This window comes from Olea europaea, unplaced genomic scaffold (assembly GCF_002742605.1).
Source record: "Olea europaea var. sylvestris unplaced genomic scaffold, O_europaea_v1 scaffold2226, whole genome shotgun sequence".
Lineage (NCBI taxonomy): Eukaryota > Viridiplantae > Streptophyta > Magnoliopsida > Lamiales > Oleaceae > Olea > Olea europaea.
The window spans coordinates 19,842-91,100 of NW_019240292.1; the positions used below are offsets into that span (position 1 = coordinate 19,842).

Sequence of the window (71,259 nt, forward strand, 5' to 3'; positions counted from 1 at the left end):
TCCTTTTTTTTTTTTTTTTTTTTTTTGCAATGTAAATAAATTATATCACTTTAATTGACAATTTTCATGAAAAAAAAGCCAAAAGAAATTTCAACTTTTTTAGGTGAAAAATTATACAAACCAAACACATTTAATTGACAATTCCTAGTAAAACAAGTTATAGACAATTCAATTCCCTAGTATTCGTTTTCTTTCCACCCAAGTTCCATTATTGCAATCAAACTGATCCTTAGTGATTTTTCATTACTTTTTATGTATTTACTACTATCTATATCTCCAAATTGAACTATTTTGTTTGCTTGACAATTTTTCTTAGAACACAGTGAGTAACTTGGGTCAAATTGCATGACATGTCTTTATATTATGTGCTAGAAAACTAAGAATTTTTTTGATAGCGACTTGAATATATATAATTTGGGTCATTACGATGTCACTATACAAAAACACGAAATTTTGTTTTCATCCGAAATATTTTAGTATTTCTCACAAACTTCAAGTTGTGAATTGCGAATGGATAATAAACTCACTTATAATCTTAAGTAGTTGATTTTAAAATCATAAAATGTCTAAATGGTCCAGATGGAAGATGAATGGGCCCACAGGAAAACTCACTAAAAACTTAACCCCTAAATCTTTTCTTTTATCGGTAAATATAAATATTCTATTGATAAAAATTCATGTACAAATACATCGGGCATAATTGGGCAAAAAAAAAAACATAAGATGTATAAACGATGAGATCTAAAGATCTAACGCTAGAAACTCAAATGGGCTAAAATATGAGGATTCAAAGCAAACATAATTTTGTATATGTGTTTTGATCTGTCTTACTGTGCTATCAGAGTGTAGCTTGAGATTTTAAATTATCTTGCTATTCTTTGCCATCCTTATTTAGTAGATCGTGCTTGCAAGAGCAATTCTCTTCACCTTACTATGCTAAGATGTCCTTTGGGGCTTCCTTTTTAATCCACTTTAATGCACATCCAATTGTAGATATTGAACGAGTAATGCTGAGCTAAGATTTGATTTGCCTCCAAATGATGTAGCTCACTGAACACCGAAAAAATAGGTGTTGAACCATTCCAGCCAACGCTTTACATAGAGCACAAGTTTCGTCAATATTTAGGTGCATCAACTTATCCTTAGTAAGGAGCTTCGCTTAGGCACTTAACCATAGAATGAACGAGCGTTTTGGAGTGATAAAGGAACTCCAAACATCACCTGCCCATGCCTACATTTCCCTTTCGGCCTGAAGTATACATATGCTCGTTTAAGGTGCTAAAACAATGCCCAGAATTTCAGCTTTACATTACGTCCAATGCGTTTTGACCATTCCTAGCAATACGCACAGTACTATCCCTCGTTGTAAGCAAAACTTTGAGAAGTGGGGAGTCACCTTTTTTGGTCGAAAACTCCCATATAGATGCTTCCCGTAGGTAGACATGGTTTACCCATCGAACCCAAAGTGTATCTTTCTCTACATGAATGTTCCATAAAAACTTAGCTAGTAATGCTGAATTCCAGCATTTTATATCTATAAACCAAGTCCGCCCTCCGTTTTCGATAAACATACATTTTTCCAAGCTATCAATGGCTTCTTGGATCCCCAAAGGAATTTCTAACAAAGCCTAATGACCTTGACTATGTCTGGAATCGGAAAGATAGACAATAAAAAACATTCAACACCTTGAAATACATCCCGTATTATCTATGCCTTACCAGCATAGGAGAGTGAAGATGCTCTCTAAGCACTAATGTAAGCTGACATCTTATCTAGAAAAGGGGCAAAGTAGCTGACTTTCAACTTTACGGCTGCAAGCTGGACACCCAAATAGTGAATTAGAATTGTTCTATTCGAAATGTTCATCAACTCTTGAATTTCATCCAACTCATAACCATGAATATATATAACTTCGATTTCATGGTGTTCATCGTAAGTCCTAATATATTACCAAACCTGGACAAGCAAACCATTAAGATACAAACCGATATAAGATGACCTCTTATAAAAAACATTGAGTCATCCGTGGATGCTATAATTAAACACGATATTATCCATTGCAACCTTTAACATTCAAGAGAGATACTCAAAGCACAACACAAACAAAAAGGGAGATGGAGAATCACTTTGTCGAAGTCCCTTTCTACTATTTTTATGAAAGCATGTAAGCTACCGTTTAATGCAATGGAGCAAGAAGGTATTGTGGTGCATTTCATTACCCAATCAATAAATTTGGGAAGAAAATCCAGCCCGTCAAGTATACCTTTAAGGAAATCCCAACTTACCAAATCATATGGCTTTCTAAGATCAATCATGATAAAGCATCTAGCAGCAACAGACTTACAGTTATATTATCGCAAGAGCACTAATACAAGATAGATGTTTTCCATCATACTTCATCCCGCTACAAAAGCAACTTGTGCATGGTTAACAATAGTCTCAAGTAATGGGCCCAATCTATTAGCAAGAATTTTTGTGATAATTTTATAGAACACATTGTAAAATGTAATAGGTCTAAAGTCTCCAATGGAAGATGAGCGGTTAGACTTAGTGATGAGTGATGTTTCACTCAATATATCAATGCCATTTAGCTGCTATTTAGTTAACTCTTACGAATTTTGGGCGTCTTAAACATGTGAGTCTCATGTTGTTTTGTAGGTTGGATAAAGTGGTGAAAACAAGTGACAAAGAAGCAAAAAATAAATGAGGAACATGGAAAGAGCAAAGAATTGAAGAAGCAAAGAAGAAAAAAGAAAAAAAAAATGCAGAAGAAATAGAAACCTAGGCGCCGTAGCGCCCAATCTGGGCGCCATAACGCTCGATTGAAGCACAAAGGAAGCAGAAAATTTGGCGTTGTAGTGCCCAATATAGGTGTCGAGACGCTAGCTTGTGAGAGAAATTTTGAAATTTTGGACTCGATTTTCTAGGCCCACTTCGTCTCCTAACCGGCCAGAACTCCAAGACAATATAAATACCATCAAGAATACCAAATTAAGGGCAGACCATAGGAGAGAACAACAAAAAAGGCAGCCGCCAAAAATTTTTGGATTTTTCTGGAGAATCTGAGGGGAGCCGCGAAATACATAACTAGATTTTGAAGAGGGATTTCAGTCGATAGCACCAAGGAAAAAAAAGAACTCAATCGACCAATATACAATCTTGAAAAAGAACAAACTGGACAGTTAGAGACAGTCAAAAGGTGGATAGCTGGAAACCCAATATTTGAATAAGCAACTCAACCAAAATAGGAAGAAATTAATGGAGAGGCGTGAAGACTAAGGGAAGAATCAAATACACTTCAAAAGAGTTCCTTTCCTATTCTTTATCCTTTATGTTCTTTATCATAATTTGTATGAATTTCATGGGTTATATTATGTGTTAAACAAATTAACTAGGGTTGATGTAGCTGAACTCTATATTATGGTTTGATGAATTTCATAATTATTTCATTTGATTTCCCGCATATATTTAATTCTATCATGATTTTAATACTTTCAATTACATGATCAACGATTAGATGATTTGATGCTAGTCAATTCCCGCGCTCGAGAGAGGAAGAATTTAGACGTGATCATAAGATTGATACAACATATGTTTTATAGGTTTTGAGAGAAAGTATAAATTTGAGGCTTACTCCACAAAAAAATCGGGTCCTTATTAAATTCTTGATTTTCAATTTCGAATAGAGATGTTGAAATTGGAATCTATGGTTAATTTCTAGCCGGCGCTCGAGAGAGGGGGTGAGAAATACATTAGGATTCTTACTTTTAAATATGGGAAAATTAATCGGAATAATTGGAAATCGTTGAATCATAATTGAGTTAGGTGAAATCAATCCCTAGGCTTTCTCATTTGATAATTTGTATTCTCCAATTTATCGCATCCAATCATGTTAAATTAGTTGTATCATTCATTCATAAAACATTCCATCATTCAATCTTATATTCATCTAAATAAAGTAGAAATTTGTATAATTATAGTACTCAGTGAAATTAAATTACAATCCATGTGGGTTCGACACTCTTACTTCAAAACTATATTACAAAATTTAACACCGTACACTTGCGGTTAAAATCACGTTACATAAATCACATGACAAGTTTTTGACGCCATTGTTGAGGATTGTATAATTTAATTTTTACCAATATTGTTACCAAGTAATTTCTATTTTAATTTAGATTTTTTTTCTTTTTAATTGTTTTGCGACGCCTGCTTCAGGTTTATGCGAAAAGCGAGGAGCGTTGGACTACTACCTGTTGATCCTGAACCAGAACGAACCTTCAAATTTCTAAGGGATATTCAGAGATACAACCGTGAAGTAATGGCCAAACAAGATCGACCAATAGTGAATTAGAACGATTAGAATGGTCAACAACGGGCTATAAGGGACTACATCAGAAAAGTTGTCAACAAAAATTACTCTGGTATTGCACGTCCAGCTATTGCTACTAACAACTTTGAATTGAAACCAGGACTTGTACACATGGTGCAGCATAATCAGTTTGGGGGAGCTCCAACAGAAGACCCAAATGCACATCTAGGGTCCTTTTTGAAGATCTGTGATACAGTGAAAATGAATGACATTACTGAAGATGCAATCAAACTCTGTCTATTTTCCTTTTCCTTAAGAGACAAAGCCAAAGCATGGTTCCAATCATTATCGTATGGATCCATTACAACTTGGGAGGGGTTAGCACAGAAGTTTTTTACAAAATTCTTTCCACCTTCAAAGGCAGCGTAATTGTAGGGTGAAATTGGGCAATTTCGACAGTCAGACTTTGAACAGTTCTATGAGGCATAGAAGAGTTATAAAGATCTATTCAAAAGATGTCCTCGGCATGGTTATTCGGATTGGTTGCAAATAAATGGATGGGATAGCTACTAATAGCTATCAATGGCCGAGTGAGTGTTTAAGTGCAAAGAAAGTTGCTGGCCTTTATGAGGTGAATCCTATTACGGCCTTTGCAGCTCAAATGTCATCTCTCAATAATCAAATAGCTACATTGACTTCACATGGATTGCCAAAAAAAAAAAATCAGAATCTATTTTGGCTACATACACTGCATACTAGAAAGCTGAAAAAGAGAATGAACAACTTCAGTATGTGAACGATCGGAACTTCAATTAAAAGAGAAACTACTCAGGAAACAACTACTATTAGGGGTTCAATAATCAAGCGTCTGAGCGAAAGCAATCACTGGAAGATATTTTAGGAACATTCATTTCGGAGACCAGATCGAGGTTCAACAAAGATGAGGCACGAGTTGACAACATTGAGACTCATATGACCAACTTGGGGGGGGGGCTATAGTGAAGAATTTGGAGGTACAAATTGGTCAGATGGCAATTGCGATACAGTCCTAATAGAAAGGAAAATTTCCCAATGACACGGAGGTTAACCCAAGGGAACACTTCAATGCTATCGTCTTAAGGAGTGGTAAAGTAGTTGAAGACCGCAAGCCTAGAGATCCCATATTTGTAGAGGAAAAGCAGACTGAAGGGTAGAAAAGTGAGGTGGAGACAACGAACAAGATTTATAAGTCTTACTCAATTTTATTTTCGTACAACCCACCTATTTTGAAACTCCACTACCATTCCCGTATAGGTATTTGAAGAAGGAGTTTGATGAGAAATTCACAAAGTTTTTGGAGGTCTTCAAGAAAATTCACATCAACATTCCCTTTGCAGAATCCTTGGCACAAATACCTGACTATACCAAGTTCTTAAATAACGTGATGTCAAAGAAGAAAAAGTTGGAGGAGTTTGAGATTGTTAAGCTGACAGAGGAGTGTAGTGCCATACTTCAGATGAAGCTCCCTCACAAATTGAAAGATCTGGGTCGCTTCAACATCCAGTGCAATATTGGTGGTATCACATTTGATAGGGCAATGTGTGACCTTGGAGCTAGCATAAATCTGATGCCCCTATCAGTGTTCAAAAAGCTGGGTCTTGGAGAAGTGAAATCCACACCCTTACCTTGCAACTGGCGGATAGGTCAATCACATATTCCAAGGGCATTATTGAAGATGTGTTGGTGAAGGTTGATAAGTTTATCTTTCCGGAGAACTTTGTGGTGTTGGACATGGAGAGGATGAGAAAGTACTGTTGATTCTTGGTCAACCTTTTTGGCTACTGGAAGAGTATTGATTGATGTGTAAGAAGGGAAGTTGACACTACGTGTTAATGAAGAGCAAGTAAATTTCAACATCCATCAAGAAAAGAAAGCTCCAGAAAAGGGAAAAGTTGACACTTGCAAAATGATCCAATTTGCTGAAGTAATTGCATGAAACAGAGGAAAAGGGGAATTATGTCACGATCTGTTAGTGCAATACATGGCAATTAGTTACTCAGCAAGGGATGCATCTATTGATGGAAATGACTCAGGAACCAAGAAGGCGGTGGATTTCATCTTAGCCTAAGAAGCTAACCCACCTAATAAAAAAGAGAGCTATGTGGATAGGCCTTTGAAACCTCTAAACATTGTCAAACTAAAAGAGGTCTTGAAGGCTATACCAGGGTTAAAATCGCCTAATTTTGTTTGCCATCTTACAATGAAGGAGAATACAAAGCTGAGAGTAAAGTTTAGAAATAAGAGAAATGTGCCACCTGAGGATCTACCGTAGGCATTGTGGTTGAGTCAAGTTAGTAACTATAAAGAAGCGCTTCTTGGGAGGCAACCTAAGTGTTCTTACCTTTTCACTTGTTTTATTTTATTTCTTTTAAATTATAGGATAGCTTATTTTATTTCAAATTTTTTTTTTTATTTAGGAATTCATTAGCCCTACCCCGTCCCCCTTAGGTCTTTGAATAATCAAGTTGGTTGCTAATGTTCGAGTTAAGTAACACTTGTTCCATAAGTTTAATATCTACATTTTGAATTTTCAGGAACATGACATCACGGAACAATCAAACCAACATTAACAAGGAGAAGCTGGATAAATCTCAAGTTTGAGGGAAAAACGAGAAGAAGCGTCCATCAAATTCAACATCAGAACACCAAGCTGTCATTGGCAATTTAGACAATTCAGGAAAACCCTCCTTATTTTCTTTTAATTTAACATTGGGGGGATAATGTTTAGTTTAAGTTTGGGGAGTGCTTTATAGATTGTTTAGAATTGCCCTTTTTTATTTTTTTATTTTCTGTGATTTGTGTGAAAAAAATTTGAATTGTGTGCATTGTTAAAAAACAAAAAAAAAACAAATTTTTTTTATTGTTTTGCATGCTTGTGTGAGTTAGATAGCCTTGCCAGCATTGATACGTGTAATTGAGAACATGTGTTGATTTATGAATTGTGGATAAGTTATGTGCTTGATCTAGATTTTTGATTATTCGTGTGAAACGAAAATTATTTATGCACGTGAGTTGATTGTAGCATTGTGCATGAGTGGGTTAATTCACGTTTATAGGTTGGATTAGAAAAATTAGATGCTAAACCCAAATAGCCATAAACATCATTATACCATTAAACCAAACATATGATGTTTGGACGATTGCACTATTGTAGGAAAACTTGGAGATTAATGTGGATTTCGTATGTGCTAATTTTTTGTGTGAACTGTCTGAGACTAATAGGATGAAAATTGGGTAAAAACTTTAAGTTAGAGGTCAATTTTCAACAATAGTTGTTTGATAAGGGTTATTACACTAATCATTGTAAAAAAAATAAAAAAAAAAATCCCAACGAGGACAACTTTAATAATCTCATTGTAAATCGTCTCATCGTAGCCTTTATGACTCAAGTGATTAAGCATGTAAGGATTTAAAACCTAGTACCCTAAAGGCATCTGATTTGAGAGTTATTGGCATAAAACTCACTACAGGTGTCATTTAAAAAGTTTAAAGGAGAGACGTCGGCACAAAGAGTGATTAAAAAATAAATTTATATCTTACGAAAAAATGGATATCAAATGCTTTGATTAAGCCCTGAACACGTGTTTTAGAGGATTAGACCTTTGATAAGGGGTTAGTAATTTGGTTGATTCTTAGAGGTTAAAGCAGTCAAAAATAAGGAGAATCTTCGTTTGTTGACATGTTGAACTGTAATCGGTAAAATGTAACCAAACTTGAGTGGTGTAAGAGATTAGTATTGAAAATCAATTTTAGAATACACATTCGGAAGTGAAAAGAAAACAAGTTTGGGGTGTGTGAATCTCACGAGCAAAGTAAGGAAAAATTTGACTTGTAAGGTCGAGAATTGGATCAACTTATTATTGTACAGTGTTGCACTTAACTCTCTCTCTCTCTCTCTCTCTCTCTCTCTCTACACACACACACACACATTTTTGCATTGAATATGTGAGGATTTTAGCTTGTACGTTATAACTTTGAAGAAATTCGTGAAATCGATGTCGTGTTTTTATGCTTGAGCTATGAAGGCAAGGTATCAGGCAAAAATTGTTTTTAAGTGATCTTGTGTGCTTTAATTGTGCTTGTTAATGAGTTTCATTGGTTTGGTTTTTTGCTCGAGGACTAGCAAAATAGTTAGTTTGGGGGTATTTGATGAGTAATGTTTCACTCAATATATCAATGCCATTTAGCTGCTATTTAGTTAACTCTAACAAATTTTGGGCGTCTTAAACATTTGAGTCTCATGTTGTTTTGCAGATTGGATAAAGAGGTGAAAGCAAGTGACAAAGAAGCAAAGAAAATGAGAAACATAGAAAGAGCCAAGAATTGAAGAAGCAAAGAAGAAAAAAGAAAAAAGAAAAAAAATGCAGAAGAAATAGAAACCCAGGCGCCGCAGCACCTGATTGAAACACAAAGGAAGCAGAAAATTTGGCGCCGCAGCGCCCAATCTCGGTGCCGAGATGCCGGCTTGCGAAAGAAATTTTGAAATTCTGGACTCTATTTTCTAGGCCCACTTCGTCTCCTAACTGGCTAGAACTCCAAGACAATATAAATACCATCAAGAATACCTAATTAAGGTGGTTGGAGCGGCAGAACATAGGAGAGAACAACAAAAAGGGCAGCCGCCCAAAATTTTTGGATTTTTCTGGAGAATCTGAGGGGAGCCACGAAATACATAACCAGATTTTGGAGAGGGATTTCAGTTGACAGCACCAAGGGAAAAAAGGAATTTAGCCGGTCAATATATAATTTTGAAGAAGAATAAATTGGACGGTTGGAGACAGTCAAAAGGTGGAAAATCGGAAACCCAATATTTGAAGAAGCAGCTCAACGAAAATAGGAAGAAATTAATGGAGAGGCGTGAAGACTAAGGGAAGAATCGATTACACTTCAAAAGAGTTCATTTTCTTTTCTTTATCCTTTATGTTCTTTATCATAATTTGTACGAATTTCATGGGTTATATTATGTGTTAAACAAATTAACTAGGGTTGATGTAGCCGAACTCGATATTATGGTTAGATGAATTTTATAATTATTTCGTTTGATTTCCCGCATAAATTTCATTGTATCACAATTTTAATACTTTCAATTGCCTGATCAACAATTGGATGATTTGATGCTAGTCAATTCCCATGCGAGAGAGAGAGAGAGAGAGAGAGAGAGAGAGAGAGAGAATTTAGGCGTAATCATAAGATTGATACAACATAGGCTTTTATAGGTTATGAGAGAGAATAAATCTATGAGGTTTACTCCACAAAAGAATTGGGTCTTTATTAAATTCTTGATTTTCAATTTCGAACAGAGATGTTGGATTGGGATCTAGGGTTAATTTCTAGTCAATGCTCGAAAGAGGGGGTAAGAAATACATTAGGATTCTTGCTTTTAAATATGGAAAAATTAATCGAAATAATTGGAAATCGTTGAATCATAATTGAGTTAGGTGAAATCAATCCCTAGTCTTTTTCATTTGATAATTTGCATTCTCCAATTTATCGCATCCAATCATGTTAAATTAGTTGTATCATTCATTCATAAAACATTCCGTCATTCAATCATACATTTATCTAAATAAAGTAAAAATTTGTATAATTATAGTATTTAGTGAAATTAAATTACAATCCCTGAGGGTTTGACACTCTTATTTCAAAACTATATTACAAAATTTGACACCATACACTTGCGGTTGAAATCACGTTGCATAAATCGCGTGGCACTTAGGTACCAAAGCAATTATTGTATAATTTGTTTGCTTTAGGAGAGATTTTAAAGAAAAAGACTCTTCAATTGCCCATGAAATAATTTCCAACAGTCTCCTAAGACTTCTTGAAAAAACGTGATGTGTAACCATTCGACCCTTGCGATTTATCATCTCCAATACCAAAGAGTACTTCTTTTATCTCCTGTTTCGAAATATCTTTAACTAGGGCTGATGAGTGTTCCAAAGATATCCCAACCCCTATCCTTATTATGGCCGAATTAATAGGTTTGGTTTGGCAGGCTGTATCCAACAATGCTTCATAAAAACGGGTGAATTCCTCGGCAACCTGATTTTGAGAAGTGGTTGGTGTCCCGTCTTCCTTTATTATGGATGCACTATAGTTCATCTTTGTGTTTTGACTATCGAATGAAAGAATTGGTACACTTATCGGTACTTTTTAAGAACACTTAGCTTTTGAAAATAGAAGCCTCTTTCGGCTTCATATATACTTATGGCTTCCTTTTTTAATCGTGTATCCTTGCATTGCAAATTAGTGTTGGATGGCTGATCATGTAGTTCAAGTTGAGCTACTTTTAGATCTCTTTTGCTACCTTGGCTCTTCTAGAAATGTGCCTAAACTGCTTCTCATATAGCTTTCTCAAAGGTCTTTTAAGATTTAGCAATTTCTTGTGAAGTATGAATTGTTTTGTCTCTAGTAACTGTTGATTCCAACCTATTTGCACAACGTCTCAAAATTCATAATAACTAATCCACATGTTGAAGAACCTAAACGTTTTGCTCCCATCATGTTCAAGAATGAAAATAATACAAGGTGAGTGATTGGATAAACATCCCAAGGGCAGAAAATCCTTTAGGCAATGAAATCCCTCTTTTACCCATGTATCATTTACCATTGCTCTCAATCTTGCTCCAAACCAAAGAATTAGTCCAAGTGTAGAAACATCTAATAGACCGTATATCTGTGAGTCCAACACTAATGCAACAATTTGTGAAATCGTTAACTTTATATAGAGTAAATTCTACACCATTACTTTTCTAATAAATTTTAAGCACATTATTAAAATTACCAACAATCATCCATACTAAATCAACCTTCAAGCTAAATTCCACAATGTTGTTCCAAAGGGGTCTATGGGTAAAAATAGTATGAGAAGTATACACAAAACTAACATGAAAAGTATAAGAAGTTACCTTGCATGTAGCCAAGCAATGGATAACTTGTGTTGTGGTCTCCAACATATCTAATTCTACTTTGGAGGAAATGATCAATATCCTTCCAGCTCGGTGAGTAGCAAAGTTATTCACTCGCGATAATCCTGTGAATTTATTCCTCATAACTCAGTAGAGCTTCGCTTGATCAAGTTCTGTCTCCAAAATTCCAATAACATCGATGTTCTGATGTTTCATCAAGTACCGAACCCCATTTTATTTTAGAGACTGGTTCATGCCCCTTATATTCCATGTAGCGATCTTTATAAAGGAGGAAATTTCCCTTCTTTTTATCTTTTTTGATAGTCGTTGCTCTTTGCTCTTCAAGCTTTCCCTTAAGTTTTTCATTGCTTGTTGCCTTTGAACTCATTCCATCATTCTTTGTTACTGAATTTTGATACTTACCATATTGCTTTGATTGATCACTACCCCTAATGGGCCCAATCTGTTGGGTATGTAAAACTGCATTCTGTCCCTATGGCTGGTTTTTGCACTTTTATTCAAAACCTCAGTAAACGAGGTGTCTTGCTCATCCTCTTGTAGCTTAGCCTAAGCTTTTCCTTTATTCTGGTCATCATCATCCGCATTCGTAGCATGTGCATCTCGATACCTATTTTCTGTATTGCAACTATATGAACTTTCGGATTTTTAGTATTGTTGGAATTCGCCTTAAGACATGTAGCCTGTTTTCTTTGGTTGCAACCAAGTATGGAATGGCCGAAGCTTTGCAATTGGAACAAATTTTAGGTCCGTGTTCATAGTAAATTTCTTGTTCCCTTAACTTGCCGTTGGGCAACTTCAGCTTTACCGATCATACTAACTTAATAGATACATAGCAAGCTTATCAATTGATATAGGTTTACCTACTTTGGAGACAATCTTGCCTAAGGCCTTCGCATTCCAAAACTCCAAAGACTAGAGTTGGACAAAACTCTCAAACCGAATCGGATTGAACTAGACTCAAACTGAATTGAATCAAGCCGATCGATTCTTCTTAAGTTAAATACTCGAATATGTATCTGAATAAAAAACCTACGGGTTCGGTTCGATTCGATCCTCGATTCTAGACAAAGAACCGAAGAATAGAATCCTCCTAATTTTTAATTTTTTTTTCATCTTAAATAAGTTAAATTATTTTATTTTTAAATAAATTTGCTAAATGATTTTTTTATTTTTAATTTTCAACCAAGTCCAACTTAATCAAATTGACCTAAATTTTACCCAAATCTCTTATTCTATTGTTTCTCATTCTAGAGAAATCAAATTAGAAGATCGACTGCTACGCCTCTCTTCATTATTGTCAACTTCATATTCTGGTGATTTTAATGGTCAAATTTATGAAGAACTCAACAAAGGGGTACAAAAAATATCATGGGATTGAACTACATTATTTTATAAGAGTTAATATTGAACATGTCATTGTTGAATTAATATCGCATTGTTGTAAATATAAAAAAAATAAATTATTGTACAAAACTCGGGAATCGAATGGACCCAACGGTTCCATTTACTAAATATCCTAAAATCCTAGTAAGTTAATCCAAACCGGCATTAAACTCATCTCTTTATCATCAAATTCAACGTACCTAGGCCTAACTTTTAGCATCATTGGTCTCACATATACAAAATATGGACCTCGATGAAGCACACTCAACCTTTTCAAATCATTTTCAAATTTAAAGATTAACTGTCCACTAGTGTGAACAAAATATTGGTGGTTTACCTTCCCAATTCATGAAGCTGTTCTCCTCGAAAATCTACCCTCAAAATATTCGATAAGACCATAGCCCCAAGATTCATCTCCATCTTCGGCGTCTTTTTCCTACATGATCACTTCTTCTAGTAGGTTATCAACGATTTGTAGCTTTATGCCTTCCTCACATTTTCTGTAATCCTTAAATAGGATCACCCCTGGTGCTTTGGCAGTCTTTACATCATCAATTACAACTTCTTTCACTACCTGTTGTTCTCTAGTCAAGCTCATAGAATCTGTGTCTTCATCGCCTAGTGTTTGGAACACACTAGGTGATTTCTCGTCACTAAGTCCTTTCCAAAAGTCATTTGTAGCATCTTGATCCACCGGTGTCGATGGAGTGCCACGAGAGGGAGTGACACAATCTTGATGGTAAAGACTCAATCATGGTTCTTTCTTTTTTCTTCAAAGTAATAATAAAAAAACTATGTAAGGGTTTTGAGAGCATAGAAATCTCAAGATAAAGATTCAGAATGACTTCATTGATTGAAGATTTAATTATCATGTCAAAATCTTTTTCTTTTTCTTCTTTCTTAAAAAAAAAAAAAAAGAAAGTGGGGAAAACCCATCATTTCAACTTCTTGGATGAATTCAATTTCAATTACGCGTCCAATAAATTGAATTAATGCCTTAACATGCAACATGACTATAATTTGAAGCTTCCATATTTTAAGCCCCTATATAACAACTATTAATTTCAAACTCTTTTTTCTACATATTCATTTTCAAAACACATTAAGATTTCAAATATATTAGAATAAAATATAACAATTAACCCCTCATTTGTGTCCTTTTAAAACATAATTTTTTAAATTATTTTTAACTACACATTCATAAAATAAAATATTTTGCATGTCAACTAGAACTTTATTCTATAATGCATGAGCAGGATAAAAACTCCATTGGTTTTCGGTCTGAAAACTCCCTCTCTATATTCTTTGCGGCCCTCAAAAGCTGCTCTCTGTCTTTGTTTCTCTAAAATGCACGAATGTATACATATTTGTGTGAATCTATATGCTTTTGATTGATAAAATAATTCTCCATTGATTTTCAAGTTTTCATTCTGAATTTGTTGCCAGGTATGAACCTTTTTTGACTATTTTTTTGATATATATTGTTGGGAATCTACTTATACATGTACAGCGAAAAATTAAAATTATTTCGATTCCCACCGAGGATTCCTTTGTGTTTAGATAGAAATCGTCATAAAGATTGTACTTTTGAAGAATTCTGCAAACCTTTTGCTTTTCTTTTCGTTCCAACAATCGTCTAATTGTTCAGCCTCCAACGGTGATCCACACAGAGAATAATATTACAGCTACCGGGTTTTCACCTCTTGTACTAACAAGAATAATTATTAAAAAAATCATATAAATTGAAAACCCTAGCTATGTATTTATATAAGCTCAAATGGGCCTGGCCCAGTCCGGTTCAATATTCAATTAATCCATTTAATCAAATCCGTTCCGTGAATTAATTAATCCAATTAATTAATTCGAGCCTATAAATAACCAACTCAATTAATTAATTTATTCAACGGTTGTTAAATTAATTAATTGACAAATTGCAATATTTCAATTCTCTTTTGTGTGTAACCCATCAGGTTCCCGATCACAATATCTAACGACGTGAAATATTATTTTGATCTAATCAAAATTGATAAATTAAAACGACCTTTTAATTTATCGTCAATTCACACTCGTCGTTCCAGATTGACATCTAGCAATGTGTCAAGGCAATACATGTGACGGAAAATGTCACGTGGTATGACAAAACCAAACTCGTTTATTTACCGTGAAACTATAATCCCTTCGTCAATACGATCCGATCAATTACGAGATATGGAAGTGTTCAATCTCGATTATCGATCATATCTTTCACTCCACTATTAAGTCAATATAAGTCGAAAACTTCTTTTCAACTTATGAGTACACCTTGGCCAAGAATTTCATCATTGACTAATTGAATGAAACGTAGATCATAATCTCCTACTATCTAAGAGTGACGAATCCTTTATTAATCAATCACAACCTTCATACGATTCTTGATGTACCCGAACGATATCGTATTAGCGGCCCTTTGCAGAGCAACATCCAACACCATCAAAATATGACTGTCCTCATATAAGGTACCATGATGATCTTAAGTCAAAGGACCAATTCCACTACCGAACGTCAGAGATTAACCACTGACACTCAGATAGTTATCCATGTGGAATCTCTCGGCGGGTCTCCAATGTTTTGTTCTATAACAAAACATCCACGTGTTTATTTAAGTGTCATCACACTTTAGCTTGTGAGATCAGCTACTTACTTTATAAGTAAGAAATGCCACACGTGATGATCTATCCGTAATAACAATGTTCGTATCTCGTTATTACTTACGATCACGGACGATTTAAGATTCAATCAAATGTAATTTGTATCTCACAATCACAATTCCTTGTGATTAACAAATTACGAAAATTTGAATATACAGACTCTATTATTTATTTAATTGTCTATTAATTAAATAATAGATCTGCCATTAAATTACATTAATTATATATCAAAAGTATTTATATCCAAAATTGATTGGACCTATGGCATAATACTTACATATATTGCATTATATACACATGTGTGTGTCGGCATTGGCATTTTCAACTCTTGAATTATCTGATTTTGCCTATAATTAGGGCTTCTCAGGCCTCCGTTATTTCTATGATTGTATCTCTTTTTGCCTTTTTTTACTTGCATTAATTTGCATACTCAAAATCCCATCAATAATTTCTTGTGATATTATATTTGTTTGCAAGTAAATGCTATGAAGTTCTGGATTTTGATAATGCGAACTTAGACATCGAAGGCAAGTATAATTTGATCAGTCTTATTGGAATAGCACTAGTTTGTATCTTAGTAAAAATTATGTGATCTTAGGCCATCTCCAGTGCTGCACCAAATCTTGCATCAAATCGAAATTCTTCTCCAACCATTACATCAAAACTTACACCACATGAACAATGTTTTATTATTTTATTCATTCTTTCGATTTTTCTCAATGTATTTATTTAAAAAAATTATTTATTTATTTATTTTATAACTATATAAATTATTAAATCATAACTTCGTTAAATTAACAAATATATTGATTACTAAATTATTCACGTGTTTTATATATTATGTCAAATTGATAAAAATAATTGATTATATTATTAATTTACGATAAACAATTACGTTAAATTTATAAAAATAATAAATTTTACATTAAATTAAACTTTAAACATAAACTTTACAAATTAAACTTTACGTTAAATTAACAATTAATTATTATTGATTATCTTATTAAAAATAATAAACTTTAATAATATAATTAATAGTGTGATTTATTATTATTATTATTACTATTATTATTATCATCATCATCATCATCATCATCATTATAAAACGAAAATGACATAAATACCCTTAATTATTATTTTTGAAAAATAAAAAATAAGGGCGAAATGGACATTGTATTATTTGGTGCAAAAAAATGGTGTAATGAATAGTGTTGCACCATAAAGTTATCAGTGTCTTCGCAATTGCCTGAACCCCTATTTTTGAAAGCTGAGAACTCACCTATGAGCTTGGTGACATCTGATATGTCTGGTGCTGATCTTCTTCTTCCTTCTTTTGATTCTATCAGTTTTGCTGAGCATCACGAGCAATGGGATGATGTTGCAAAAGTAACCAGTAGAGCTAGTGGTTTTGACCATATTTATGGCGCTGATCCATCTAGAGAGAGAGTAGATGAAGGAAGGGAAACCATTAAATTTGAATCTTCTGACTCTGTTCAAATTGCTGAGCCAACAACTACACAGAGGGATAATGAAAGTGAGGATGTGGTTAAAGTTGACAAAAAACTTGAAAACAATCATCTATTAATCGCTTATGCATCTACTCAGAAGCAAAGTGGGCGAAAGATGAAATTATATGAGAATGGTGACTCGGGGACGTATCCAGCACCTGACGAGCTGGTGCTGCCGCCAACACTGGATCCGTGAAGAAAAATAGTTAATGAAAATTACTGTTAAATATTTCTATATATATACATTTTGTATCAATTCTCAACGAATCAGCATGCAGGCCTGATGGATAGGCGCTGCTTCTCCATGCAATGTCACACAAGTTCGATTCCCTTCCACAGCACTTTACCTGGTTCAATTCCATGTAATACCATTTTTTGGTTCAAATTTTTAATACGACAAATAATACCTAAACAATTATATGTAATTAATTTTCATTTTTGAAGTAATTTTTTTAAAAAATTTATTGACTCAAATTATTACTTCACAATATATATACTTTTATTGTTATGTTTTATCAATTTATTTTATAAAATTCAAATTTGGACAACTTAAGTGTTGCTTTTTATTATTTCAAGAGTTCGAACACACTTTTTCTTTTGAGATTAAAAAATATTTTAATTCTAAAATTCATTATTTTGAAAATTTTGCATAACATTCGCGAAGCTCAAAACTTGTCTTTACCGTTTTATCATAATTTACGTATAAACTCTATCTTATCTCACCTAAGTTTGAATTTTTTTTTGAAACTCGATCATGCATATATTATGGAAAAAATATATTTTTTTTCTCATTGTTTTAGGTTTTATTGGATTATATTTTTAGTTGAATACGACTTTTATATTTTAGTATATTAATACATTGATTGAGATTTTTTTAATATTATTTAATTAAATATTAATAAATAATCTTACCATCGCGATCGTGCGTTAACGGCGGTCCAGCTGATTCGATATCCTGGATCCGCCACCGATGGTGAGGCTCAAAAATGATCAAGAAAGGTGTTGAGAACGGTGAAAAAGAACTTATCGTTGGATTTGAGTTCCTTGGAACTTGTAAGAAGAAGCAGAAGTTCATTCTGTAAACGAGCGCGGTCCTCAGTTTGGGGATCTCTAGTTAATATATTGCAAGATTCTGTAGAACGAGTTAGGCTTAACCCAGATTTAGGGAAGCAGAAGCAACAAAAAAAAAAGGAAGAAGTGCCCAAGGAAATGGGAAGACTGGTAGGAAACAGGTTGGTCTACACTCGAAGAAATCAACGAGGAAAAGGTGCACCCCAACTGGCCACATCTCTTTAAAGGTTAGAATTCGCGAAGAATTGATCCGAAGTTGCCCCATTGGTAATGACGACGAGAATTATAATGCAATAGGGAAAAGTATTCCGGAATTATTTAAGAGTATTGAAACTAAGCTGGAGGAAGGAGTGCCCAACAACCAACATGAAATTAACTGCCAGGAGGAGGTTGATAATTTTGGGGCATCCATTGATAATAGGTGTTCGGATCTTGGAACTTCGCCTGATTCAGTAGTTATAAACTCGGTTCCAGAACCTCCAATTTTTGAAAAAGGTGCAGAAGACAATGTAGAAATGAATCCTTCTTCTGGGCTTCTTGTCGCTTATGATTCATTCAAGTCACAGAGCTCAGAGACATTGTTTCCTAAAAAATTGCCTAAAATCTCTAGAGCAAAGGAACGGAGCAAACAAACGTCCCGAATGTTGGATTTATCCAAGAAACCTAATGCTTCTAAAAACAAGGGAAACCAGAACAAGTCAGTTGGTAAGCATAAGGTTAAGGAGAAGGGGGACACTAGCTGTGCCCTCATTGAAACGGAAAGCCACCTGGCAGAAGGCATTACAACAAGTTTCTTTGTATAGATGTATGTAAAGCAAATTGCTCCTTCCCTCTTGACATGAAAAAAAGGTTAAAAGAACAAGTCCAAGAGCATGTTTTGCTGTGCATAAAGTTACTTTCCTAGAAAGACTTAATTTTTAGAATGACCTTTCTTTCTAGGGAAGTAAGTTTTTATTAGTGAAAGATGTAACGTTGAAAATCAAGTTTGGCATATAAATAACTTAAAATGAGTTTCCCTTGCCTTTAAGCACTACCGAACATGCTCAAAGTGAATCTCAAATTATAGATATACGACATCATGCTCTGGCCCCATTATCTAATCTAAATTTTAACTATTTTTGTAGAAAATCGAGCATCATCTAATCTTGGAGAGATTGGTTGCTCAAACAAAGAGAGAAACAACTTGCAAAATATGTCAGATGGGGCAAAGGATCAATACATTCCACCAAGAAATGCGTGGGGTGCTTTGTGATGATTGTGATAAATGGAGGCGCATCCCGGCTACACTTGCAGATCAAATTGACGAAAAAAACTGCAAATGGTAAGCGAACATGTTTGTTGCAATAAGCTGTGCAATCATGCAATAAATATTAATGTGGTATAGGCAACTTGCCATTGTATAGTGGCAAAGTTTTCTCCTAATGTCAACACCTCAATCAGCAGCCTCTATATAATTATTCAAGAGATAGTATCCTTCCATAATTACCCGTCATAATTAACATTTACATTTACAAAGACTCGATTGATGCTGAGGCAGAAGCCTTTAAGACATAATCTGTCTGGTCCAGTTGGCTAATCTTTGTAAAGTTTTCTTTTTTACTCTGTGTTTAAAGTATCGATACCATTTTCGCAAGTTATAGTTGAAGTTTTGTGTGGATAATAGTATGTAATTGTAATATTCAAGAAGATCCTCAAAATGGTTCGCATTGTGTGTCAAGAATTAGGTATACCTGTGGTTGTCTTTGGTGAATTCAATTATAGAATATTATTTGTGGCAAACATTTGCTCTTAAAACTGGTTGTAACATTTCTTAAAGATATTTACTTACCAGGAATTTTCAGGTTTGGAAGTTTGGGAGGAGTGTGAAATAGGCTGTCTTTGAGATCAAAATGTCTTTAAAATTGTTCCAGAAATTTCTTCCTTCAGAAAGTGTTACTTATAGTTTGTGTGTTTTTTGGGACCAGTGTAAATTTCTGATCCTAAGGGACTGCTTGTCCATGGGTTACAGACATGCTTTTATCAATAAGATACCTTGCTAGATTTAAAATAGATCATGAAGATTTCGAAAAAGTATTCAACCTTCTTCTGGTAGGTTTTCAAGAAGTGTGAATGATGCAAGCGTACCATTATTGGAACAGTTCATGCCCCAGAACTTTTAAGATCATACATTCTTAAAATGAATCATGAAGATTTAGATGCATTCTTCAAACTCCTTCTGGTAGGTTTTCAAGAAGTGAATGATGAGAGATGCAAGCATACTATTGTTGGACATTTCATGCACACTTTTAAAATCACATACTCGTCTGGCATTGATTCTCAAATCATTATTTCACGTCCCACTTTTGAAACTTTTGGTTTTGTGTGTATTTTCTCAACAGCTAGTTCATTTAAGGTAACATCAAGTTGCATATACCTCCTATTTGAGGGTCTCTTCTAAGGGAAGACTTGACCAGACCACAAGCTTAAGCATTCGGTTTTAAATGAAATGATGAAAGCGGTATAGATCTATTCAGTTGAGAACATATAAGCACGGCAGCACTTCGGTACTAATTGTGAAGAGATCCTGAACGTTGAGCCTTGGTGGAGTGTACTGGTTACAATATAATAATTTCTAAGATGTGAGATTTTTTCTTGTATTCTGCAGTTGGAAGGGTTTTTTGTTCTTATATTTCTTCCTACTAAAGGACTTGCAAGGATAACAACGATAAAGACTTTGCTGACTGCTCAATTCCGCAAGAGAAGTCAAATGCAGAGATCAATGAAGAGCTGGAAATATCTGATGGTTCCTGTGAAGATGATGCTCGTGGCGCCTTCTTGAAGTCTAATCCAAATCAGTCAACAGGTATTTGATCTCCACAATGATGTTGCAACAATAATGTTGTCCCCATCCTTGTATTTTGAATGCATTGAAGAATGATATACTCTTCCTGTTTTGCAGCTTCTCAACAGTCATCTTAGAAGCTTATCAAGTCAAACTTGTTTCTGCATCGAAGCTATAAAAGTCAATCTATTGATGAGGTAAATGCTGTTGTGTCCATTTTCTATAATATCTCAATTTGTATTCAGTTTGAATTAATCTCTTATACGGTCTCAGCATATATTAAAATGAAATTACCGACTTCATTGCAAATTTGCAAAATTTGGAATAGAAATATCTTATATTTTTGTATGGTTTAATACATATTAATATGTTACTGAAGTCATTTATGATAAAAAGTTTGCTTACCTGTGAAGCCTCTTCCTTCGAGTGCTTATGTAAGTAGATGTTAGTCACCTGGAGATGTTTAATTTTGTGGTTACGAAATTTCTGAATTGTATTTCATTCATGGAACAAACAGAATTGATTTGATGCTTTTGATAATTTCAAGATCGTATGACCTTGTAGTTCTCCACTTGGTAATTGACATGGAGTATGAGAGCATGAAAGTAGATCACTGGTTTGAGGTGACAGATGTAGTAGAGTTTAACTTGAAGGTTTGGGCAGATGTTCCAGTTTAGTATTGTGCATAAGATGGTCAATGCATACTGCTTCTTGAATCCTATTTTGTTTGTATATTTTTGTATAAATTACTGAAAGGAATCATAAAGAACTCCACTTTACATTCACTAATGCTTTTGCCTTCCCATAAAGATTTTCTGGAACTGTCAGAGACATGCTGTTTTTTCTGTTAACGAGGAAGAATTATCTCACTAAATCTGTTTGTGGTTCTGTTCAAAGTTTTCCTAAATTAAAGGATTCATTTCCTATTTTGCCCTTTTGTTATAGTTCTATTATCTAAGGTTTAGCCTGCCATTTTAATTTATGATGATTTATTGTTCTATTTATACGACAAACACCAGGTGGGTGATACATTTTTCCTTGTTTATACATAAGGCCATTGATCCCATTGTTTTGATTGTAAACTAAATTTTGTGACCTTCACCATAAAAATTTTTTTGACACATACATGTAGCCATAAGCTTAAAGCACACAGAAATATCGATAGCATATTCGAAATATCTTGGATTATTACAAGAGAAGTATGATGGAAATATTTTACATTACGTGCTAGCCATATTGGGTGTGCAAGATGTGTTGCTATATTATCTTTTCAGTATGTCAGTGGTCTCTACAAGTGAAAGAACTTGCTGAACTGTTTTTTTGACCTTTGCCAGAGCCTCTTGAAAACAATAATAAATGCACTATGGATGTGGACATATGGAAAATGCACTAGTTTGGGGTTGATGCCAGTAGAATTTGGTTGCTGCCTTCAGTGACTAGTGATGTTGCAAACTTGGAGCAGCTCGATAAATAAATGATAAGGTCTCATGGTCCATCTGGATGCATGTGTCAGTCCACTGTGCCTGGGTTTTTGTTCTTCACATTTATGACTTCCACCTAAAACTTTTTGTTTCTTGGCTGTTTCTCATTTATATGCCTAACAGATAATGGTATGCCATTGCAAACCTCCGTTAGAAGGTAGAATGGGTTGTGGAGCTAAATGTTTGAACCGGATGCTTAACATTGAATGCGTTCAAGGGACTTGTCCATGTGGTGAACTTTGTTCCAATCAACAGGTGCATTAATGTTTTAGTAGATACTGAACTCGTAATTGAGTTTGTTTTTGTTTCTGAGGCCATTTCCATACATACTCTTGTTGCAGTTTCAGAAGCACAGGTATGCTAAATTAAAGTGGTTCTGGTGTGGAAAGAAGGGCTATGGCCTTCAGGCGCATGAGTATATCTCTGAAGGACAGTTTCTTATTGAATATGTTGGGGAGGTAACTTGTATTCCCATTTACTAGGTACTTGGAATCTAATATGTTTTAAGAAGTCACACTTTGTTGACTTTATACTTGCTCGAACACGAGTGACAATGAATACTGTGAATCAAGTTGCTAATTATGGCGTGATCTTATATTTATGTTTCCATTATATATTTTTTGCAATCTAAGATGCATCAACACTAACGTGTGTCGGACACGTCGATACGATTTTTGAAAAAAGTACCGATACAACACGTTGCGGAAATGTTGATTAAATTCTTTAAATTTCTTCATTTATATAGTATGACCTTAGTTTTATACTTCTTATAAATTTTTCTCATTGAAATTTTTAAATAAGAGTGCCTATTTGTTATATTATAAAAATTTTGTGTTAAAATTATTACTATTGCCAATGAAAGAAAAAATGACTATGGTAGATTGGCTAGAGAGTATCACTATCCGACATGACATGACGTGTCATACACGGACACAACCCTAATTGAAGTGTCCGTGCATCACAGTTTTCAACAAAGGTAGGAAAATCCTGTGATGCCATTGTGAAGATGCTAGTAACTAATTATTTTCTTTTATTTATATCCTTTAGGTTTCTCTTGTGCTAGTCGTGATTGTTCCAAAATTTGCCAGGGCTTACACCTTGACAAGCGCCTCATGCAAAGCTGAACCTCAATTTTAATTGACATATGTCAAGGTTTGACTTATTGAGGTGCATGCTGGGGCATTTGGGGAGTTTGAGGTGTGCACACCTTACTCTTCACTCTGTGAGCTTGTTTTAATTGCTTTAACTTTTTAGATTGTTTATTAACTGCTCAGAATGTTAAGGGTTTTTTGGACTGTTTGAAACATTATCCAACGAAAACTAGAAATAATAGAATTGGAGATCAGGGCGTGTCCTGTCCTCCTACAACTGATGTGCGATAACCTCCCAAAAAGCACACACAAATTGAAGTTGCTATTTTTCAGCCTCATGTAACTTCGCTCCTCTTTCTTTTGTTTTTTTTCTTCTTGTCGTGTCTGTATTTTTGCATTCTTTTCTCTTGAAGTCAGGAAAAAACCTTGAATAGTTGGCAAGTCTTTTCATTTGTTTTAGATTTATACTCTAGTGGTAGATTAATGGTGTTTTTATGTTCTTCGATTTTGTTAATTTATTGTTTGCTACTATTCATTCATTTTATTTTTATAGATTAAATTTTGTTGAAATATTTTGTTATGGATTTTTAGAGAAATGCCTTGTTTTCTGAGAGAACCTCTTTAATCAATGTGTGCCTCTTATTTTCTCTCCTTTTTTGTCAGATGATGGGCCGTGACATTGTTCTAGATGGTAGGAGATTATGGAATACTTTATCGGTATTACGGAGGAAAATAGTTTGTTTATGAATAAATCTTTTTTCTTGTCAGAAGGGAATATACTATAACTGGAATAGCCCTCAATATTTGTCTATTGCTTTCTGCTGCATCTATATGAAAGTATATTGAGTTTTGATATTTTAAATAAGTTTCATTGGGTGAAATAAACATGTATACATGTACGTGAGATCTTATGATTGTAGTCACATCACTTTGTTGTATGCCAATGTTAGTTTGTGGACCTCACAGGTGCTTGATGTGCATGCTTACGAAGTTCGGCTAAGAGAGTATGCTTTGAAAGGCCATAAACATTTTTACTTCATGACATTGAATGGCAGTGAGGTTTGGCCTTCATCACTTACTATTTGTAGTTATAAATAAACACACAATGTCCTTTTAAGTGTTCAAATGCTTTTGAAGTTGGAGGAGGTCAGTTTCTGATGATACTGTTGCTAAGTTCCTTGTAGTGTTTGTGTTGTTGTTATTATTATTATTATTATTATTATTTTTTTTTTTTGTTTGAGGAACTTCATGACTCGAGTAACGCCATTGCTGGCAGTTTTGCATGCAAAATTTTCTTCTGCTGATTAAGATCATGTCTTTTGCACATTGGGTTAGTATGCATCCTGATGTGATAGATGATGGGATGATGCTGTGATACCTTTTTGACAGGAGGAGCATTCGCTTTTGTCCAACGTAAATGGGATCTTTTGAAAAGACTTTCTTTTCCTTTGAAAGGTTGCTGCAAAACCACAATGAATACTTACATCTTTTCCCACTTGTTTCTTCAACCTCTTCTCTTTCTTTTACTCCCGAGATGAGAGCATCCCATAGAATGGCCACAAATTATAAGTGCCTCATTTTTGGTAATTTATGTAACTTAAAAGCGCCCAACGTCTAAACTCATTTTTTTTCAATTGGAATGATTAAATCACTATTTCGAAATTCTTGGTAGTATATGACTTTATTTTGTTGATAGGAAACACCTTTTTGATTTTTATATATTGTTTTCTGGCCGTGGTGGGGTGTTTGAGGTGCAAATATAGTTGACGCCGGATGTTATGAGACAATTATAGGAAAAGGGGAAAGAGGAGGGAAGAAGAGAAAGGAGGGGGAAAGGAGAGAAGAAGAGGGGAAGAGGAAGAGAGAAATAAGGGAGAAAATATCAAATTTTATTCATTTCAAAGTTGTCTCAATTACATTGCTTAGATCCCTTTATATAGGGTTTAAACTTATGATAATTAAAGTAGGAAGATACTCTAAATGAATGACTAATTATGTTTCCTAAATACGCATTAAAATTGGAAATTAAATATAATAATATCACTTGTCATTCTCCATCAATAGTGTCCTCTGCTTTGTGTACTAGTTGTTCCTATTTTCAAAAGCAGGGTTTATAGTTCGAGTTTGTGCCCTTTATCTTGACTCAATTTAAGATTTGAGTTTGAGTCTAGATGAGGTAAGCGTGGCTGGACTAAAATGATAGAACTAATGCATTGACCATCTTCGGGAAAGGCACTTGATATATAATATGATGAAACTTGATTATCTCTTTGCATTTTGTCAGGTGGTTTCTAATTCAAGCTCATCTGGATATTTTTACATTTTTTGTTAGTGTTGACTGTTGACAAAATTATTGTGTTATTCCAGATTATTGATGCATGCGTTAAAGGGAACCTGGGTCGTTTCATAAACCACAGCTGCAATCCTAACTGTCCTACAGAAAAGGTATTCCTGTGAGCTTAATCTTCTATGTAAAATAAATTGAAGACAGTTTAGGATGATGTTCCTTTCAGTTGCTGATCTTCTTACATATTCCCCTCCCTTCTAGATCTATTCCGTCTCCCTATTCTCTTCTTTCCCCATGGCCTTCCCATCCCTCTCTTCCCTTTCTGTAGGTTTATCATCTTTTGATAAAGCTTTGCCATTTTCTGATCAGAAGCTAGTGACAGCAGATTATTTAAATAGACCTTTCATGTTGTTCATGCTCATTTCACGTCTGCTTGTTTATGCCTTGTTGTCTAAAAGTTTATGCCATACTAAATTATAAACTATTGTACTAAACTCTTAATCTACAGCTTCCAAAAATTTAATACATGCTTTTGGTACTGCTAAAATTTTGACCCAGAGTTTATTTGACAGTGGATGGTGAATGGAGAAGTTTGTGTTGGACTGTTTGCTTTGAGGGATATTAAGAAGGTAAACTCCCTCTGCTAACAATACATTCCTCATTTGCTGACTAATTGACTGTTCCCTCTTCCTGAGGTTTCTGGATTTTGCATTGTTGTCTGATGAAGAACATTGGACATCTTTGCTGGGAGGTTTCTTCCACTTTTTATTTTCCCTTTTTCTTTTGCTTTGTTTCCAAGAGGGGGTATTATACTATTACTATTAGCTCACATTGCTTTCGAGTAATACACAGTGCCTGTTAACCTTCAGATGCAGTTATTTCAGATACAAGGATATATGGCCATAGCCTGTCTTGGTTTTAGTCGACCATGTTTTGGTTTACTTTTTAATTTTTACGCTTAACTGATTAGTGTTGTAACAAATGCATGCATACTGATGGTTGAACTATTTTGTCAGGGTGAAGAAGTTACATTTGACTACAATTATGTACGCGTGTTTGGAGCTGCTGTTAAAAAATGTGTATGTGGTTCACCTAATTGTCGGGGGTATATAGGTGGTGATCCATCAAATGCCAAAGTAATCATTCAGGGTGATTCTGATGAAGAATATCCAGAACCTGTTATGATTTGTGATGAGACAGATAATGATTTGAATGGTACAATGACAAATTCCTCCAGTGATACAGAAATTACCGTTGCAAAGATAGCACTAGAAAACAAAGATAGAATGAAGCAACTGGAATGTTTTGCTAGTCGCTTGGAGAACATTTCAGAGACACACTTCGGAAATTTTAACTCAAAAAGCTGAAAATCTTGACTCTGCTTCCACTGATGGTTGCTTAAGGACTTCAACGTGCCAGAGACATTCTTTTGTTCAATCCGGTGATGTGTCCTTACAATCAGATGATTGTACAAAAGAAGCCATCTCTGTGGTTGTGCACGAGTTTTCTGCAGCAGAAAGGAACACGACAGATTCCTTGTTCTCCAATTGTGAAATGGAGATGACTGCCCCTACTGGACCACCTAAAAAAGTTGCTAAAACTCGGAGGAAGTTAAAATCTGGTAAGTGGGCTAAGGAAAGAATTTGTAGAGTCTAATCTACTTGCAAAATCTCATCATTCATCATCTTCAGTAAAGAAGGGGAAGCTCCAATCTAATGCTATGACTGGCAAAAGAACTGCAGATGTGGATAAGTCAATTATAGTACCCTATAAACCCAAAAAATTGCCAGAACTTTCCTTATATAGCCATTTTGAAGCAGGTAGATGATTTTCTGTTGATATTGTTTTGCGGTTATTCTGCTTGTATTTTACTGGAATGACTTAACTTATTGCTTGCAGTTGTGGAGAAACTAAATGAGTTGCTGAATCCTGAAGGGGGAATAAGCAAGCGAAAAGTATGTTATTTCTCACCTGCTATTCTACCTGCCTGATTTCTTTTATTTTCTCTTGGTTTTCTGGAGCATCTGATACTCTGCTATTTTTTTATTTATAAAAGTAAGTGAGAATTTTTGGTTCCTTGGTTCCAATTTTTGTTACAATTATCTGAATTATTGTTAAACATTGTGATATCTAATTTCCTAAATTGATTGATGTTGTTATTCTCTGTGTTATGTAAATCATGAATTTGATCCTGTTTTGTTTGCATTCAACTTAATTTTAAAATTTGTTTTCTTATTTCCTAATAGGATGCATGGAGAGGCTACTTGAAGCTTCTTTTCCTTACTGCTGCTTCGGGGAATAATGGGCATGGTGAAACCATTCAGAGGTAATTTAGAGCTGTTACTTCCTATAGTATTTTCTTGTAGCAATTAAGTTTTGTTATTTTAGCCAGTAAAACTTAGTTGCTTATCTTTGAATGAATTATTCTGTGATATACTTATCCTGTTTTCCCTTTTCGTAGTAATCAAGATCTTTCAATGATCTTGGATGCCATGTTGAAGACAAAATCACGGACCGTACTAATCGATATAATTAACAAGAATGGTAGTTCTTGGTGATTTGTTGTTAGTAAATGTCTTTTATGTCAATTTTTCCACAAATGCAACCACATTCATGGATGTATGTCTCTTCTTATCTTTGTAGGCTTGCAGATGTTACACAACATAATGATGAGGTACAGAAGGGAATTCATTAAGACTCCGATCCTGAGAAAGCTTCTTAAGGTAAGCATGTTGAAACTGATGTGCTAGATAATGTTTTCTTAACTGGGTGCTTAAACATTTCAGAACTGTTAAATAATACCTCATTGGTAAAAGAAATGAATTCCAAGTTTGGTTTTGATTAAGATATAATCAGTTCAGTAGAACCACAATTGGCATGCAGATCTGCTCATCCGATCTAGTCACTATTGGGTAGTCAATGAGCTACATTCAGTATATAAATATATCATGTATTTATTTGCCTACCGATAGCCACACAAATTGACTGGTTCTCTAATAAATTACTTGGGGTGTGATTGTATAGCTAATCTTTGATGTATCAATATCAACTATGACTTAAAAGCGTTCCTGTTATATCCATTGTTCCGATATGAATATATAACTGTATTCTAGTACATATTGTGTATCTAACGTTATCAAGTTGGTTTTGTTGAACCAAATTACTCTTTGGCAAGAAAATGATAATGTTAGAGAATTCCAAATCATGTTTGATTAACTTCTTGAAAGAGTGGCACTCAGCATCTTTTAAAGGGGAGTCATACACTTATTGTTGGTATTGCTTTAGCACTTGGTAATCTTAATAATGCAGTATAATTGATTCATATAAATTAAGTTAAATTTAATCATTGGTGACAGTGATAATAATGAAGACGATGCAATATAATGTACTTGTTTTTATAAAATACTGTTAAGAGTTTTCCCACATTTGTAGCTCGCTGTTCTTTCCTTCAGGTGCTTGAGTATCTGGCAATGAGGGATATTCTTACTTTGGAGCACATAAGTGGAGGTCCTGCACGTCCAGGAGTGGAGAGGTCAATGAATACTCAATAAGTTTCATGTTAAACTATTTGTAGAGATTTTGTTGTCTTCGAATTATTGGATTAATTTTCAAATTTTGCTGAGTTTTCTGATTTAAATATGCAAAATCACTTGCTCACTAGCGATGTATGTAGAGTGTTTAGATATATTAAGCCTCTGTTTGGTGGGGATTAAATTCAGAATTTTAGTAAATTTTGATAAAAATTGATGAAGTGTGGGGTTGAAAAGCTCTGAGTTCCATAAAATATGTGGTTAAAATTAATTGTTGACTTTGACTTAGAGATTTTAATCCGGACCAAACACGGGCTAAATTATGATTAATTAGCAGCATACCATTATTGCAGTTGTGATACTATGTTGATTTCTGATATTTTATTTTGGAAATCAAAAAAGTTCATTATCCATACTATGTTGGTGTAGTCCTGTTTTCAAGATGCTTGCAACCTTAAAAAAGTTTGACCGGTTCAGTTTATCAAAATGATGTTACCTGGGCTACTCTTTAGTGCAAAGGAGGAATATCTACAAAAATACCTTGAGAACATTATTGTAATCGACACATCAAGTAAATAACTTTGACCATTGATCTCCCTCCATTTGCATATGCACATTATTGTACACATTTATTATTGTCAATTTCTGGTGTTTATTTATATAAATCATAAATTCACTCTATTGGTTCATGGATCAGTTCTGTTTGGATATATTTTTTACTTCTTACTGATATTGTCACATGGATCACTACAGAACAAAGAATTTTGTTTCTCCTATATTCGTTTAAAAGAAGTAATTTTTGTTGTCTTGAAATGCTATGAGCAAAGTTTTCCCAAAAACTTATCTTTTAGTTTGGAGTAATTTTGGTTGTTGTCTATCATGCTTACATTTTTATTTCTGAATTGCATGTTATTCTGTATTGCAGCTTTAAAGATTCAATACTGATACTGACGGAACACGGTGACAAACAGGTATTGTTTTACAATGTGTCTTGCATCTTAATGTTAATGTTCATAATTGTGCGCCCATTTTCTGGCATCTTTTTGACAGAATGAAACAAGTTATATTCCTTAGAGCATCTCCAATGGTGGTGTAAAATTGGATAACTACTTTTACATCCGGGTGGATCTAAGTCCAAATTCTTCTCTAATGGAAAAATATAAATCCGCTTTTTTATATTTTCTGCCGGAAAATGCAATTTGCAACTCCTTTGCATCTCTCCATGGGAGAGGTTTCTGGACACTTTGGAGATCTATATCTCTATTTTACACCACCATTGAAGATTCTCTTAGAAGGTGGGAAAAATAATAATAATAATAATAATAATCCAAAATAATGTGTCCGGATGAAGATTTTTTCCCTTGAAAATTAAAGTATACAAGTGAACGTAATAACATAAGGAAGATAATCCTGGGTTGAGTTTAATTCTGTTCTTTCTTATTCCCCGAGGTTAGTAGGAGTAATTTCATAGTTGTTAGAAGTTTATGAATGTCAAATCTGTTTTTTCTTGTCTGCAGCTCATGGAAGTTCTGTTCAATGACTCTGTCTCCACTCTTTTCCGGACTTTTCTGTTTCCTATATTTTGCCTTTTGTTTTAGACTTAAATTAGTATTTGTATAAATGCAGAAAACTAACTAGTTTAAGTAAAAGAGAAATCACTGTAGCTTTTTCAAGATGGGTAGCTGAGATCTCCTAGCTTCCTGGAAATCGACCAAAATTCCCCTGAATATGGGGAAATGAGTTGGAAAAGAAAGCATTAGTAAGAATTATTTAGCAGCACTGGTTCATGTTATATCAGACACTCTCCATCCTCTTTATTTATATTGTATTGTTTTCATTCAACTGTTTACTCTCCTAGGGAGTAGTACCATCTTTTCCACTTTCGACCATTGGCTACCTTTCATCTAATATGTAGAGAGAGAGAGAGTAGCACGATTTTGGTTACTTTCCACCACAGGCTATTTCCCTTGTTGGATGTTGAACAATGGTTATGGTGGTTACCTTCAATCTCGACATTTAAATAACAACCAAATGATAGTGCATACATTTTAATATGTACCTATAAGAAATTTAGCTAGTATACAGGCAAATCCACATCAATTTAATAGTTTTATTTTTTCCCGAGAACATGGTTTAGTGGATAGGTCATAGCAAACATAAAATGAGGTGAATTCATGTCAAGCCATTACCTGTTTATTCCAAATATTGTATTCCATCTTTCAGACCTTTCTGTAGTGTTTATCACTGCATTTTGGCGGTCATAATAATTTGTTGTACTAGAGTTTGTAATTATTGTGGTTTTTATTTATGAATATTTGCACTCATTATTGTCTGGATGTTCTGATGGTTGTTTCTTGAAGATTATCTTCCAATATAATGTTATAAGATTCACTTAATGATTGAAGGCATATTGCTGAGTTGTTGGTTGAAGCTATGAATTTTATTTCACTTCTCAGGTCCATCAAATTGCAAGGAACTTTCGGGATAAGTGGATTCCTAGACATATGAGAAAAAATGGCTGCAAGGAGATGGTTGATGGGAGGATGGAATATAATCCTCATTCTAGCTACCCTAAGTTTCCTGTTTTACATGATCATGGGAGTGATAGGAAACTTTCAAAAGCAATGGTGTTGGGAAACGCATTCTGTGCCTGAATCTTGTATGGGTAACCCTGGTGTTCCAGACATCTCATCCTCAGGTGATAGTTGTGGAACCAATGGCAAAAAAAAGCACAAGCGTAAAAGTAGATGGGATAATCCGTTGGAGGTATGCCCTTTTCCAAGCATCAACAATGATGTTCCTCCTGGGTTTTCATCTCCTCGTAATGGTCCTACGCTCCCATATGATGCGTCTTTGACCTCTGTTGATCACCGAGAGGAATCCATGCACATGAAGGGTCCATTTGATGCAGTACTGGGTGTATCACAGCAAATTTTTATTTCAGGTCTTTCTGTCTCTTATGGCATTCCATTTACTATCATAAAACAATCTGGGGGCCTAGAAGCAGAAACTTCCGAGGATCCTTGGGATGTAGCTCCTGGTGTGCCATTCCACGTCTTTCCCCCATTGCCTCCATATCCCTGTGACAAGAGGAACCCACTAGCCTCTGCTGCTAACTGTCCGTCACTGAGTGAACCTGCAGATAAAGCAGATGCGGGTTTTGATAATTGTACTGCTCATCACTCAGATGAAAATTATGTGAGGAAAACCAGATTTGACTCACTGGCTGTAAATAATTCAGATGTAAATCACAGATTTGATTTTCAGCAGGGAGGGAGTTCCTATAACTTGGGGAGGAATTACTTTAAGCAGCAAAAGTGGAATTACTCAAAGTTTGCGCCACCATGGGTTCTGAATAGAAATGTTTGGTAATGTACAGGGAGCAATCCTAGAAATGGCGTGCGAAATTGCCATTTAGGTAATGGGGGAAAATTGAGACTAGACATACAATTCATGAGCATTGACAATGATAAATTTGGCATTATTTATAGGATGATTTTCAAGGAGCTTTTAAAAATTTTAACGCTCCTTTTGAATCTATTACATTATTTGCTGCATAGATTTACTAAAAATAAAATATTCTTTTATCTGTTTAGTTTTATCCTCATGTATACTCCATTGCCGAGGTTATTCTGAGAAATGATATACTTGCTTCAGGAATACAAGTTCAAACTTCAAAAGAGGCAAGCTTATCTCATTTATCTTAGATACTAATATTAATTTTTACATTTTTGGAATAAAATTTACTGCTGTTCCATGCTGGTTATTACTCTTTCCCTCTTACTGTGTATGTGCACCTGTATCTCTCTGTGAAATTTGGCAGTGGTGCCAATTTTTGGGTTTTGGTTCTCTTTTTATTTGAGTGGTGGTGGGGGTGGGGAGGGTGATTGAATAAGATGGGATACATTCATATGGTTCCTTGTACAGCTAGGATGGGGGTTTTTGGTCCAAACTCGATTTTGCCGTGTGTGCATACATGGTAAGCATATTCTATCTGTAGTAAGTTGTTTTCTTTCTTTCTTTCTTTCTTTCTTTCTTTCTTTTTTTTTTTTTTTTTTTTTTTTTTTTTTTTTTTTTTTTTTTTGTCATTTCTAATTGATTTTTGATATTTGTAATTAGATTCTTGGACGAGCCTATGCAAGGGGTCCCTACGGAGTCATACAGTAGAATTGGAGTGCTACAGATGCCATTAGCAACAAAGAAATCTACTTTGTGCAATGAAGTGTTGACATGGAGAATTAAAATGTATATAGATTGGTCTGATGGACTTCAAATACACGGACATATTATGCATTTTCAGGTAGTCTTTGTTTCCTTGGAAATTGCATTGGCTATCTTTCTTCATTATCATAATGTTCAAATAGGAATTTGCATAGGAATTTTGAGTATTTCTTTGAAAATCTCATGGCGTGTGTCGTAGGGAAGACTGGATGGTATTAAGCAAGATAGTCATTAAATTTTTGTTCATTGTATTGTTCCATGCGTGTCCAATAGTGTGTACCAACTTCCACTTTCAGGATTTTCTTTCATTTGGTATAAAAGCTTTCTTTTTGGCTACCTTTTTGCTGTTTTCATTGATGGGATGCATTTTGGTAATGGATATACTGTAAAGTTAGGGCTATGGAGTGACGAGTGGATACGGAAATTGCATCTTTGTTTTCCATTCCAACTAAAGCACACAGTGACTCCCGAAGGTGAGTATGTAGAATGATCTTTTGCATATTCTCGAGCGACAAGTGTCCTCGAGTCTTTCAAAGATCTGGTCTCAAAGTTGGTTGTCTAGGAATGTCCGGCTTGCTTATATCTTTTGCCACGTGCTGTCGGTTTTAGTTCGCTAGTCAGTGATTGGGCATTGGCAATTGCAACCTAGGCAATTCTTGCGCGAATTGGTCATTTAGGATGTCTAGAAAGCTTTTTTTATGAAGTCTTAGAGAGATCGAGTAGAGATGAATATTATGTTTTTGTATTTTGTAACGAGAAATTCTTTAGTGTTTCATGAGCGTTTACATGTAAACTTTAGCTGAAAATGAAGATCTTTATAATTGTTTCCTATTATAGCTTCGAAAGGTGAAAAATAATGAAAATTTTTATACAAGGATGTGAATTATTCACCTGCAAAAAGGGAAAGAGTTAATACATTTGTGTTGTCAATAATCACCATTTGAAATAATTTATCGAACTGATGGAGACTTGACTCCAAAAGAAATAATCAGCTACCGAAGGACTCAAAATTCAGCCTTTTCCAGATGGGGAATTCCAGACATGATGCACAGGTTGAGTCGTTCACCCAATAAAGCATTACGTGAATTGGCATTTAATTGTATTTGACATTGCTTGTGAAATGTCTTTTACGTGGATTTATATGTACTTTCGATATTATTACCTTACAAGCTAATTTAAAGGGCAAGTTCTACTCAGAAGTGAATGTTACAATTAGTATAAGAACGGACACTTCTCGTCTTGAAATTCTCTCTTTGTTGTTGGGTAACTTGGGAAGGCTACTTCGGTAGAAGACTTATTCTACAGAACCGCTTGTTAAAAAATAAGCCTTCATAAACATCAATTTTAAATATGGGCAGAATGTAACAATCCAGATGCTGTTTGGCAGCCATTTTGTATCATATTTTTAGAAAAATTCTAGCCGTTATACTAAACTTGTCTGAGGATGAGCTCTGTATTTTGACGAAATTACAGAAGAATTACCAATGTACCCCCTTCCCCGCCAACACCCACACACAAATAATAATAAATAAATAAAAAATATATATCATTTTTCTTTAAGCAAGAGCAATTTCAATAATTTGTATTATGTGCAACATCTACAGTCAATAATTACAGCTTGTCTGGGACCTACCTCCCTATTGAAACAGTAAAAAAAATGCATTCTGTATTAGGCCAAAATAGATCCCAAACATGAACCTAATTTTATCTCACATCGTTCATGAAATGTCTTGTGAACTTATTAGCCGTTAAAAGTACATTCTATAACCGTGAATATTGAGAGGAAATAATGCTATCTAAAACTAGTAATGCTAGAGCACCAATCTAGATGGCTAAATTTTATAGGTTTAATTAAATTAGACATATTTTAATTAAATTAGACATATGATCTTGCATTTTAATGAATTTGTCATTTAATACCCATATAATTGTCATCTAAATTAGTGTTTAATATCAGTAATAATGAATAACATTACTCTACCCTTATAATCTGTTTTCCAACGAAAAATGTAAAATATCAAGGACTAAAAGAGTTGCATACCTACAATTCCAAAACAATATTTCAAAAAGTAATCAACAAAGGTCTTATTCCTGATAACCATAGATACATGCAACAAGTTTATGTGCCTTTACAAAAATTTACGCAAGAACTAAAAAAAGGATATATCCGTACACCTGTACAGCTGTTTTATTTCAAGCAGTTCAATCTTGCCAAGATTATCGTAAGAGCAGCTTATCAATATCGTCTCAATAATCGTCTAATTTGCACATAGCACCAAGTTTTCAGTAGTGTCCTCTGCCTTCTCCAACCGCGAAAGTATCGTCCAATCACCTTTTTATAGCTAGGTCTCTGCTGCACCATATTCCAATACTCAGCCATGTTTGGCCGGGTATCGATGTATTTCTCTTTCAAATTCAAGAGAACCAGTCGACTCAGAATAGGAATGAACATGATGTCTGCCAAAGTAAACTCGTCACCAACCAGATACGTCGTTTCTCCAAGCTTAATTTCAGCTTCATCGAGAATCCTCTTGAGATGGTCTTCGCTCTGCCTAAGAACTTCCACATCCTGCATTTTATCCTCTGTTTCATATGCTTCTCTCAGCTTACGGTGATATGCACTTGCCAATTCAGGAGACTCAGCCATTCTAGCAATTAAAACGCGCCTTAAGAATTTAGAAACATAAAGACGATATTTCACCGGGAGGTGGAAGAGAGTAAAGAACTTGGGATTCCATTGTTGTATTTTATGCATCCATTCAACAACTTCTCTGCTGCTAAGAGTCGGGTCGTCCCTATACCCGCCAGAAGAGACCAATGCAATCCTTTCTATGTACCTGTACGTCTTTTACATTGTTATAATCAGTAGAAAATATTCCTAGCAGCAATTTAAAGAACTAAATTTTCTTTAATCCTCTGCCCCTCCAAACCTCGAAATGAAGGAAAACATGTTGATGAATAAATTTAAATAAATAACGAGTTTCCTTTCTACTAATTTAAGCTTTTAAACGAGGCGTGATAACAAAGCAGACAAAGACCATAGGTTCAAGTCTCATTGCCATCCTTTTATGAAAAATAATGTGAGAGTGTTAGGCTTAGAAGAAAAGGGGAAAACAAATAATAAAAAAGCTGACCTACTCATGAAAAAGAGAGGTGGGGGTGGGGAGGGGGTGTTCAAGAAAATTAAAATAAATAAATTTGTCCGAAGCTTAAGCTTGATGATTTGGTTCGAGAAAACACAACAATGGTCAATATAAATTTGTAAGTAAATGATACAAACAACACATGTGCCTTCTTTTGTTTGGTATAACGATAACCATGGTATTGACCACAGCAATTCACATATAATCCTGAAGAAAGCAACGTGGAAACTAATTTAAGACATTCAATAGCCAAGTATGCAAACAGAGTTTAAAATGTCCCCCGAACACTTTTAGAAGGGTAAGAGAAAAGTGACAAAACAGGTAATAGTGAAGATAAGCGAGAATGAAATAAAGAATAAAGATAAGACGTACTGAATGATCTCTATAGTGTTGTATAAGATGACAGAACCATTCTGAAAAACGGGAAGTTTAGCACTTGGATTCGTCCGGAAGAAATTGGAATCGAAATTCTTGCCAGTGACAGGATTAACATGGAATGATGTGTAATCGATGTTCTTTTCTTCCAATGCGAGCCTCACCTTCTGGCTGTCCAAGGAATACGGGTGGTGATATAGCTGCATGATGCTATCAGCATCAACTGTTGAGCTTTTCACTCCAGTATACAGCACTTTGATGAGTGCTATACAAAATCTTCGCTTATGGGGGGAAATCCTGCATTCATTGATGATCGATCAGAAATCACTGATGATCAATTTATTTAATCAAACTCCATATTCTCAAGCTCAAAAATCTCAAAAATTACAAATAAGTTGGAGCATTTTTTAGCTTAGCCAAACATGCTCTAATCTGATAGTTGATAAGTAAACACAGTTAAAAGTGAGCCAGAACACGGACAATATAAACAGATGAAAACAAAATGAAACAACTGATAGATGCAGAATAGTAAACAAGAAAGCATGAGAACCACAGACATAACTTCGTAGAAGTCATCTTACGAAGTCATCTTCAGTTGGATTTCATCTCGACCCTACATGTAGAAGACATCAATTTTTATTTTATGCAATATTCAAGGGTTCGTTGCATAATCCTTGCTAAATTCGTGAAGTCCCCAAAATCTCAGACCTTACTTGCTTTTTTTTTTTTTTTTCCACACATTTTTGGCACGTGTTATGGTCTTCAGGGATAAGCTCAAGCAGAGACAATATCAAAAACCATGACCATCTACAAAATCTGGGCTACTTTTTTCATTTTTCCACTTATTACTCACCGATCATGGTCTTCGGTGATAAGCTCAAGCAAGATTCAAGACCAGAACAAAATTCATTTGATCAACAAAATAGTCAGTTGCGTAGCTTTTGTTAATCAATATCCAAAAGAAATCCACTTCCAAATGCACAAGGTAATCATTTCAAAATAAGTGCACTAGTTACATTCGAACAGCTTATCAAAATTCAAGACGTGAGCAAAATTACAAAATAGTCAGTTGCAATTCATCTTTTGTTGATCAATCTATCAAAAAGTCAATCCACTTCCAAAAGCACAAGATACTCATTTCAAATCAAGTGTACTACAGCTAACTTTGATTTATTTCAACAGAACACAGAATCATCGTTATTTTACTCATGTGTTATGAGCCAAAGCATGTTTTGGATGACCATATTGTAACGACACTGTGTATGGTATAACATTTTGAGCCATAGGAGATGAGAATGCTTTTAATGACTTAACTTGTTTAAGGCCCATAGAATTAATGCTTTGATCAACCATTCGACCAAATAACTTCTAATCCCATTGAATGCTTTTTAGTGAACTTCCTCATACACGAACGCTTTTGAGTCCTTTAGTATCACAGCAGGGCCACCATGGTTGAAGTTTCGCTTGTGTCTTTCATTTGCCGGGAGCGCTCAATTTCCTGCTAGGGAAGGGATTAAATGCTAAGACCTCTCTTTAGTTTCACAACAAGTGTTCCTGTGAGTCTTCAATTCGCCAGGAGTGCTCAATTTCCTGCTAGGGGAGGGGTTAAATGCTAAGATCTCTCTATATATCTCAATGCGAGCCCATTTCATGATTTTTTACCCATAACCGAAGCCCAGCCCAGCCCAGCCCAGCCCTAGCTCCAGCCCATTTCAATTTCTTTTGTGTAAATTTTTTACTTCTCATATTAGCCAGGCTTAAAAGAAACAGTCCGATCTTGGATCCATCCCTGCAGCCATAGTCCTTATCTGTAAGATGCTTGGAACAAGAGTTTTGGTTTGTGGATAGAGTTGGTTGCAGGTGTTCTATTACAGTGTATAGTTAGAAATGGAGCGGAAAAAAAGGAGGGTTCATCACCGTTTGGCAAAACATCTAGCATTTTTCTATAGTGTGGTCTTAGCAGATGGTGATACAACTCTTGTCATCAACATTGAATGTAAATGTGCTTCATTACTTGATTCGGTTTTTCATTATTTTTGTTATGAATTTGAAAACATACGAAAATGTGAGAAGAGACTCAGTTTTCCATTGATTATATTGGTTGTGACAGATAACCATCGATAGGTTTACATTATCACAAAAAACATGAGAATCAAATGTAAAAACGAATTTCTTATCATATTCTTATCTATTTAAGATTTATGACTTCCCAGAAAATAAAAATAAAAACCCAATCTTGTATGAAGCATGTTTGCAAATTCAAGCGACATATAATAGTTGTTTCTAATGTTCGATGTCCTCGGGGCCTGGGTTTGCTCCCTAATGATCATCAATTCGAGTTCCCTCAAACCATCGAGATGAGTACCCGACTGTAAACTTCAGGGCCACATGGGATTAGTCAAGGTGCACATAAGTTGCCCGAACACCCACAGTCATAAAAATAAAATAAAAAAATTCGTATTTTAGGAAACATGATTAGAGTGTGATTTTAATTAACTTTTATGGCATTTCTTTACTTAGTTATGATTTTTGAAACCCTATATTAAGGGGATTATAGCGATGTAATAAAACAACTCGGCTAAATGATATAAATTGATTTCTCTTCCCCAATTTCTATCTTCCTCTTCCCCTCTTCTTCTCTCCTTTCCCCCTGCCTCTCTCTTCTCATCTCCTCTTTCCCCTTCTACAATTCTCCCATCCGGCGTCACATTCACATTCACAAAGTCAAATCCATTCCGAAAATAGTCACTTACTTGTCCAGCATTCAGTCTCTTGTTATCCCAATTAAGAGCAAATTCTTCAGATGCTTGGCGCTTTGTTCCAATAGCTTCAAATATAAAGAATACACAAAATTAGCGACATGCTCAAACCATTTGACCCATTCTAGACATGCAGCGCATTTGACAAATGATAGTATAAGAAAATAGATTACAAAAATATAAAACTTAACTCATGTAACATAATACACTGGAGGATGGTGGATGCCAATACAAACCTAAATAAGTCCAAGTGATAGGAGGGTAAAAGAAGAAAATATCACCAGTGTGCTGCTTTCACCAAAAACAATAAGTGTTTTTCCCGTGAACATTAGTAGAGGTAATAAGGTTTCTGAAAACGTGGATGCTCAATTTTAAACTCTCTGGAATTCAATTTTCAGTTGATCTTGGGCTGAATGTTAGTCTTTCATTTAGAAACCCTTGCTGGATATTTTCCATTGATCTTGTATATAGTCAACTAGTCTTTGCCAACCCCAAGCCACCGGCCAACCCCACCGACTGTTCCCCCACTCTCGCCCCCACTACTTGCTACAATATAAATATCTATAAATATGTTCTTGCTTAAATATATTTAATCCACTTTTTTTTCCAATTATTTGCTCATTAAAATAAAAATATGATCGTTATTTATCATATCAAGTCACTATATTTGATTTTCTATCTCTTGCGTGAGATTCGATTATATTTTTCATTTTTATTTTTATATTAATGTGCACCAAACGGGACAATTATTTGGATCAAGTCATGAATTGAACATAGTGACCACAGATTGCTCGACTAAGCAAGTGATCGCTTAGAATATTTTTTAGATAAACTTAAACAGAATATGAGTAACAATTTTATATCCAAAATTTGAATTTTTGCCTTCTTAAGGGGAATGGTTATTTTTTTAGGAGAAACTCTAGCTTTACGAAACAACTGATAAGCAAATTATTTTAAATTTTGAATTTATTTTAAAACTAAACTTTATAAGCTTAGTTGCGTGTGCTATAAGCCCAATTGTGTTTGGCACTTTCGTTCAATATATCCTATTCATGAAATATGAGGTTAAAAAGTGGTAAAAGTTGTGAATTTAATAAAATATGTCATTAAATATTAAGGTTGATCAACTTATGATCTCATAACAAACATGGGCATGTTGTCAAAGCATACTGGCGCTTAAGTCACATTGTCGTCTATTAACAAGTGTTGTGTACATAATAGAATTTCAATGAAAAGCAAATTCAACCTGCACATGAGATTCGTGTATGATTTTTTCCTATGAGTCTAAAAAACAGAGTTATTCTAAAACGCTTGACTTAAATTTGATTCATGTTTTTCAACTTACCAAACTAGTCAACTATTTAAAAACCAAATTCAAATCATAGACAATTGTTTGCAAAAAAATAAAAAATATATAAAATAAAATGAGAGAGAGAGAGAGAGAAAGTGCAAAAATCTATGACGTAGGCTCCAAAATCTCCAGTGACTTTCAACTGTCAACTGGATATCAACTCAATAAACTACATAGTAGGAGGGAAAAAGATGACAGAAACATGCCCTAGATATATCATTCAAAAGATTATTCAAATCAGTGGGCTGGAAAAATTTAAATTGCTTACTAGTGCAAAAATTCAAAAGACCAACAGTTGATTTAATTTTAGCTTAGTGTATAACAATAATTTTATTTTCGATAAGATACCAAAAAGTCATCAAGATTTTGGATACTAAAGAACCTAATTGAATTGTGCGATTGATGCAAAACATGTAAACTTGTACGCAATATGTAAGAGTGACAGGATAGTAATAAATAATACCGAAGAAGTGAAATAAGCTAAATTCTTATTTATTATAATGGTAATCCTATCACATAATGTGAACATGCCCTTAGGTTTAAATTACGTGCAAGGCTGTAAATCTTAATAAAAAAAAAAAATAGACGTCTATACTTTTAACATTGGCATTTTATGTTTTTAATCTCTCCGCTAAATGAATGAGTCATTTCTTTTCGACATCGCATTCCCATATTCCAAGCATAAGTTAGTGATGCTTCGAGGGATTTTCTTCTAGCATTGGAGGCTTCTTGGGACGATTGTGATAGTTCCACTATGGAAAAAAGGGGATGAATGACTTCATGTCTAATCTAAGCAAAAATCGAGTTTTGCTCATTCAATGAGCGTTATCATAACTTACGCGCCTACTTTTGATCAAGATAACTTGAATCTCATATATATTTCTCTTTGTTTGACTTCCCGACTTGCCTTATTGAATCAAAGCTATAAATGAACGCTCTTCATGTTCTAAAAAATATTTAGATGAAAAGTGAAGTACCAAGGACAAAAAAGGGAAAAAAATGTAAAAAATAATGGCTGCTTCTCAGTTCTCATATTATACAATGGTCAAAAGAAACTAAAAAATTAAAATTTCTAATAATCAAATGTTTGAAGAAACAGAAAGGGACATCATATTTTTAAACTCCTCAAAATCAAGAACTCCATCTGAATTTGTATCATAAACTTTAATCATATTTTTGCAATCCCCATTACACTTTTCCCATAACCCTAATCATAATAACACACTTTGAAGCTCTTCACATGATGTAAATCCATCACCATTTAAATCAAAAACCTTAAAAGCCTTGAGCAAATCACTTTCCGAACTGTCATAATTTCCTTCTTTGTTTTCACTTATATTCGACTTTATTACATCTTTGCAGAAGAGGAAAAAATCAAAATAATCAAGATTTGTTGATCCCACAAGCTTTTACAGCTCCTCTAGAGTTGTATAGTTTCCAACTCTATCAAGAAGTTGTTGCAACTCATGAATAATTACATGGCCTGCCCTCTTTCGGTCGAGGCTTTCAAAAATCAGTTCAAGATCATTGGTGTTGAGAGGAGACATGAAACAACGAACTAAGCCTTGTTCCGATAAATTTGGGGTCCACTTTCTAACTTGTGTGCTGCGGAATAATTGAGTTTGTATATACATACAGATACAAGTGGGAAGAATTGAAGGAATTGTTTATGGTGATCCAATAAGGATATGAAAAATATATGCTTTGAAGTTTAAAGTAAACTTCTTGGAGAAGAGGTTTTGAAATGCCATATTTATTTGAGAAAGTTCTTTAGTATTATTCAACCAAGTAAGCCATGTTTGATTTAGCTAAAAAGTTAATAAATATTTAAATTAAAATTAATAATTAATTTTAAACACATATTTCATGAAATCTACAATTTTTATCAACTTTCAATCACAAATTTCATCAACTTTTTACAAAATCTACTAAAAATATGATTTTTTCAGCAAAATCAAATTGGGGCTAAATATGAGTTGAAATAATACTGGACTTTTGCTTGGTTGGAAGGACGAATTTGAATGGGAAAATTGAGGAAATGTCTTCTACTGATTTTAGAAAAAATATATGTATTTTCCTCTATTTGGTTTGGAAGGTATACGATAATAAGTACATTTTAAGATGCAGTATTTGACAGAATTAGATGGTATGATGAACATGATTGTTTATCATTTTGTTATCGACTAATATAATCTAGCTTAACAATCATTCTATTTATTTGTTTCTCGTCATAAAGTTTAAGGAACTCTTTTTTTTTTTTTTTTGTAGCTCGTAGATCAATGAGATGACGACAATAAGTAGATCAATAATCTAAATTCTAAAATGAAAAATAGAAAAGAGAAAAGAGAAAGGGAAAAGAAAAGTAACATTGTGTAACTTATATATATTGTGGGTCGGATGGAAAACATATTTCATTCTTTACAATACTTATTTTGTTACAAGTATATACCATTTGGCAGCATGTTTGATATGCAAAACAAAACGATTCTTTTTCTTTTTTGATATTGATGGTGTTGCTACGTGGGGGGATTACATAATATTAACAGTTATAATTACATCATGAACAACTTTAAATCGTGTAAAAGAAAACATTTAACATGTTATATTTGAACCGAGAAATTTTGAATGTGATCCTATGATATGTTATGTCCAAAAATTTTCATCCATACATGCCTTTGTTAAAGTCTATAGGACCATAGAATTTCGAGTCTTTGTGGTTGTCTATATTGTGACTCAATTAAACAAAAAGATATAATCTTCTATTAAAGTGGTTGTATAACTTTCTAACGAGTTTTTCTAAATACCCTTTTTTATAAAAATAATTTTTAATAGCAGCAAGATGTACAGAGTTTTTAGTCGAAGTACAAGTTGCTCAATGCTCATAGAGAAGTCAACCATTAATGTGATATCAGGAAATTAAGTAGACAAATTCAATATACATTATTATTTTTATAACATTCAAAATATATACAAAATGAAAGTACAATTAGTTATACATGGAAAAAAATCGATAGAATCAGAAGATATCAATTTATTTCATGCGGTGCGTGTGCGTGTGTTTGGGGGGTGGGGGGCAACTAGCTGGTGGTGGTTTGGGTGATGGTTGTGTTAGTGGATTGGATTCGAAATGGGAGTGGTAGGAAAAGAAGGTTTATTTGTGGCTTTTTCTTTTATTTATTTATTAAAGCGAGGGTAAATTCATCATTTTACATTGATAAAATGGTGGAAGGATGAGTTTTGCTACATTTTCAAAAGGTTGAGGATATCTGGAGCAAAAAAAGTATGATGGTAGATTAATAACATTGCAAGTTTGAGGAAGAAAAGTGCAAGAAACCCAAAAATGTACGAAGAAATGCCATGCTTGAAAATTAAGGGCCCTGCATGAGCCTTTAGGTGGCCCAACTTGCCACCCTTAAGCCCATCTCATCCCAATTATAACACTGAGTAGATAGAAAATCTGAAATCCAACATTCCATCACTACCTTTGCTTTGAATGATGCATAAAGTTCAAAACATTAATCGATCGAGAAACTAACAAGATTTCGACGAAATGTATACACTGCTTAGGGTAATTTATACTAAGGCTGAATCATTATTTGAAAAAAGTTTTTCTTTTTCTTCCAAAAATAAATGCAACTAGAAATCCCAATCAACCCACAATGTGTTTTTATTTTTTAAGTCTATGTTTGGTAAAGCTTTTTGCAAATAATAAGCTGTGGTACTTAAGGGAATATGTAGATAAAACGTGGTTAAAGGTGGTAGATCATACAAAATGTGTCGATAAAAATGATATTTGATCAACTTATAAGCTTTATAAAACTTTACCAAACCTGTTATTAGAATGATTTATGGGCTATTAGCCTAGAAGAGCTCGCATATAATTTACATTGGCTCAAAACCACCAACCACCGGAAAAAGAAATTAAAATAAAGTTAGTGAAACAAATACTTGCACATACAATTATTGTAGCAAGACTATCTTGTTTGAGCCATATCTTACCATGTAACACAACAAGCTCTTAATAGTAACTACAAAATTTTTTGTTCAACAGCTTTAGCCTTGATCTCCAACTAGAAAACGGTTTTCAGTCGAACTCAATCCTGTTGAATGAAGCTGTTTTCGCCTCTTTACCAAATGTAAAGCAGTTTGCCTGTCCCCTTTTGCTTCCATAGAATCCGGCTGCATATTTGGTAGCAAACATTTAAGAAACTATTTAAATTAAGATCATCAAACTAGTTCACTAGAGTTACTCGCGGAATATGATATCAACACATACTAGGTTGACAAAAAAAGTGTGCCTGAGAAATATAGTGCTTGTTTGGTATTGCTTTTAAGAGTTTATAAAATGTGGGTTCTATGGAATGTAAGGATAATAAGTGGTTAATAAGTTGTAGGTCATATTAAAAAAAAAAAAGAGTATTTGACCAAACTGAAAAAAAATAAAATTTAAGCACACCCATATATGCTCTTAGCGTGCATTATATATTAACTGGCTCCAAGCGTCAAAAGTTAAAAAGTTACTTTAAATTTAAATTTTTTTTTTTTTTTACTTGATGGAAAAAGAAAAACCTATCCAAATGGAAAATAAAACGTTAATAAGTATTTTTATTTACTTCTAAGCTCAGCCAGACATGCACTAGTCTGCTCTGGTCATAAATCCATATTCACATTAATAAGAAGCCACAGAAAAAGTATAGCCTTGTGCCCTGGAAGATCAAAGAAGACAAATCCAAGCACAAAGGCCAAACGAACATCTTGCATTGTTACCTTAATTGCTAATGCTTTGTCAAAGCTTTCAATGGCACAATCAGGCTCCCCAAAGTTTAACTGAGCTCTACCAAGGGTGATCCATGCCTAGCCAGAATAAATAGTAAAAAACAAATTAACAGATGGGAGTTAAATCGTGGGGTAATCAACATCAACATCAACTAGTTAAACTTTTGCAAGCCATCTGACATTAACATAGATAAAATTTCCAGAATATTATACTATGTTAATTGAACCTCATGCATGACTATTGCCAAGAATTTAATGAAATGTGAGGAAAAGTGAACTACAGATTTCAACATCATTCGACAAAATAATTAAATTACATTTACCATAAGGAGGTAGATATAACATACCTCGGCCCATGTAGGTTCCAGCTCAGTAGCTCCTGTCAAAGAAAAAGCACCCCTGAATGAATGAATATTTATTTGACAAAGAACGATGCAATTATCCATCTCAAATAATTCCAAAGTCATATATAAGTTCCCCTCACAACATCCAAAACAGGAGTAAATGAAAGCCAGTACAAGGAACTTGAAGAGAAAAAGAAAAGGTGAAGTCATGGGTAAATTAATGTAACTTACACGACAGGCAAAAGTGAAAGAAATAAAAAAGGGAAACAAAATAGGGACGCACGAGTCGCAGCCTTCAAGGCATGCCATGATTCTCCAAGTTCAAGTAAAACTTGAGCTTTTTGTTCGTGTAAAACAGCTCGCTCTGGCATCAATACAATTGCAGTCTCCCACTTTCCAAGTGCTTCTTGGTAATTCCCATCCTTCAGAATAGAAAAAGAATGAAAATGGATGCATCATGTAGCGTAGCTAAGTATGTTCAACCAAAAGTGGCGTCATGTGAGAAATCGAAACATGATGTAGCAAATTTTTCACTTCTGTTTGGAATGCCTTGTTTCTGCACTTGAGCAATAAGTAATAGTACCTGTCCTTATAATAATTACAATGGAAAATTTTTAGCAAATACTGCAAATAGATAGCCAGTGAGTACTGAAGGATGGCAAGTAAACATAACCCATGTAAATTATGGATGACAGAATTATGTTGATACACTATCCAGGAAAAAGCAGTAAACTTTGCAACCTTCAAATGGCTTTAAATACCATTCAAGAAAGTATATGTTAGGCTCCATGAAACATTTTTTAATCCCTCTCAAAACTAGTTCTCAATCCTTTTTAAGCGAAGCTTGCCAAAGAGTAGAATTTTGCAACTTTGGACTCTTTTTAACAAATTTAAACTTCTTACTCATCAAATTTTTTTGGAAAGGTTTGCTTCATGCGAACCTTGCATTTTGATTTATTTCAGGTTCAATTTACTTTAGGCAATGTCCCTTTTGCTCGCGAGCGCGCACACATCCACCGCCTTGGGCCCCATGGATATACTTTTAGATGGTTGGACTCGCATGTCACGCAAGCCATCCCAAATGTGTATTCTCTTTGTATACATTGTTTCCTTTTAGTGAATGTTTTCAAATACGAAGAAGATAAAGTTGATAGAATCAGCGAAGGGTGAACACTAAGGAATGAATCTTGACTAACACCAATTAAGGGCCTGTTTGATAGAATTTATTTGGGAATAATGAGTTATTGAATAGTATTTTTTGGAGAATGTGTGATTAAAAAATAAGAAAATTTTATTGGTTTGTTCACATAATATTATTATGTGAATGTGTAGTAGAAAATCATACTGTAGCAAGCAATTTAAATTTTCAAAGGATAACAAATAGGGGCTAACTAACATCTGTAAACACATTCGACAGCACAATTCTCCGAGGATCAAGAGACTGCAAGTGTATTAAGCTAAGATCATAGGACATTTGGTTCTTGTTATAGACACATCCAACAAAAACTTTACAAAGAAATCACGACTTTTTGGTGACAAGCATCTAAACACTATATTTTCTTATTCACACTCATTGTCAAGCTCTTGAGGATAACCACAAAGTAACCAAAAAGGATTTTTGCATCCTTGCACAGTAGCTAAATTAGAAAAAGGAATGGTTATAGAGTAGTCTAACAAAGAACAGCCACCATCAAGAAGATTTCTACTTTCCTTAACTCACAAAAAGACTAGGACATTCTACCTTTTCATACACCTTTTTGGAATTTTTTTCTCATTCAGTAAAACCTCACATTTACTTTGGGTTCTTTCTACATAAGCTGGAGTAAATCATGGTGCGACTTCCCTTAAATACATCGGTAATCCGTGTATCTTTCAGAAATTCCACCAGTATGAAACAAAAAATTCTAAATTTTCTCTTCCCCAATTTCAGTAAGGCATAAACATCTCCATTCAATCCTCTCAATCCACTTAGAAAATGGCTGTCTTTCTAAATATCCAAAATTAAAATAATAATATAAAAAAATAAAAAATAAAAAAATAAAAAACTAAAACTCCAAAATTTGCAATCATTAAATAATTGAAATTCTAAATTGAGTACACTCACTTCAATTCATGATCAAAAATCAATATTCCAAACTCTACACACTGAAATATCTCAATTAACAATTAATTGTTGTCCTAAAATTCACCAAACGGTATATATAAATCAGCAAAACCCTACAAAACAAATCAAACATAGAAAAACTACCTCGGCAAGCTTGTTTCCTTGAGCTTCATATTCTTCACCGAGCTTCTTAGCATTCTCTTCACCATTCCCAGAAGCAGAAATTTCCTTATTTGACAATTCTTCGTTCTGGACCGCTCTATCTTCTTCTACTACATCGGTTCCAGTATTTTTAGTTTTGGTATTGGCATCATCATTTTGATTAACCTCATCATCAAAAGGGAGGTTCGAATAGTGAGAGATAGGTCGTTTTTTGTTCTGATTCTTCTTCCATGTCATCTTCATCCTCTCTTTCTTTCTTCTACGGGGATTTGTGTTGGGGTGGATGATTTGTAAGAGGAGTTTCTTTGACAAGGCATGAATGAGTAAGCGAGGTTCGGAGTTCGGATAGATTTGTGTAGACCTTATTTGGGCTTGTAGAATAATTGTTGGGCTGAGCCAACTCATTGACTAAGGAAATTTGGACAATTGCCTAACTTTTCCTTTAAAACATAAAAATACTTTAGTTCACCCGGGTTTTGCACTTTCATCGTGGTCAACAAATTTCGACTTCACTCACGTTCTCGTAGATATGATCTTGCACATTTGAACAAATCGTTAGTCACTCGTAAGCTTCTTTGATGGTTGGAAAGGCAATTGCGAATACCTCAATGGTCAATTCAGTCAAAGACAAATAATATATTGAGTGTGGAACGTTCTTAAAATGTGAGTTACAAAAGTGTATGAATACCGAGAGTTTGTGAACAAGTAAAATGAAAGAGAGAATGAACAATCTTACTTTGAATGTGTAAAATTGCATTACCCTAGAGATTGCATTGGGTGTGAGCTTTCATATTAGCATGGATCAAATGGTAGCCGTTGGAGGGTTCATCCTAACAGTCGAGGCATCCCATCGTCGATGTACTTGAAGTGAACTTTGATTGCTACATTCTAACAACGATGTAGTGGCAATGGAGCTTCGTTGGCGGTGGCACTATAGTAATGGCGACGCTACTGAATGACAAATGTAGATCTAGAAATTTGCTGGTGGTGACTACAATGGGCAATGGTCAGACAACTAGTAGATTTGAAAGCGAGGGGACGAGATCGGATGTACATCGTGGTGCTTGTTGACGGTGATGAGTAGGGGTGAGATAGGATGAATATTTATTGTGACGGTTAATTGGGTGATTTGTGATTTACTAAATATTTAATTTGTAAATTGATATGTGATTGTGACCTATAAATTGTGTGGTAGATGACTGTAACTTAAAAATTGCGGTTTGTTAATGTGATATGTTTAATTTCAATATTAGATTAAAACACTTATTAGAGGTTAAAAAAAAAAAAAAATGTGACCACTCGATTTTTCAAAAAAATTTCACAAATCTGTTAAATATGAAATTGTATTTGTTAAACATTTATGAAAAAATTCCATTACTTTATTTATATATTGTTATTTTTAATCATTTGTAATTAAAATTGATTTTTTATTTTTTATTTTTCAATTTTCCAAAAGAAGCCACCCTTGCACACCCCAGAAACCTGACCTTTAGGTGTCCAAGGCAATAATTAAAGCTTGTTTGGGAGAGATTTATAAGTGAAAAATAATTTATTATTATTATTTTTTTTTGGGAGTTTTGTGGTTAAAAGTAGGAAAATGTCATTAAACCTATAAAATTTGTGGAACAAAACTATCGTACGTTAATGCCATCCAACCTACCCTAAGATTTTGAAAATTAATGAGTTATAAAACTATAATACGTTAATGGTTGTTCCACACTCAATCTAAAAGTTAACATTGATGTCTACCAACAAATTACTATAATATCGAGAAGAAACCAAGAAATTGACAAATAACATTATACGAAAACATCAAAAATTTAATTATTTGTTACCTTGTCAATTTTAACTGTTTATTACAAAAATAGTGATTATTGATTTTCACAAAAATCGTAAATTTCCACTTATATTATAAGGTATATTCACTTATTATTAGATATGCATAAAAAGTTGTTGAAGCTTGCCCACATACAATTTTCGGTCTGATTTAATTTTGCAAATTATAATAAACATTTTAAATCACTAAAATTTAAATTTGAACAATTCGATTCTTATTTACTTGATTAGTGGACTTTATACAAATAGGTCGTCCTTTCTTTTTTTAATTTTTGACACTTTCAAATCAACTTGCTTAGAAGGTGAATTAAACAAAAAATAATATATTATATGTAATGTTGATTGTTGACGTCAAGGCTAATTTTGAACCAACTTGAAGAAAAATATGGAATTTATTATTAAAAGAAACCACAAAATATGTTGAGAAAGTGTAATTGTGCCATGAGCTTTTACATGAATTCACTTGCCCTTTACAAGATTTCTACCCTACTATTTATACATGGCTCCAGCCGAAATTACATCAAATCAGCTATAGTACTGAGCTCAGAACTCGGGTCGCCTAATTCTCCTGTGATTGGTCAACGAGGCAGGTGGCCATGTGTCAATGTTTTCCTCGGGTAATGATGACCTGCAATGGGCTTGAGAATCATGACTTCGGATTGACGGTTTTGGACGGTGATGACGTCATTTGTGGCCAGTGTATATGATTAATAGGGTGATGTGACAGGAGGTAATCATAATATTTTCCTGAGATAACGGCGGGCTAGTCTGATCTGGGAGCAGTGACCGAACTCACATCTGCCTGTGGTGGGTTTAGAGAATTGTTTTTGTTAGATCGGAGTTCGGTAGTCAACAGTCACCCCCAGGTCAGTTCTGCTGTGAGGAGGAGCTGACCTTTCATCTTATCAGACCCTTTTCTCGAGGGGTTCAATTATTATTGTCCCAAGTGTTACGTTTTTTATAGGGGTGAGCTGTACGGCATTTTAGACAGCTTCTTTGAAAAGTTTCGTGAAGAGACCATTTTGACTACCCAACCATTACTGCCATTTGATTTTTTCCTCCTTTTTTGAATGGACGGTCCGATTTCAGACCCTTTGACTTCTCTTCCTTTTAAATCCCTTTTGGTCTTTCATTTTTCCTTTTTACTTTATGCAATTTTCTCTCCAAGGTAGCAATATACTCCCAGTGTGCCTTATCTTTCTTCTGAGTGAAGTCTTCTTTCCTTTGGTTTCCCAGGTATTCCTTTGCTTTTCTCTTCGTCCTTCCTATTCGTATTTTCATTTTGATCTTTACATGAGTTCGGACGTGCCTAGAGGACACTCCTGGGGAAACCAGTAGGAAGAATATGTTCCTTCTTCGTCGAGCTCGTCGTCCAGTTGTAAAGAAATTTTTACTCCTGTCCCTATCTCCGTAGTTAACCCAGCGGACCTAGGACGTACTGTTATGGAATCTGGTGGTGAGGGCTCAGGGAGGGAGGTTGGGGACATTAGGGATGTTGAGGGGGTGTCCTTGAGGAGTGGGGAGCGAGTTCTTACAGGTTTGTTGCGACGGGAGACATGTTAGCTAACTGGCGAGCTAAATACGCGATTTCGATTTCGATAATAATGATCATACCAGAACCTTCTGACCGAGCTGACAATCCCCCAGAGGGATTTGTTGCTTTAAATTCGGCCATACTTTAGGCTGGTCTTAGACTACCATTCTCAACGGTAGTTTGTAAGTTTCTTTCTTCTTGGGGCATAGCTCCTACGCAGTAATGTCCCAATGGGTGGCGAACCTTAATTGTCGCCATCATTCTCTGGGATAGGATGGGGAATCCTGAGCTGAGCGTTCGACAATTCAATTCACTGTTTAAATTCAAAGAGGATGGAAAGAACTATGGCTAGTGGTATACTAGCATTAGACCGAGGACAGGGGGGGTCATTAGTACTAGACACTCCTTCCTCGATCAAAAAATGGAAGGAAGAGTTCCTTTACGTATCTTGGAAGTGGCAATTCCACCCTTCCGAGGTGAACAGAGAGGATGTCGTTCCCCGACTCTACCACTCTTTGTGTAAGTTTTTTATGATCTGACTTTTTGACAAGCTGAGCATTGATTTAGTACTGACCTTTGCCCTGTTTGCATATTAGAAGAAAGAGACCCTGACTAAGGACACGCAGCAATGAGTTGAGGTGATAAGGGCATTGCCAAAGAGGCAGAGGTCTTGCAAATTTGTGATTTCGGATTCGAACTTATTCCAGGCCGGTTTAGTGCAAGTGCGAGCATCCAGTTCGTCGGTCCCTAGATAATCTACTTCTGCTCCCCCTAGCTCAGGTAATAGCAGAGTTTTGTATTTTTTGTATTTTTTTACTGCTTTATTCTATATTTCAACTCATAACTCAGAGATGCTGGGGTATAAAGCGGCGGCAGCGAAGGCAAAAAAGAGAGATGTTCCAGATTGGTCAAAGAGCCGTTATGAGGAGGTAGAGGAGGAGGTTCTATTGAAGAGGAACCGAACTTCCACGTCGGCTACTCCACGCATACATGAGGTCGTTCCTTTGCTGAGCTCTTCTCCCATGGTAGCCATTACTCTGCCATCACCAACTCCTCCCTCTCCTGCTCCAGTTGCGGCCTCCGTAGCTGGGGCCAGCTCAGTTAGGTCGCAGGAGAGGTGCCTTGACCTTCATCAGTTGAGCTTAGACAATCTGGTGAGCCACCAACCAGAGATCCTTCTCCACTATCTTCGTGCTCCATCTCCCCCTAGAGAGGTGACAGCTGCATTCACCTCACCTTTGCGGGAATCAGCAAACTTGCTCACCAGGAGCTGGGGTGAGAGAGAGCAAGGTTACCTAAATGAGATGCCCATTGGCGTGGCCCTAGTCACTGCATAGCTCCACGATCACCGATCCATCCTGTACATGATGGTCGTCGCATATAAGGTATTCCCTGTTTGTGCTGTGCATTATGATTTTTTATTTGACTATTTTATTGACTTCAAGACTTTTTGATGTTTTGGAAAATAGGTGAAGTTCTAGCTGGACAAGTTGATGGAGGCTAAGGATCAAGCCTTCAACCTTTACCAAAGTATGGAAGCTGATAAGGCTCAGTTCACTTTGAAGGAGTACGAAGAAAAACTTAACCAGATGGAAATCAAGCTGAACTCCAGGCTCGATCAAGAGGAGAGGTTTATGAGAGAGATTAGAGCTCTAAGGGCCTCGGAGGAGGAGGACAGAGGTCGGGCTGAAGAGGAGAAAAGAAAATTTGAGGAGGAGCAAGCTAAGGTTGTAGAGGCAGTCCAGAAGATGCAGGAGGCAAATGAAAGGGCTAGGGAGGCTGACAAGAGGGTAGACGAGGCTGAGGCTAAGGCCACCAAAGCGGTGGAGACTTGGAGGGAGTTTCCCGAATTTGATGCTTTAGCCTAGGACGCTTATGTCGTGGCATTGAAAGAGCTGGTGAAACATATCCGAAAGGAGAGGCCGGATTTTGACGCGACGTTCTTGGAGGATGCTTTAGAGGAGCAGAAGGAGGAGCTTCGAAGGCTGTCCGAAGTGGCTGGAGTTCGGGTGTCCCCAATTGAGGAGGATGCACCAGAGATAACCCTTGCTCCTCAAGATCCCCCAAAAGCCTAGACCCCTTTTATCTTTATTTTTATAAGACTTGGTTTGTATTTAATACGTTTAAAAAATATGTTTTGAAACTTCACTTTTGATTTAGTATGGCATATTTTATTTTGGTAGTAAGTTCATTTTAATATGCTTGCTTATCAATATTATGAACTACTTTAGTGATTTCTGAGATTATTCCGGCCTGCGCATGTGGCGGTGCTTTGGAGAATTCCTTAGGAGGAATTTTCACTAAATGTCGTAGCACATACGACCTTAGTTCGGCCTGCCCATGGGCAGGGCTTTTAAGAATTCCTTAGGAGGAATTTTCACTAAGTGTCGTAGCACATACGACCTTAGATCGCCCTGCGTGAGGGCTTTTGAGAATTCTTTAAGAGGAATTTTCACAAAGTGTCGTAGCACATACGACCTTAGATCGGCCTGCGTGAGGAGCAGGGCTTTCGAGAATTTCTAAGGAGAAATTTTCACTAAGTGTCGTAGCATATACGACCTTAGATCGGCCTACGTGAGGAGCAGGGCTTTTGAGATTTCCTAAGGAAGAATTTCCACTAAATGTCGTAGTACATATGACCTTAGAACGGCCTGCGTGAGGAGCACGACTTTTGAGAATTTCTAAGGAGAAATTTCCACTAAGTGTTGCAGCACTTGCAACCTTAGATCGGCCTGCGTGAGGAGCAGGGCTTTTGAGAATTCCTAAGGAGGAATTTTCACTAAGTGTCGCAACGTATACGACCTTAGATTTGCCTGCGTGAGGAGCAGGGCTTTTGAGAATTTCTAAGGAAGAATTTCTACTAAGTGTTGCAGCACTTACAACATTAGATCGGCCTGCATGAGGAGCAGGCTTTTGAGAATTTCTAAGGAGGAATTTCCACTAAGTGTCGTAGCACATACGACCTTAGATCGACGTGAGGAGCAGCGCTTTTGAGAATTCCTAAGGAGGAATTTTCACTAAGTGTCGTAGCACATACGACCTTAGATCGGCCTGCGCATGGACAGGGCTTCTGAGAATTTCTAAGGAGGAATTTTCATTAAATATTGTAGCATTTACAACCTTAGATGGACCTGCGTGAGGAGTAGGGCTTTTGAGAATTCTAGTGAAATGCTAAATTAAATGTTCAAAATAGGGAGTCCCTTTTATTGATGTGATTGACATGTCACATTACAAGCGGGCTTTACATGTCATGGACTTTTCGCATTCATTGATAGTACTACTTAAGGTACTCACCATTCCAAGGGTGGGGCAAAGGTCTACCGACCAAGTCTTCCAGTTCATATGCCCCTTTTAGCAGGATCTTCGTTATCAGATAGGGACCTTCCCAGTTCGGACCCAGGCATCTGCTGCCGGCCTCTCTTGTGGGGAGGAATACATTCCGTAATATGAGGGATCCCACTTCAAATTCTCTTTTTTGTACTTTTTGATTGTAGTACTTGGGGTTTCGCTGGTTATAAACGGCATTTTTGAGTTCGGCGCTGTTCCTTTTCTCCTCGGCTAGGTCGAGTTCCGTACGAAGAACTATGCGGTTCCTTTCTTCATCATAATTAGTTATGCGAAGCAAGGGAATGCTAACTTCAAGTGGGATTACAGCCTCTACACCGAAGGCCAGTGAGAATGGGATTTCTCCCGTGCTATTCCTTGTAGTGGTGCAGTATGACCATAGCATACTAGGTCGAGTTCCGTACGAAGAGCTATGCGGTTCCTTTCTTCGTCATAATTAGTTATGCGAAGCAAGGGAATGCTAACTTCAAGTGGGATTACAGCCTCTACACCGAAGGCCAGTGAGAACGGGATTTTTCCCGTGCTATTCCTTGTAGTGGTGCAGTATGATCATAGCATACTGGGGAGTTCATCGGCCCATCCTCCTTTAAACAAGCTAAGTTTTGCTTTCAATGTGTGCTTAATAATTTTGTTAATGGCTTTGACTTGGCCGTTTGTCTGCGGATGGTTTGGCGTTGAGAAATGTTTCTCGATGCCGAACTCTTCATAGAAATCTGAAAGTCATGTGTTGTCGAACTGTTTTCCATTGTCCGTAACGATAGAGTGAGGTATGCCAAACCTACAGATGATTGATTTCCACAAAAAAATTGGATATTTTTTGTTCAGTGATCTGAGCAAGTGGCTTTGCCTCGGCCCATTTAGTGAAGTAATCCACTGCAATGATGGCGAATTTTACGCTTCCTTTTCCAATGGGCATATGTCAAATTAGGTCGATCTCCCATTTTGCAAAGGGCCAGGGTACTGTCACCGGGTTCAGTTCGCGCGGTGGAATATTTATGATGGGGGCGAGGCGCTGGCACTTGTCGCATCTTTTGATAAACTGGAGGGCATCACATCTTATTGCAGGCCAAAAGTATCATTGTCGTATGATCTTGTGAGCTAATGAAAGCCCACTAGAATGATTTCCACATTTTCCTTCGTGAACGTCTCGCAGGGCGTGTTGGGCTTCTTCTTCGTTCAAACATCTTAATAAGAGCGTAGAATATCCCCACTTGTAGAGGACATCATCAATGAGTGAGTACCTGGCCGACCTGATTTGGAGCTTTCTGGCCTCTGTCGAGTTTTCAAGACATTTTTCGGTCTTTAGGTAAGCGATGATCTCGCCCTACCAAGTTGGTTTGGGATTTATCGTCATAAAGACCACTTCTACCAGCTCGGTGGCAGGTAGGGATATTCTTCCCACGGAGGTGCTGTCGAATTCTTCAATTCCCTCACTGGTGACTAGGCGGGCCAGTGCGTCGGCGTGGCCGTTCTGAGATCAGGGAATCTGCTTGACTTGGGTGGTGTTGAATTTTTCAAGTTCTTTCCTCACAACCCACAGGTAATTGTCCATTCTTTCTTCTTTCGCCTGATATACGTCGTTGACCTGATTCACGACTAATTGGGAGTCGCTATGTATGATTAGGTTGGAGATTCCAACCCTGAGGCAATCCTTACTCCGGCAATGAGCGCTTCGTACTCGGCCTCATTGTTTGAAGCTTTGAAGTCAAATGGCAAGTTTTCGCAGAATATGCGTTGCTCAGGGCTGATTAATACCACTCCATCGACATAAAGTTCCCATGGGGTTTCTTCTGGTAGTTCTTCGATTGGAATGCTACAGAACTCAGCGACAAAGTCAGCGAGCACTTGGCCCTTGATGGAGGAATGAGGCGTGTATTTTATGTCGAATTATCTGAGCTCGACTGCCCATTTTACCATCCGACCTAAAGTGTTGGGTCTTTGCAATGTTTGTCTCAATGGAGAGTTGGTGAGGACTTCAATGGGGTGTTCCAAGAAATATGGCCTCATTTTTCATGCTGACATCAGCAGGGTGAATGCCAGATTTTCCACGAGCAAGTATTTGAGCTCGGCTTCATGAAGCACTTTGCTTACGTAATAGACTGGATGTTGAACGACGTTCTCTTCTCGGGTCAGAACGACACTAATGGCATGTTCTGAGACAAACAAATATAGCTTCAAGACCTCGCCTGCCTTGGGTTTTGAGAGTAGCGGAGGCTGAGCTAGTTGTCTCTTTAACTCGTTAAATGCTTCCTGGCATTCTTCGGTCCATTCGAACTTCTTTCCTCCTCGTAATTTGTCAAAGAAGGATTTGCATCGGTCTGTAGACTTAGAGACGAACCGATTGAGGGCGGTAATCCTTCCGGTTAAACTTTTTACCTCCATGGATTTGGTCGGAGGCTTTATTTGGATAACAGCTTGTATTTTTTCAGGATTTGCCTCAATTCCTCGATTGTTTACAATGTAACCTAGGAACCTTCCAGAGCTGACCCCGAAGGCATACTTTCTTGGGTTTAACTTCATTCCATACTTTCTCAAGATATCGAACATCTCGGCCAGGTGCCGACACTGCTCTTTGGCCTTGATGCTTTTGACAAGCATGCCATCAACATATACTTCCATTGTTTTCCGATCTGCTCGGAAAACATGGAATTCACAAGTCGTTGATAAGTGGTACTAACGTTTTTGAGACCAAATGGCATTACTCTGTAGCAGTAAAGATCTCGGTCAGTTACAAACGAGGTATATTCTTGATCTGAGTCATACATCGATATCTGGTATATCCAAAGTACGTGTCCATAAAGTCGAGTAATTCGCGTCCCACAGTGGCGTCCACCATTTGATCTATTCTTGGTAAAGAAAAACTATCTTTAGGGCATGCTTTGTTGATATTAATGAAGTCTATGCATACCCTCCAATCTCCATTGAGTTTTTTCACAAGGACCGGATTTGTGACCCACTTTAGGTATTTTGCCTCGCGAAGGAAATCGTTGTGCAATAGTTTTTGCACCTCCTTGTTGAGTGTTTCATATCTTTCAGGGTTCAGAGGTAGTCGTTTTTGCTACTTTGGCCGAACTGAGGGATCCACCTGTAATTTGTGGCAAGCGATTTTGGGATCTATCCCTCTCATGTCTCCGTGATTCTAGGCAAAGACATCAAGATTTTGTTTAAGGAAGGCCACAATTTCGCTTCGGGTGAAGGGCTGGCTGCGCTCGACTTTGAGCTCTTTTGATGGGTCGTCGGCACAAACTTGAACTTCCTCTAGCTCTTCGACGGGCTCTCCCCCTTCGATCTTGGTCCGTGGGTCTAGTAGAATGAGCTCGAATTTCCATATATTGGCCATATGTACTCCCGGGGGGTGCGTTGATGGCTGGTGCTGGGTTTCCATTGACATCTTTCAGTGAGCTCTCTGTTTCCTTTGACTTCATCCACACCATGGAGTGTGGGGAATTTGATTGAATAGTGATACAGGGACACTATTGCTCTCGAGCTGAATAGTAGGGATTGTCCTATTACAGCATCATAAGGCGATGGAGTGTCGAATACTACGAACTCGGAGTTCGTCTTCACCTGCCGGGGTGCTGATTCTAACTCGACTTTGAGCTTGATCGATCCATTGGTAGAAGTCAGGGCTCCGCTTAATCTAAGGACCATATTTGAGTACGATTGGAGGAAGTTAGCAGGGATACCCATCAATTTGAGTGTATTGCTGAAGAGGATGTTTAGAGCACTCCCCGTATTTACTAAGACTTTGGGAATGGTTACCCCAGCTACAGGTAATGAGATAACCAGAACTCCAGGGTAAGGATGTGGGTCCGCCTCTTTTTCATCAAAGGACAATTGCTCATCTGTAGCTTTCTTGAGGTGCTTTTCTGTTATGCTGATCTCAGAGAGATCCGCAACGATTGGTCTCTTCAGTTTGGCTTCCCCGGCTTGCGTGTTTGCCCTGCTCCTTAGCATGTTGACTTGTGGTTTTGGCAGGTCAATATTGCACGCCCTTGCTCCAGCTTGATCCCCTCGGATTATTGTTGTCCCGTAAGGAGTGGGAAATTTCATACAATAATGATAAATTGATGTAGCAGCTTTTAGCTCGTGCAAAATGGGTCGTCCCATATTGCGTTATAGTTGGATGGCAAATCAACCACCACAAAATCTACTAAGATCCTTCTTTGGCGAGGAGCTTCGCCCAGCTCTACAACAAGAATGATCTGACCTCGGGCTTCAATAGGACCTCCAGAGAATCCCTGTTGTTTTCTTTAGTACGGTTGGAGGTAGCGTTCCGATATTTCCATCTGCCTCAAAGTTCGTGAGTATAGTATGTTGACCGAACTTCCGTTATCTACCAATGTCTGGTGGACTTTTACTCCGGCAACTGGCATTGTGACCACTAGGGCGTCACTTTCCTCTTGGAGGATTCCTTCAGAATCTTCCTCCGTGAAACAGAACCATTCAGGGTCTATCCCGATATGTGAGGTTTGATTTTAGTAGTTCGGCATGATTCTTGGACTTCAGGCTTGTCTTCATCTCGCCCTTCTAGACCCCTCAACATACTGATTTCCTCCTATCATCATTTTGATTTTGGTGCGTAGAGTGGATTACGATTAGGGACTGCCTGCTGAGCTCGTAATCGACCTCTACAAATTAAGGACTCAACTTCCTCTTTTAATTCTCGGCAATTATCAGTGTCATGGCCCACCATCCTGTGATATTAGCAGTATCGTCCCTGGTGGTGTCCTGCTTGCCCGTCCTTCAAGATCATAGGCCTGCGAAATGCCTCTTTTTCATTAGTTAGCGTGAATACTTCTTCCAATGAGGCCTTGAGTGGGTGGTATTCCCAAAATTTGTATGGTTGAGTCTTAGGACGTTCTCTTTCTCTCCTATCCTTCTTTCTTTTAGGCTGAAGACTGTCGCTTGGTTTTTTTTCTTTCATCGTATTGCTGAGGTCGGGTTCGCATCTGGCTTCCTCTTGGTCAGAGGTTGCCTCTTCAGCACTTATGTATTTCTTAGCTCAGTTCAAGAACTCATGATAAGTTCTTGGGCCGTCCTCGTGTACTGACCACCAGAATCTCCTTCTGACCTAAGTCCTGCTAGTACGGTCATGAGTGCTACGTCGTCAGATATTTTTTCCACTTCCATGGATTTCTTGTTGAATCTGCTCAAATAGCTTTTGAGGGATTCACTTCTTCCCTGTTTGATGCTTATTAGCCGTTCTTTGGGTGTGGTTCTGGCCTTGGAGCCCATGAACTGGGCCAAGAATGCCATGGTCAGATCATTCCAATTTTTTACCGACATCTTGTGTAGTCTCCTAAATCATCTCTGAGCTTTGTCTCCCAGAGTCGAGAGGAATTCCTGGCACATAATTGCATTGCTTGCTCCCTGCAGTTCCATCCACGAGGTGTATTTGTCAAGGTGGTTGAGGGGATCACCATCCCCTTCGTATGTGGATCTTTGGGATTTTTAGTTTTTTAGGTAATGATTTCATAAGGACATCCTCAGTAAAGGGGGAATGTCATTTGGTGAGATAATCTTCAGTGCCACCTTTGTTTTTAGCCTTCAAGTCAGCTATGCGTCTTTTCAGTGCGCTCAACTTGGGTTCTGTCTGCTCCAAATGACATTTAAGGTCGGGGTTAGTTTGTCCTCGTGTAGAAGTTAGAGAGTGCTGGGTGCCCAGTCTGTCGAACACACTGCCAGTCTTCCTCGCCCCGAGATCCTTACTCCTAACTTTGTCAGTTCGGCTTCTTGAGGATTCTCCTCTTGAAAACTGGAGAGTTATTCTGGTAGGGGGACATCTTCCTCTTGTCCTCGTAGGGGATTCTGTCTCGGTATCTAGTGAGGATAAGTAGGCTTGACTTCGTTCCAATCATCCCACTGCATTTGTTAGTTTTTCCAAGGCTTCCGTCATGGCGATCATCTGAGGGTCTTGTCGTCGTGGAGAACTTGGTAGAGTATTCGTTTCATGAGGGTAAGTGTGAGATGAGTTTCTAGAACTTGAGCTATGACTCATGGCTCTTGGATTTTGTGGGGAGAATGAGACTATTTTTCACAATGGGGGCCCTCCTTCTAGCGCTAAAATGTTAACGTCAAAGTCAAAATCAGCAAGGCTAATTTTAAGCCAACTTTAAGAAAAAGGGAAATTTATTATTGAAAGAAACCACAAAATATGTTGAGAAAGTGTAATTGTGTCATGAGCTTTTACATGAATTCACTTGCCCTTTACAAGATTTCTGCCCTACTATTTATACATGGCTCCAGCCAAAATTACATCAAATCAGTCAAATCAACTATAGTACCAAGCTCGAAACTCGAGTCGTCGAATTCTCCTGTGATTGGTCGACGAGGTAGGTGGCCACATGTCAATATTTTCCCCAGGTAATGATGACCTGCAAGGGGCTTGAAAATCATGGCTTCGGATTGGCGGTTTTGGGCGGTGATGACGTCACTTGTGGCAAGTGTATATGATTGATAGGGTAATATGATGGGAGGTAATCATGATGTTTTCTTGAGATAACGGCGAGCTAGTCCGATCTGGGAACAGTGACCGAACTCACATCTGCCTGTGGTGGGTTTAGCGAATTGTTTTTGTTAGATTGGAGTTCAGTAGTCAACGTTGATCTTACTAAAAAAAATTAATAATAACACAATATAATACATGTCTGAAACGTTAATTTTCAATGACTAATATCACAGTATGTCGTTACCTTTTTGCGACTAAGTTGTCCTTTTAATGAAAAGTATCATATTATTACAGTTGTTCATGTAGAAAGTATATCAAATAAAATAAAACAAACTTTTTCTCACAATCACACTATTGTTGGAATTTAGCGGTGTTAATGAAACCGGATTATCGCATACCGCATATGTAGCTTATATACCGATTTTAAGCATACCATATATGCAGCTTACCGTATTTGCAACTTATCGTATATGCTGACTACCGTATTTGCAGCTTGCCGTATATACTGCTTATCGTATATATATTTGACCGTATTTGCACATATTTTTCTTTACCCTTTTCATATATACCATATTTTCACTTACACATAGAAATACCGTATCTACAACTTACATATACCGAATTACATTTACCAACTATTAGCAAGAAAATTTAGATATATTTTTTTCTTCTTTTTCAATTTTTATTTCTAACATAAATATAATAAACAAGTAAAATGCAAATATATGAATCCAGTAAATTGCAAACATGTAAATCGCTAAATAATTCTGTAAGAATAAATTGCAAAAGTGTAATTGCAAAATAAATAAATAGAGGATGAATTTTCAACCCGAGGCCGATGCGAACACAATTTCCTTAAAACAGATTCGTCTCTTCACCGTAAGTGTTTGAGGTCTAATCCGAGTATCTATTTCTCAGGATACAACGGTAAAAACTCGTAGAATCTGAGCACCACAGATACCACTTCGACGACCTGAGTTTGTATTCGAACAATATCACCACAATGACAACACTGAACAGAAATTGAGATGCAGACAGAAAAAAATGTATAATGCTTTTCTCCTATTTTTGTGTGTTGTAATTGCTGGAAAATTATGAGATTTAATATATGTTAAATCTGCCCAATAAACTCCATGGCAATAAAATTTGGAGTTACTTCAATTTCTGGGAGTTTTAACAGTTTCAAGAAACTCAAAGGTCAATTGGAGAAAACAAAAAAATTGTAAAACATGGACACTCTAAACGGGTCAATTTTCACTCTGTTTGGTCTGACATTCGCGTATGCAGGTCGTGCCCGCACACAAGTTCAAGGTCCAAAGGCTATTTCGATCCATGATTTGCACCCTCCCTGCGAGTGTACGTGGAGAAAGCCTCTATACTACACATGATTACACACTTCCAATGTGCAACCATATTTAAAGTGGTTCTTGTTTTCATATTTTTCCTATGTGGAACAAAATCATTTTTTCCACATAAACCATCTTCCAGTGGTCAACTTTGAGCTCCAATTTCTCATTCACCCGAGCTTCTTTTTTTGCAAGTAAATATATGATTTCAATGCTCTCATGAAGAAGAACACAGATCAACTTTGATATTCCAAATTGGACCAACGAGTCCTACCAAAAAGTGTGCCAAAATTGAGCAATTTACTCATATTTTCCAACAATCCCCCACATAAATGAAAATTGGGAGAGACATGAGACCGTGAGACACAAGATTTGGTGATAAAGTTCAACGGTTGAAACCTGCATAGGATAGATAGGTATTACCCTTTGAACCTTCCATTATGAAAGCATATTTACTTTACTAGCTGACTAGTAGACGTTTTGTCCTTGAATTGTTTTACCGTTTATGTAAACGATGATATACTCCACACAGAATTCTTCCTCACACAATTCAATTCTCAATATTATGTTTGTTTTGGTCATGGACATATGCCTGGTTCTATGAGAGTTCTTAAGAATTGAGCCCCACACAATTCTTTTAGAAGCAGCCCCACTTCTCTCTCACATAGGTGATTTCTTATTACAAGTAACCCGTATTACTTGGCTTGATTTTCAACGCATAAGAATCATTAAAAGTCTATTGTTTATCATTCATCCTTACGGACATCACTGTAACATCATTGGAACAGACAAGAGGTAACACCCCCACAGTGATTTTATTAAGTCTTTACAATTAGGTTGTCCCTTTGAACTAGATCTTGGGATCTCCAGTTAACTAGGTTGGGTTTTCTTTATAATGACTTATCCATTCAAGGGCTTAAGTCTCATTCCTTTCGATGATTTTTCAACTAACTCTCTATTTAACCATTTGGTTACCGGATCCGCAATGTTTTCTTTTGACTTTACATACTCAATAGTGATAACTCCAGCTGAGAATAGTTATCTTATGGTATTGTGTCTACGACGTATATGTCTAGATTTACCGTTGTAAACATTACTCTGTGCCCATTCTTATTGCTGATTGACTATCACAATATATGCAAATTGCTGGCACAGGTTTTGACCATCTTGAAATATTCCCTAAGAAGTTGCACAACCACTTGGCCTCTTCACCACATATATCTAGAGCTATAAACTCAGATTCCATCGTAGATCTGGCTATAACTGTTTGCATAGAGGATTTCCACGATATGGCAGCACCTCCCAATGTGAACACAAATTCACTGGTGGACTTTGAGTCTTTTATATCAGATATCCAATTAACATCACTGTATCCTTCAATGACCGCTGGATAACTGGTATAATGTAGTCCATAGTCACGAGTATATCTACTCTGCTCCTGGATTCTTCATGTATCTATTCAGTTTACTGACTGTGTTGGTTATATCTAGCCTTGTACAACTCATTAAGTACATTAGACTTCCAATAACTCTCAAGTATTCTATTTGAGAGACACTTTCACCTTTGTTTTTAGATAGATGTTGACTTATATATATCGGTGTTCTAACCAAGCTAGTATCATCCTTATTGAACTTTTCTAAAATTTCGTCCACATAATGTGACTGACTTAAAACAAGTCCATGTGATGTTCTTGAGATTTTGACTCCAAGTATAACATCAACTAAACCCATATCTTTCATGTCAAGTCTCGAATCTAACATATTATTAGTGGATTCAATCATCTTATTGTAACTACCAACAATAAGCATGTCGTCAACATAAGACATAAAATGATATAAACATCTTTAGTGTTTTTGATGTAAACATATTTGTCACACTCACTGATTTTAAATCCACTCTTCATCATGATATTATCAAACTTTTCATGTCATTGTTTGGGTGCTTGTTTCAAGCTATATAATGACTTCACCAATTTACAATTTTTTTTCCTGACTTGGCGACGAAAACCCCTCGAATTGTTCCATATAGATTTCTTCTTCTAAATCTCCATCTAAAAATGTAGTTTTAAAATCCATTTGATGTACTTCAAGATTTCGCAAAGCAACAATCGCAAGTATCAACCTAATAGATGTTATTCTCGTCACTGGAGAATACGTATCAAAGTAATCAAGGCCTTCCCTTTGTTTGTAACATTTTATTACTAATCTAACATTGTACTTTTCGATAGTTCCATCTGCTCTCATTTTCCTTTTGAAAATCCATTTATAACCTAGTGGTTTATTTCCTGGAGGAAGATCCATTAGCTCCCATGTATGATTTTGCAGTATGGAATCTATTTCACTTTTATTGGCATCCTTCCATTGAGGTCCATCCGAGGAATTCACAGCTTCTTGATAATTTTGAGATTCACTTTCTAACATATAGGTCAGAAAATAGGATAATACGATTTTTCTATCCTTTTCCGTTTGCTACGTCTAACCTTAGTGTCATCTTCTAGTTCGTCGTCATGACTATTTTCAGTCATAGTCTCATATGTTCATTTGGAGAAGCTTGCTTCTTCTTTAGACTTGTACGAAAATACATATTCAAAGAATGAAGCATTTCTTGATTCCAACATCGTGTTTTTGTATATGTTTGGAATTTTAGAATCATACACAAGAAACCAATAAGCACTATTATTGTGTGCATAGCCAATGAAGATGTAATCTACTGTTTTTGACCATATCCTTACCTTCTTTGGTGTTGGAATGACCACTTTAGTAAGACACCCCCACACTCATAAGTATTTATAGGAAGACTTTCTTCCTTTCCATAATCATAAGGGGTCTTTTCCATTTTCTTTTGGGGTACCTTACTTAAAAGATAATTTACTGACGGCACAGCTTCCCCCCACATGTTTTGAGGTGTCCTAGAACTTACTAGCATTGCATTCATCATTTCCTTTTAAGTAAGATTTTTTCGTTCAGCAACATCATTTTATTGCGGTGAATAAGGTGCAGTGATTTCATGTATGATTTCGTGTTGTGCACAAAATTTTGCAAATGGTACTTCATACTCACCACCTCAATCGCTTTTTAGCACCTTAATTTTCTTATTAAGTTGAGTTTCAACTTCATTCTTATAGAGAATAAATTTCTCTATGACTTCATCTTTACTTTTTAGCAAATACACATAAGAGTATTTTGTGCCATTGTCGATAAAAGTAATGAAATACTTGTTGTCACCTCTTGTTTCTACCAGTTTTAAATCATATGTCACCGTGAATTAAATCAAGTGGTTCAGTCCGTTCAATTGATTTAAACGATGACCATGTCAATTTTGTCTCAACACAAGTTTCACACTTATGTTTGGAGTCAATGTGGAACTCGGATATGTAATTCAAGTTAACTAGTCTTCGTAATGTATCATAGTTAACATGTCCTAGTCTACCATGCCACAAATTGAAAGATTCAAGCAAGTAAGCAGAAGAGTTTGCTTTATTCATTTTTGGTTTAACAATCATTACATTGAGTTTAAACATACCATTGGAAACATAACATTTTCCGACAAATATTCCACTTTTTGACAAAATAACTTTGTATGATTCAAATACAATGCGAAAATCATGCTTATTCAAAAGCGATCCGGACACTAGATTCTTGTAAATTTTCGGCACATATAGCACATTGTTAAGAGTCAGCTCCTTTCCCGATGTCATCTTCAGCACCACTGTTCATTGACTTATGATTTCAAAAGTTGCTAAATTTCCATAAACTGAATTTCTCATAAACAACTTCTCCCCATTCTCAATTGCTTCGAACGCTACAAACAGGTCCTTATCAAAGCACCGGTGTCAATCCACCACTCTTTAGGGTTTGAACCCACTATGTTCACTTCAGAAATGATGGCTAAGAGATTCAGCTTCGAAACATCTTGTGCCATGTAGTTAACCACATTTGCTTCTTTCTTCTTTTTTGGCAATCTGTACTCTGAAAACTTGTAGCCTACTTTATCACAATTAAAGCATTTTCCTTGAAATTTCTTCTTAGAAATTCAACATTTCGGCCCTTGCTTGGTCTTTTTGCTACCGAATGGCCAAAACTTGTTTTTGTAGGTCTTACTACTTTGACCAAATTCCACAACATTGGCTTTAGCCATATCAGGATTAAACCACTTCTTTTCAGAACTTTTGTTATCTTTTTCAATTCGAAGTCTAACAATTAGTTTTTCGGCTTTCATTTCCTTTCATTTGTGTTTCAAATAACTCTTGAAATCTTTCCATGCGGGGGGGAATTTTTCAATAATTGTAGCCACTTGAAAAGTTTCACTCAAAATCATTCCTTGGGCATGAATTTCGTGAAGAATCACATTGAGTTCTTGCACTTGACTGATAACTGTTTTGGAGTCCACCATCTTATAGTTTAAGAATCTGCCGACAATAAGCTTTTTAACTCCGGCATCCTCAGTTTTATATTTTCAGTCCAAAGACTCCCACAACTCCTTAACAGTTTTCATAGTACTGTACACATTATATAGCGTGTCTGCTGAGCTGTTCATAATATAGTTTTAGCAAAAAAAATCCAAAAGTTTGCAAACATCAAGTGCACTGATTGCTTGAATATCTCCTCCACGTTCATTGAGTTTTGGAGCATTCTCAGTCAAGAATCTCGCAAGATTCAAAGAGGTCAGGTAAAATAGCATTTTCTACTACCACCTTTTGAAATTCAAGCCTTTGAATTTCTCCAATTTTTCTCCATGATTAACCGGTACATTTATGGTATGGCGAGTTGTTGGAGCCATAGTTTGACTCATAACATGACTTCGTAATTTAGCCATAGTCTGAACCACAACAGAGCTTTGCCCTTGAGCCACAACAGAGCCCACAGTCTGATTTCCAGTAGGCACATTTTGGATCGTATCCATGTTGGTCGATTCGGTTGTCATTTATAAAAGTCAAACAAAAAAATTAGTTTCCAAAATTAACAGTATAAGAAACAAATTTTTTCCTTAGAAATATATTTCAAGTTTGTTGGAATTTAGTGGTGTTAATGAAACCGGATTATCGCATAACATATATATAGCATACTATATATGTAATATAACATATTTGCAGCTTACCGTATTTGTAGGCAACTTACCATATTTGCACTTTACCGTATGTGCTGCCTACCGTATTTATAGTCTACTGTATATGTATTTGATCGTATTTGCACATATTTTCTTTACCCTTTTCATATATACCGTATTTTCACATACTATATTTTCACTTACACATAGAAATACCGTATTTGTAACTTACATATACCGAATTGCATTTACCAACTGTTAGCAAGAAAATTCAAATATATTTTTTTCTTCTTTTTCGATTTTTATTTCTAACATAAATATAACAAACAAGTAAACTACAAATATATAAGTCAAGTAAATTTCAAACGTGTAAATTGCTAAATAAATAATTCTGTAAGAATAAATTGCAAATGTGTAATTGCGAAATAAATAAAAAACAGGTGAATTTTCAACTCGAGGCCTGTGTGAACACAGTTTTCTTAAAACAGATTCGTCCCATCACTGTAAGTGCTTGAGGTTTAATCTGAGCGTTTGTTTTCTATGAAACAACGGTAAAAATTTATAGAATTTGAGCACCACAGATACTATTTCGGAGTACTGAGTTTGTGTTTGAACAATATCACCACAATGACGATGCTGAACAGAAATCAAGATGCAGACAGAAAAAAATATGCATAATGTTTTTCTCCTATTTTCGTGTATTGCAATTGCTGAAAAATTATGAGATTTAATATATGTTAAATCTGTCGATCCCGCACACAAGCTCAAGATTCGAAGGCTATTTCGGTCCGTGATTTGCACTCTCCCTGCGCGCGCACATGGAGAGAGCCTCTATGCTACACATGATTACATCCTTCCAATATGCAATCATATTTAAAGTGGTTATTGCTTTCATATTTTTCCTATATGGGACAAACTCATTTTCCCACATAAATCACCTTTCAATGGTCAATTTTAAGCTTTAATTTCTCATTCATCCGAGTTTCATTTTTGGCAAGTAAATATGTGATTCCGATACTCTCACGAAGGAGTACACTGATCAACTTTGATCTTCCAAATTGGACCAATGGGTCCCACCGAAAAGTGTTCCAAAAATGAGTCATTTACTCATATTTTCAAACAAGTATATCAAATAAAAAAAATTCAAGATTCTATAATGTGATACTTGTTCATTTAAAAATTAGTAACCCGCATCATACTCCTTGAAAAAGCTCGAACGACCTTTTTTCACTATTAATAACCAAAAAAAGAAAAGAAAAAAAAAATCAGCTAATCATTGTTTTCATAATCACACTTTTAAACTTAGCCAAGCATAACAAGTTAAATATTAATATGATAATTTTTAATTAAGAAGTAATACATGATACTCGTTTATTCACATCTAATGCAACTAAGAAACGATTAACTATTATATTAAATTATTCTCAGAGTCACATTTTAAGCTCAGCCAAAGCATATCAAATAAATAATAGAACAAACAGTATATAATATGATACTTTTAAATTGAAAAGCAACACAACATGATACATTTTCATTCACGGGATTATTTCACGATTAATACAACAAAATATTATTTATTTCTCATGAAAAACTACACTTCAAGTACGAATCATATACATAAACCAGTCAATTTTTATCCTATGGTAACATGTACAAGGGCTAATTAATTCGAAGGTTGACTCCAACATCGAGATAAAGTCAATTTAATCAAGTAGGATTGGGGAACCGGTAGCCATTACCCTTCGAGTACGCACTGTGTAAATCCTCGGACTGACACAATAGCCTGCAAACCACGTTAGTCAGGTAAACCACACTAGGCAAGCCAGGTGCGAAGTCGACCGAAAAAGTATTGGTAGGGGAATCAAGTAAGATCTTTAGGTTCCTGTTATTTTGCGTTTCCTCCATGTTTCGGCGTTTCGCTGCATTTTCTGCGTTTCCTCTCTCTTGTTCTGTTATAGTGTAGCCGCCGCAAGCTCCCACCAATTTCCTTTTTTCTTCTCTTTTGTGGAATTTTCAAGCTCATTAGTCATCTTCGGGCTTCAGTTTGTTCTACTTTTCTTGTTTTCCTTTTCTATTGGATCCTTGTCAACTTATGGGCTAAATGCAAAAAAATAAAAAATAAAAAATAAAAAATAAAAATAAAAATTCACTCATGAGTAAGTTTATGATAAATAAATTATTAAGTTTGAATAATATAACCTTTTTTTTTGTTAAAATTTGGAACTTTCTAAGTTATTTATATTAAAAAACGAAGTATATGTTATATCAAATAAATAACATATTCTACTCATAAATAATAAGAAAGTGACTTAGTTTATTATGGTGGAAAATAAAAGTTAATGAAAAGTTGGGATAACTTGTAACTCTAATCCAATGAGACGTGGTTTTGAATAATTATGTGTCTTTTTGCTGCCAAGACCTTTCCAGGAAAAAGAAAAGAAATAAGAAGTTATCATCAACTTGTTTTACTCACTATCAGTTCACACTCGCAAGTTCACACCTAGACAACAAAATTTGTGGCATGGACCCAGACTTGGGATTCAAAAGTCAATTCAATTCCTACAAGCACTACGACCCAAATTCTGAAGAAAGGAACGGAGAGTGATTAGGGGAGACTGGTGGATAACGTTCACACGGGAATGAAGGACTTGTACGAGTACGATATTTTTATCCGAAAACAAAGAAATAATATGGTGATGCTTTTGGGTACGTTCATGGAGACGATGAAGTTATAGACTTCTCAATAGGGATATGGTAATAAATTTACCCAATCTATTTCAAGTAGCGAGTATGAAGGCGACTAAGAACTAGATAAATATTAGGCTCGACGTATAATGACATTACAGCGCATGATGTGTAATTCTTGAGCTTTTGATTTTGTTCTCCTTATCAGGACTGATTATATTTTATTCTATTTGATATTAATAAAATTTGTCACCTTTGAGTGGTTAAAATAAATTAAAAAATATGCCAGTCCCCAAATCTCTTACATACAAACCATGGGTCCCTCTTCTAGAATTTCTTCCCTCTCAAGTTTTCTTCCACACTGACCACCTATATACTGCTGTATCAAAAATATTATCCCCTTAAAAAAGAAGAAGAAGAAGAAGAAGACACTAAGATAATTTTTAATCAAATACAATAAACAGTGAAGAAGCAGAAATTGGTGGCAATGGCGTCGATTGTGGCTGCAGATAAGCAAGATGCGGTAGTCGGGCCTGCAGCCACAATGAATGTGGTGGCGGAGGTGGAGACTTCATGGTTCAAGCCCAAGAAAGGAAGTGTTTATCCTGCAAAGAGGAGGTTGGTGAAGAAAATGATGTTTG

General features: G+C 35.9%; 3 protein-coding genes and 2 pseudogenes across 3 annotated transcripts; 2 read left to right on the forward strand and 3 right to left on the reverse strand.

Moving 5' to 3' along the window:
• The first annotated feature begins 4,866 nt into the window (after positions 1–4,866).
• Positions 4,867–6,039, forward strand: LOC111380892. The gene is made up of 4 exons (XM_023004551.1): positions 4,867–4,944; positions 5,163–5,258; positions 5,369–5,502; positions 5,607–6,039. Exons 1-4 carry the CDS (start codon positions 4,867–4,869, stop codon positions 6,037–6,039), a joined length of 741 nt encoding a protein of 246 aa, XP_022860319.1.
• An 11,726-nt stretch (positions 6,040–17,765) lies between these two features.
• LOC111380897 lies at positions 17,766–33,697 on the forward strand (annotated as a pseudogene).
• A 1,702-nt stretch (positions 33,698–35,399) lies between these two features.
• On the reverse strand, positions 35,400–38,550 carry LOC111380891 (glutathione S-transferase TCHQD). Its single transcript, XM_023004550.1, has 3 exons — positions 38,194–38,550; positions 36,877–37,176; positions 35,400–36,198 (listed from the first exon to the last, which is right to left on the reverse strand). The coding sequence occupies exons 2-3, from the start codon at positions 37,083–37,085 to the stop codon at positions 35,598–35,600; spliced, it is 810 nt and encodes a 269-aa protein (XP_022860318.1). The 5' UTR covers positions 37,086–37,176; positions 38,194–38,550; the 3' UTR covers positions 35,400–35,597.
• Positions 38,551–42,068: 3,518 nt separating this feature from the next.
• Positions 42,069–42,536, reverse strand: LOC111380893 (annotated as a pseudogene).
• A 2,359-nt stretch (positions 42,537–44,895) lies between these two features.
• LOC111380895 (tetratricopeptide repeat protein 33) lies at positions 44,896–48,719 on the reverse strand. The gene is made up of 5 exons (XM_023004553.1): positions 48,358–48,719; positions 46,393–46,531; positions 46,113–46,144; positions 45,757–45,843; positions 44,896–45,168 (listed from the first exon to the last, which is right to left on the reverse strand). Exons 1-5 carry the CDS (start codon positions 48,616–48,618, stop codon positions 45,043–45,045), a joined length of 645 nt encoding a protein of 214 aa, XP_022860321.1. The 5' UTR covers positions 48,619–48,719; the 3' UTR covers positions 44,896–45,042.
• Between the last annotated feature and the right edge of the window lie 22,540 nt (positions 48,720–71,259).

What these genes read in the sequence shown, in the direction of transcription:
- LOC111380892 (XM_023004551.1), top strand. Translation starts at nt 4,867, where the DNA reads ATGGATGGGATAGCTACTAATAGCTATCAATGGCCGAGTGAGTGTTTA. An exon ending in CGAGGTTCAACAAAGATGAG is followed by an intron (nt 5,259 to 5,368) that starts GCACGAGTTGAC and finishes CAGTCCTAATAG; the next exon opens with AAAGGAAAATTTCCCAATGA. An exon ending in GAGGAAAAGCAGACTGAAGG is followed by an intron (nt 5,503 to 5,606) that starts GTAGAAAAGTGA and finishes ATTCCCGTATAG; the next exon opens with GTATTTGAAGAAGGAGTTTG.
- LOC111380891 (XM_023004550.1), bottom strand. Translation starts at nt 37,085, where the DNA reads ATGCAGCTATATCACCACCCGTATTCCTTGGACAGCCAGAAGGTGAGG. An exon ending in AACACTATAGAGATCATTCA is followed by an intron (nt 36,199 to 36,876) that starts GTACGTCTTATC and finishes AAAGACGTACAG; the next exon opens with GTACATAGAAAGGATTGCAT.
- LOC111380895 (XM_023004553.1), bottom strand. Translation starts at nt 48,618, where the DNA reads ATGAAGATGACATGGAAGAAGAATCAGAACAAAAAACGACCTATCTCT. An exon ending in AAGGAAACAAGCTTGCCGAG is followed by an intron (nt 46,532 to 48,357) that starts GTAGTTTTTCTA and finishes TCTATTCTGAAG; the next exon opens with GATGGGAATTACCAAGAAGC. An exon ending in TGGAACCTACATGGGCCGAG is followed by an intron (nt 45,844 to 46,112) that starts GTATGTTATATC and finishes TATTCTGGCTAG; the next exon opens with GCATGGATCACCCTTGGTAG.